At 32.9% G+C, this 62,482-nt stretch overlaps 9 protein-coding genes across 12 annotated transcripts in view; 3 read left to right on the top strand and 6 right to left on the bottom strand.

Moving 5' to 3' along the window:
* LOC114375276 (protein phosphatase 2C 29-like) overlaps positions 1 to 4,470 on the top strand; it is a 5,518-nt gene extending 1,048 nt beyond the window's left edge. Inside the window, exons 1-4 of the mRNA XM_028333054.1 lie at positions 1 to 767; positions 1,933 to 2,046; positions 2,595 to 2,859; positions 3,726 to 4,470. The exon at positions 1 to 767 is cut by the window's left edge and continues 1,048 nt beyond it. Of these exons, the coding sequence (XP_028188855.1) occupies positions 1 to 767; positions 1,933 to 2,046; positions 2,595 to 2,859; positions 3,726 to 3,850 (1,271 nt within the window). The 3' untranslated portion in view covers positions 3,851 to 4,470. The remainder of the gene's footprint in view (positions 768 to 1,932; positions 2,047 to 2,594; positions 2,860 to 3,725) is intronic.
* A 792-nt stretch (positions 4,471 to 5,262) lies between these two features.
* LOC114375277 (protein ABCI7, chloroplastic-like) lies at positions 5,263 to 7,082 on the bottom strand. The gene is made up of 3 exons (XM_028333056.1): positions 6,262 to 7,082; positions 5,925 to 6,184; positions 5,263 to 5,790 (listed from the first exon to the last, which is right to left on the bottom strand). Exons 1-3 carry the CDS (start codon positions 7,060 to 7,062, stop codon positions 5,481 to 5,483), a joined length of 1,371 nt encoding a protein of 456 aa, XP_028188857.1. The 5' UTR covers positions 7,063 to 7,082; the 3' UTR covers positions 5,263 to 5,480.
* A 2,892-nt stretch (positions 7,083 to 9,974) lies between these two features.
* Positions 9,975 to 13,129, bottom strand: LOC114375590 (aluminum-activated malate transporter 12-like). Its single transcript, XM_028333417.1, has 6 exons — positions 12,679 to 13,129; positions 12,427 to 12,567; positions 11,854 to 12,126; positions 11,120 to 11,241; positions 10,876 to 11,019; positions 9,975 to 10,775 (listed from the first exon to the last, which is right to left on the bottom strand). Exons 1-6 carry the CDS (start codon positions 12,986 to 12,988, stop codon positions 10,152 to 10,154), a joined length of 1,614 nt encoding a protein of 537 aa, XP_028189218.1. The 5' UTR covers positions 12,989 to 13,129; the 3' UTR covers positions 9,975 to 10,151.
* A 2,631-nt stretch (positions 13,130 to 15,760) lies between these two features.
* On the bottom strand, positions 15,761 to 19,448 carry LOC114375589 (MND1-interacting protein 1-like). Its single transcript, XM_028333416.1, has 3 exons — positions 19,326 to 19,448; positions 17,689 to 19,232; positions 15,761 to 16,620 (listed from the first exon to the last, which is right to left on the bottom strand). The coding sequence occupies exons 2-3, from the start codon at positions 19,222 to 19,224 to the stop codon at positions 16,123 to 16,125; spliced, it is 2,034 nt and encodes a 677-aa protein (XP_028189217.1). The 5' UTR covers positions 19,225 to 19,232; positions 19,326 to 19,448; the 3' UTR covers positions 15,761 to 16,122.
* A 4,113-nt stretch (positions 19,449 to 23,561) lies between these two features.
* LOC114374223 lies at positions 23,562 to 25,557 on the bottom strand. Its single transcript, XM_028331842.1, has 2 exons — positions 25,191 to 25,557; positions 23,562 to 23,972 (listed from the first exon to the last, which is right to left on the bottom strand). Exons 1-2 carry the CDS (start codon positions 25,356 to 25,358, stop codon positions 23,739 to 23,741), a joined length of 402 nt encoding a protein of 133 aa, XP_028187643.1. The 5' UTR covers positions 25,359 to 25,557; the 3' UTR covers positions 23,562 to 23,738.
* A 1,107-nt stretch (positions 25,558 to 26,664) lies between these two features.
* Positions 26,665 to 32,249, bottom strand: LOC114377420 (AP-2 complex subunit mu-like). Of its 2 annotated transcripts, XM_028335915.1 has the most exons (14): positions 31,939 to 32,249; positions 31,264 to 31,441; positions 31,135 to 31,185; positions 30,942 to 31,032; positions 30,262 to 30,356; positions 29,803 to 29,892; positions 29,674 to 29,722; positions 29,465 to 29,603; positions 29,107 to 29,223; positions 28,514 to 28,604; positions 28,280 to 28,422; positions 27,851 to 27,965; positions 27,146 to 27,190; positions 26,665 to 27,037 (listed from the first exon to the last, which is right to left on the bottom strand). In XM_028335915.1, exons 1-14 carry the CDS (start codon positions 32,019 to 32,021, stop codon positions 26,957 to 26,959), a joined length of 1,368 nt encoding a protein of 455 aa, XP_028191716.1. In that variant the 5' UTR covers positions 32,022 to 32,249; the 3' UTR covers positions 26,665 to 26,956. The 2 variants fall into 2 exon arrangements, with proteins under 2 accessions (XP_028191716.1, XP_028191717.1); XM_028335916.1 differs by lacking the exon at positions 31,135 to 31,185 and having other exon boundaries at positions 31,939 to 32,248.
* Positions 32,250 to 37,376: 5,127 nt separating this feature from the next.
* On the top strand, positions 37,377 to 41,367 carry LOC114374524 (AT-hook motif nuclear-localized protein 8-like). Its single transcript, XM_028332182.1, has 5 exons — positions 37,377 to 38,008; positions 38,089 to 38,141; positions 38,266 to 38,397; positions 40,289 to 40,438; positions 40,635 to 41,367. The coding sequence occupies exons 1-5, from the start codon at positions 37,612 to 37,614 to the stop codon at positions 40,920 to 40,922; spliced, it is 1,020 nt and encodes a 339-aa protein (XP_028187983.1). The 5' UTR covers positions 37,377 to 37,611; the 3' UTR covers positions 40,923 to 41,367.
* Positions 41,368 to 44,089: 2,722 nt separating this feature from the next.
* LOC114374178 (auxin-responsive protein SAUR78-like) lies at positions 44,090 to 47,998 on the top strand. 3 transcript variants are annotated; one of them, XM_028331788.1, is made up of 2 exons: positions 44,090 to 44,563; positions 47,768 to 47,998. In XM_028331788.1, exon 1 carries the CDS (start codon positions 44,186 to 44,188, stop codon positions 44,549 to 44,551), a length of 366 nt encoding a protein of 121 aa, XP_028187589.1. In that variant the 5' UTR covers positions 44,090 to 44,185; the 3' UTR covers positions 44,552 to 44,563; positions 47,768 to 47,998. The 3 variants fall into 3 exon arrangements, with proteins under 3 accessions (XP_028187589.1, XP_028187590.1, XP_028187588.1); XM_028331789.1 differs by having other exon boundaries at positions 47,774 to 47,998; XM_028331787.1 differs by lacking the exon at positions 47,768 to 47,998 and adding an exon at positions 47,027 to 47,448.
* Positions 47,999 to 53,720: 5,722 nt separating this feature from the next.
* LOC114374879 (AT-hook motif nuclear-localized protein 23-like) lies at positions 53,721 to 55,153 on the bottom strand. Its single transcript, XM_028332595.1, has one exon. It carries the CDS (start codon positions 54,805 to 54,807, stop codon positions 54,055 to 54,057), a length of 753 nt encoding a protein of 250 aa, XP_028188396.1. The 5' UTR covers positions 54,808 to 55,153; the 3' UTR covers positions 53,721 to 54,054.
* Positions 55,154 to 62,482: the final 7,329 nt, after the last annotated feature.

Consider the following 62,482-nt stretch of genomic DNA (forward strand, 5'->3'; position numbering starts at 1 on the left):
TTAAGAGAGTGACGTTTCATGCGGAGGGGACTGAGAGTAGGAGAAGGAGGTTGTGGGAGTTTCTGGCCGAGGATGATGATGATGCTGAGGACGGCCTTGATCTTTCCGGGTCGGATAGGTTTGCCTTTTCGGTGGATGATGCTCTCAGTGTTAGCAAGGAGGGTTCTGGAGGTAGTAGACGGTGGTTGATTTTGTCTAAGTTGAAGCATGGGTTGTCGAGGCATAAGGAGGGTCATGGGAGAAGGTTGTTTCCGTGGAGCTTGGGCGTGGGGGCGGAGGAGAAGGAGAAGGTTGAGGAGGAAAATCCGGTGGCGGAGGAGGAGGAGGAGGAGGAGGAGAAGGGTCGCGGTGGGAGGAAGAAGAAGGTGGGGCCTGTGGATCATGAGTTGGTTTTGAGGGCGTTGTCTCGGGCGCTTGAGATGACTGAGCTTGCGTATTTGGATATGACGGATAAGCTTATTGATACCAATCCGGAGCTTGCTTTGATGGGGTCATGCCTGTTGGTTGTGTTGATGAGGGATGAGGATGTTTATGTGATGAATGTCGGGGATAGCCGTGCCATTGTGGCACATTATGAGTGTGAAGAGGTTCATGCTAGTAAGGAATCCGGAGGCGGTGCAGACGTTGAGTCAAGCGGGGAGTGCATAGTGGAGGAGAACTTAGCTCGGGATGAAGGTGGTGTGGTGTTGAGGAATGAGGGTCCTGCTCAGGAAAGGAGGTTGGTTGCATTGCAGCTCTCCACTGACCACAGCACCAGCATTGAAGAGGCAAGTTTATAATTGGGCATTTCAGATACTTATCCCTGTTTCCATTCATACAGTCGCACATTGCATTGCTTGTCTTGTTTTTGTCTATGTTCATCCTTCTTCTGCTAGTATATTTTCTACATTCTTACACATGGGTGCAAAATTTCGTGATTAATTGTAAGGCTTCAATGTTTATTCACACATTGCATTACTTGTCTTGTTTATTCATCCTTCTTCTGCAGTTCTGCTAAAACATTTTCTACATTCTTACTCATGGGTGCTAGATTTCACGATTAATTGTAAGGCTCCAGTGTCCTTCAATTGTTCTGTAATTTCTTTGGTAGGTTTCTGGAATTTCATACTGGTATTCATCTACTGTTAATGATACTTCATTTTCCCATTAAGTTTTACTACTCCTCTCTTCATGTGTGATGTGTGTGCATTTGTGTCTGCTTGTCTTTGTGCATCCCCAATTCAGGAATGAGATTGTATCTTTCAGACTTTCACTAAATTCAGCATTCTGCTTTTATATCAAATGACATATAGTTTTTGACTTTCTAACTAGCATTTACTTTGAGGTTTCAATTTTTTCTATATCTTATGCACATCCATTCAAAAGTAACAGGTTATAGCTTCTGAGTATTTAATCCAAACTGATGTGATTTTTGGATTATACGTGTGTGTTGGACATGTGTCCAAACATGCACTATCTCTTTCAGACTTTCACTGAATTCAGCATTCAGGTTTTATATCAAGTGACGTCTAGTTTCTGACTTCGTAACTTGCATTTACTTTGAGGTTTCAATTCTCTCTATCTTAAGCACATCCATTCAGAAGCAACAGGTTATAGCTTCTGAGTATTTAATCCAAAGTAACGTGATTTTTGCATTATACGTTTGTGTTGGACGTGTGTCCAAGCATGAACTGTCTCTTTCAGACTTTCACTAAATTCAGCATTCAGCTTTTATATCAAAGATGTGTAGTTTTTGACTTCATAGCTTGCATTAATGAGTCGTGTGAGTGCTATATTCAAGAATTAGATCTTTGGCTTCCTGGTTATTTGCTGTTTCCTTTTTAATTATTTATTTTATAAGTTCCGATACTACTAATTCTGTCTTGTTTTCCTTCACTCATGTACTGATCAATTCATATCACTTGTCTGAAATTGAAGTTTACTGTTTTGCAGGAAGTTGTTAGGATTAAGAATGAGCACCCTGATGATAACCAATGTATTGTAAATGATAGAGTAAAAGGCCGTCTTAAGGTTACTAGAGCTTTTGGAGCTGGATTTTTGAAACAGGTGCCTTTTAAAATAATCTATTGTAATATCACTTCACTATTACTGTTTACTTCTCTTTGTTGTATACGTGAAGATGAGTGAAGATGATATCCACCATTATTGTTAGAAGCATTGGTTGTCATTTTTAGGAACAGCACAATCTATTTATGAAATATTGGTTTTCTATAAAAAGTTACTTTGCAGAGAACAAGTTAGGACTTAATGTTAACCAGAAAAGTGTACTTTGAGTTTAAATTATTTTGAATAACCTGCTGCAAATTTTTATTTTATATTTGGACTTCGAGAATTAGTGCATAGATTTTATGTCTTTTGTTGTCCTTGGATTTAGAGTATACCGAACTTCCCACTCTGGCTATGGAAGAGATGTTTCATGCAACCTCACTTTTTTTAGTGTGGCACTGCTGCACATGTCCATTCTCATCCACACTCAGAAAATGGAACCCTGCTTGTTTATCATGCCTCTTGTTCAAGGCTTCAATGCATAAACTTCTTAAATATTGTATGCAAATGTATGCTGACTTGATGGTATGATTTGCATGTTTCTGCAGCCGAAGTGGAATGATGTAGTACTAGAAATGTTTCGAAATGAATATATTGGCACTGCTCCATATATATCCTGCTGTCCTTCATTACGTCACCATAGATTATGCCCAAGAGACCAGTTCTTGATCCTCTCATCTGATGGGTTGTATCAATATCTTAGCAATCAGGAAGTGGTTTCTGAAGTTGAGAGTTTCATGGAAAAGTTTCCAGATGGAGATCCTGCCCAGCATTTAATAGAGGAGCTGCTCCTACGTGCAGCTAAAAAAGCTGGTAAACAAGTCTTCTTATCACATTAATCTTTCTTATAGCTTTGCATACAGTCATGTTGAACATCTTCAATTTGTTTTGTTACATAAATGGAGGAAATTGAAATTTATTTATTTATTTTGGATTGATACTTTATTTGTATAACTAAAACCATTTGTCTTCTCCCAATGTTTGTTCAAACTGAGTCAATATCTGTATAACATTCAAACTTTTTTGATTGGTTGATTTGGTGACATAAACCTATATTTTATGGCCAAACTCAGTCATTAAATTTGTGCCTCTTCCTGTTAACTTTGAGGATATATTTTAATGGGATTTTGCTTGAATAACCAAGTTGTTAACACAATCTTTCAGAGGATAATTTTGGAAAATTGAAAGAATTGTTTTCCCCCCTTATATCTGAAGCGTATGTGGTAAATAGTTTAAAACATGTTTTTTTTTTAAAAAAAATGTTTCAATAATGTAATGCCCTGGAAGTATTGTGGCATTTTCTTTATTGGGTGATGGTATAATTTTATGCTTTCATTTTCTTAACTTTCTGGGCCACTGCTTTGATAGTTTGTGAGCAGCAACTTAATTATTTTCTATTCTATAGAAATTAACTGACTTTACATATTCACATTTTTATTCTTTGATACCTGTAATGTCCCTTTTATGGACTATCCTGGAGGGTTGTCATGTCTATGTGGATAGGATTGGTTGGTTCTTGTAAAGAAAACTTGTTTTTGAAATGTCAGTTTGATGTTAGTGGGCTGTTTGCACTTTGCAACCCCAGCCTGGGATGGGTGTTAAAGTAACTCAAGAAAATAAGATAGGAAAGAAAATAATCAGTGCAATATTTAGTGTATGACCAGATTTAATTGTTGCAGGAATGGATTTCCATGAGTTGCTGGATATCCCTCAAGGAGATCGGAGGAAGTACCATGATGATGTTACCGTTATGGTGGTATCACTTGAAGGAAGAATCTGGAAATCATCAGGGAAGTATCCGTGAGACCTTACTCAACTCCCTGTTGTCTGTAACTCTGTATACATATATCATATATCATAATTGAGGTGCCTCGAAGCCAGTGCCAAAATTCCCAACTTGACCCATTTTTCATGGGTCTTTTTAGATGTTCATTCTGGTCTAACAACATAAGTTGTGAATAGAAGAATCTCAATATTAAATTGGAAGAGGCCACCTATATCCAGAATTGGGAGATGCAAAATGCAATTTAAACGAGCTTGGGAATGGGTATATTGCGGACGGGTTTTGGGAAGTCTCTTTAGGAGAAAGAACAATGTAAAGCCTTTTTAAACTGTTCTCTTTTTTTGTTCCAGTCGTAGTCTATCTCTTTACCCTACTATTGTCCAGGTTTATAGAGATGAAAAATGAGAGAAATTTTGAGTAGCTGAGGCTCTTTTTTTTTTTTTTCTCTTTTTCTTTTTGCTCTTTTTCTTTCTCTAAGGCCAAGAGAATTTGGGTGTATATTGGTGGGGATACAAATGTACTGACTGAACTTTAGAGCAGTCACCAGTCAGATGAAAATATGTAATTGAAGGTGGATTTCTACCATTGCGGATTCACATGATTCTGAATTAGAGATCTCAATGTGATCATTGCATTTAATAGTTTCAGAATGTAATATTCCTGAGCGAAAGCTAAAAAATAAGCACAATAGATAGAACGAACGATATCGAATACTCTTCTCATTTTCCTGTGTGATTTAGTATTTCAATCAGTTACGCCGCAATTATGTTCAAATCTTAACTTTCTGTTTTTGGTTGAAGAATTTGAATTTTCTTTGAACGTGTTACCAATGCAACTGATTCCAAGTATGGAGAGGATATCCCCAATAAAAAGAAAAGGTATACAAGAATAATGATTTCAATTGACCAATTCAGCAGAAATAATCCACCTCATACAGGTGACTGAGGGCATGCTTAGTTAACCATTTTAAAAAATACTTTTGGATGTTGAACGTACTTTTAAGTAAATTTAGTTTCTTAACATGTCTGCGCTTGTACATTAAAATTGTCTGCAAACTTGTACAAAACTCCAACATTATGTTCAACATGTTTAGTTACTCACATTACTCGCAGCAGATGTTGAGACACATTTATGAGCCACAGAGGCTGTAATTGCAATGGTGAAGCATTAATACTATTAATTTTGTATGCTTTAGATACATTAATACTATTAATGATTACATGTATTGTATGGAGATGCGGATTTTAAAAAGCCAATTGTGGGATAAGTAGACTTCGTTTTTTTTTGGTAGCTCAACGCCGGCCTATTTTTACAGCTCAACGTTACTCCAAGAAAATTAATTTTTTGAGCAGGGAGAGGTAGCTCTAGCTGGAGGAATCAATTAAGATTAGATTTATTTTTAAAGCGTACAGATAATCCCAACAAGAAAGTCATTGTGAAAGTAGTGTGATGGCTTCCCATGCATGTTTCAATGAGTATGGTGCATGTTTAACTTATACAAACCCAGTAAGGAAATGATTTTCCACATTAAAAGAAATACATGAAGCAGAAGGCAACAATTTTTGGGGAAACGATTTTCATTGTGATTTCAGTTTATCATTGTATCAGGTAGCTTAAAATGTTTACATTCAGGACACCCCTAAAATGATGATCAATTCGATGATGGATCCAACAAATTCTTAATCTGACTACGCACTCTGTCTCTAATGGAAGAATAAGGAAACTTATCTATCACCTCACTCCCAAAAGCAAAAACCAGAACTCTTCTAGCAGTCTCTATGTCAATGCCGCGAGCTTGGAAATATAAGAGTTGACTTTCTTCCAGGTCGCTTATAGCAGCTCCATGGGAGCACTTAACATCATCAGCCACAATCTGAAGATTCGGTTTAACATTTACAGTCGCACGAGGTTCAAGCAGAAGGGTTCTTGTTAACTGTCCTGCATCTGTCTGCTGAGCATACCTACACAACAATGGAACACTACTAATATAGAGGGACACAAGATATTTGAAAACAAATGCACCTGTTTCAGTCCACAATGTGCGTATGAAACATAGTAGGTCATTCACATATAGCTGAAAAACAGAAATTCCTACCTGTTAACCTTAATGTTTCCATCAAAAACTGCTTGTCCCTGTGAATGTGTAACAATGCATTTATGGAGTTGCCGAGAATAGCCGCGTGGATGATCCAACACAAGAGTACTGTGGAGATCCTGCGTTTGATCAGCAACAGACAAGTGCAAAGTTGATAACTCAGTGACGGTGTCTGGGCCCAATTGCTGGATATGAAGATTGTGCCTCCCCAGTTTTCCTCCCGTGCTTACCTCTGTAAGCTCATATGTACTAGAAGCTTCCTGCATGGAAAAGCAATTAACACAGAAGCTCATATGTACTAGAAGCTTCCTGCACATAAAGGGAATAGAAGGCTGACCTGGCGAATGGAGGTCCATTTGATGTGAGCAGCACGGAAAGACTGAGTTTGAATATAAGAATGCGTAAGCTTTGCACCTTGACCAATCACTGCCTCAAATGCGGCATTACTCCAGTAAGAGTCATTCTGATTCTCTGGAGAAGCGGGAAAGTCCTCGATTATATTGACGTGTGCTCCTTTCTCGACGACGACCAGAACCCTAGGATTGGAGAGATGCATGGCGGCGTCGGAATCATCGGTGGAGGGAGTGGGAGGGAGCATGTAGTCCAAGTGGATGGGGATGTCGACGTGGCAGCCCTCGGGGACATAGACGAGAGTTAAATCGGGAGCGGCGATACCGTTGATGGAGAAGAAGAGGTCGCCGATGGGGAAAGGGCAGATGAAATGGGAGACTCGTTGGAGGAGAGAGGGGGAGGAGGAGGAGAGGGAGCCGACGTAGACGTCGTTGGGGAGGTGGGAGGTGGGAGTGAGGAGGGAGATGGTGGGGGAGACGGGGAGGATGCGGGATTGGCGGATGAAGGAGAGGTCGGTGAAGCGGAAGGGCTCGTCGCGGCGGGAGGGCCATGGAGTGGAGAGGAGGGATTGGGAGGAGGAGAGGCGGAGGTTCTGGAGAGGGAGTGGGGTGGAGGGAGAGGAGGGGAAGGAGTCTTCTAGGGTTTCGGCGAGTTCCAGAACGTAGGGGTCAGAGCTCAAGGCCCGTTGCGGCTGGACTCTCAATTTTTTAGGAAAACAGGATGAAGAAGGGATTACGGGACTGTATCCCGCCGGGGAAAACCCTATACCATTCATCCTCTCCTGCATCAATCATCTCAAAGCTATTACTACTTTTTTATTTCCTTCCTTCGCTCACCAACTGGGCCTTCCTCGGCCTAATCTTTTCCAAGCCCACTAAGAGATTTATGGCAAATAATATACTAAGCTCTACTGTCTTTTTTAAAATTATTTACACTCTTCTCCCACACATTCCCAACAATCCATATTAATTCTATCTTTTCTTCTTCTCCTACCAAACATGTCTCACCTTACTCGAGACAAGAAAACTTACTGGACTTTTATGGGAATGAGCATGTTTCTTACACTACACTAGTATATGCCTGCTGGCTGCAAGATCCATTTCTTGAACACTAAGCAGAAACTTGAAGTGCTTCTTCATTCAGTATGTTTATCATTTATGCTTGTTAATGCTGGATGCCCCGATGACTGATAGAATAGCTTGTGTTCATAACACGTACAGCGAAATAAAGGATCTATTTTGATTCAAAAATACTATTACAGTAAAATTATGCTATAAATACTTGGATATCATTTCCTCAAACATCAAAATTCTTCAATAATATAAGGATTTCTCATTTATCCACACCAAGACTAACTTCGGTTTATCAAACTACTTTCACAAGCACAACAGAAGAATTAAAACAATTCTTAAAATATTTTAGTAAAAGGATCAGAAGAGAAATAGTGGGTGTGTATCTTAAAGTGTGCAGCAAAAAGCTTCATTTGTAGCTAACTGTAGAACTCACTTTTCCTAACAAATCGGAAGTTTTCATTAATATTACCTATATTGTTAGTGCTAGCTAACAAAATAATAATATTTCACTTAAAAAATTAATTAATTATTTGAACAAATTAATTTTTTTAATTTAATTAATCATTAAATATTAAATAATTTCTTTAACAAAAATTAAAATATTTATTTGTGTATGATCTCATAAGTTCAATTTAAGCCGATAATATATTAATTAAATTAATATATTAATCAAGATAGACATCTAGTAACATTTTTTAATGTCTGACTAACATCAATAATATATATATATAATTTACTTTTAAGAATAATTAAAAAAATAATATAATTTTTTCTTCCATCAATACAACTAAGTTAACTCTAGGTATAATCGTCAAAATCTAATAAGTTAACTTACCACAAATAATTTAAGAAACTTATTTCTTCTTTCACTCAATTGTATTGACCAATGTCTTAATTTTATTATAGAACTAAAACTCATAACCTTAAGTAGATGGATCCCTTTTTAAATAACCATTAATCCTACAAATATTTAATTATATTCTATATATATTCAACTAGTGTTATGAAGCATTAGATATTCGAAATTAAAATATAACAAATGACTTATTAATTAGTATGATGAATTACATTTCTTCTCCAAGATTTTTTATTGATCGTCTAAGGTAAGATATATTAATATTCATCCAATGAATATTATCACATATATATCGATCTATCTAAATTATTAATTTTTTATTTATAATAATTCTATGATTAAAAAAAATTAAAATTAAAATTATAACTCATTTGCATGATTTCTATTATAATAACAAATCTTTAATTTTAATAAAAGACTTTATCAAATCAACTATTTTTATCAAACAGTATAAAAATGATAAAAAAAATAACAATAATTTATTATTGAAATTAGAATTAATTACATAATATATTAGATATTAGGCATACATAATTATTTCCAATAATAACTTCTTATAGTAGATATTAGGCATACACGAGTTATCTTTACAAGTACTTTTCCTTGCTACCTGACCGCCATTATCATTAGTGTTTTCTTTCTTCTTTAAAATAAAGCTAAGGGTGCATTACACTTTAGAGTTGATAAGGCAGTCCAATATGCAGCTTTGAGAATCACCCAACAAAGTCTTGAAATACATGTAATAGTCATATATACATGGAAGAAAGCTTACGTCAAGCTCCTTATTTTTTATTGTTAAGTTCTTAAATCACATAATTAATTAGAATGTTTTTCTTTTTTGAGATTAAATAGCTTGTAAACCATGGAAGTATAGAGGTTTTCTACTGACTTATTTAAAAATACCATTAGACTCGTCAGAAAACACAGCACAGCCTATGACAATGGTGTATAAGCAGTCATGTACAATCTTCTAGACATTATAAACCCCGCAGTTCGACATAGTAGTCAGGTTGAAAGTCGAGAAATATAACTAGACCATAGTCACATTTCTTCTATATATAAGGAATAAACCTCATATATGAAGCTAGAGCTCAGGCAGTAACAAGTTTCAGCTGTCACTAGGTCCTTGTATGCTAATCATTTGCTCTCTCTTTGTTGAATGATTAACTATTGTGATAAAAAATTAAAAACTAAATTGAAATGAGTTAATGAGAATGTTAACATTAGAAGAATATTGTGAGCAAAGAGAAAGGTTTTCGATTCTTAGTTGTCAGTCCCGTCATCGCGGCACGGAACGGTCGACTCCTAAAGTGGGTCCACTCCGGTACGATAGCGGCCACTATTGACTACTATGATACAGATACGAATCTTTCATATGATGAAGAAAACAAAGCATGGGAACTGACAAGTCAGAACATCCAAAAACAATTTTTTTTATATCAAATTTCAAAACAATTTCAAAATACATAACAGATAAACCTCGGAGAAGTCAAATGCAAAAAGCACCAAGAGTACCTACCTCGCCGGAAGAGGGTGAGGGAAGTGAGACCGCCTCGGACCGTGCCAGAAAAGGGAGCGCGAAGACTGAAGAGAGAAAGATGGTGCCGAAAAAAGACCGCGTCCATCGTGTCTCCGCGTGAACAATGGAGTTGCAATGAAAGAAACGATGGAGTGAGGGAGGTAACGTTTTCTCTAATCCCTAATCCCTTTTAGCATATTTTTTATTTTAAAAAAAATTCAGAAATGGGTCATTGCAGAGTGACATATTTGTTCCCATCAACAAACACTGAATGCATCCATGCACTTTATAACCTGAAAGATCGTCATCCTCCTACTACTACTAATAGTAGTAAAAAAATACTGATGAAATATATTAATTATATTTAATATCCATGAGCATGATTGATGAAATAACAGATAAGAGATTATCCATCTTTGTTCTCTTAATTAGTCGGCTCCATGAGAAGGTAAATGGTTCTGTGACACGTCAATTCGAGGCTCCTGACAAGTGACAACAAAGTCATCCCCGGGTATGAAGTCTTTAAAGCATGCTAGTCTCCCCAGTTCCTCAACTTCCTCTATGACAAGGTCCAGTTTAGCCACTGTTTCCACAAGCAAAGACGCAAAGGCGGCGAAAGGAAGCGCCTCAGAGAACTCAAGGCTAGTTATTGCAATTTTACTCAGTTGCGGCCTCAAAGACTTCCTTTCTGATTCCTTTGTCTGTTCAACTGAAACCCTTTTTGTTTTCCATTCCAGCAACGCCGAAGAGTCGGTTTTAACACTTGAAAGGGAGGTCTTTCCATGTCTTTCTTGTCCAACTTGTTCGGCAGCTATTTTGAGCATGTTGGTGGCTTGGTTGTGCCTGTTTTTGGGGCCTAAGAAGAGTCGAGGTTGAGATTTTATGGCAGTGTTTAGGTCCTGTAAGGCTTCGTGCAGATGATCCGAGAGTATTTCTGGAGAGCAATGCCGGCGATTCCTTATGCTGTTGGAAAGTTCTATCAGTACTTTCGATACCTCTGCTGCTAGCCGAATGCAGGGGTCCTTGAACATGGCTCTAACAGATCTAGGTGTCTAAAAATGATTTTCAAATCATGGCATTAGTGGGATTATTAATAAAAATCTTGAAGAATTACTGAATGTTCAAATAATGATCAATTTTATGAAGCATTACCTGAATTTCTGTTCTCAAACAGCCATGTAGGGCTACCACAGTATAACCAAATTGACGAAGAACAGCTCCGACTTTTACATATTGCTGCCATGGAAACCTGTGGCAGTACCTTGAATGCCTTGGCTCCCAACTTGCATGCAATGCCTGCCCAATTTAAAATAGAAGGTCCCTTGTTTCATACAATTCCAAGAGAATGAATGTATTAAAATGAATTAATTAATATATGACTCACTCAATGCCTTACCAGTGTTTCATCAATGGATTTTGAATCCAAAACAGCCTTATAACCTTTGTATATTGGATCCTCAGATAATTTCATATCCCCAGAGCCTTCAATTTCTCCGTAAAAGTACTCATTCACACAAGCTGCAACATTTTAATTACCTCCACTGTTTTAACTTAAAATTATAGAGTAAACTTCATGCACAGGAAATGATAAGGAAAACAAGTATTATAAACCACTGGGACTTCTGTGATGAAGGCAAATACAATTAATATTTATAGCAAAAAAGCATAGGAAAATTTAAATTAAAATTAACGTGCACACACAAACACACATAAATGCACGCAAATGATTATGCACACATTCATATATATCCACGCACGAAAAATTATTACATGATTTTGGATTATGTGATTTTGATCAATCTGCACAGGACACTATTAATTCTTAACTCGTTTTAGTAAACTAAAAATGACTGTGACATGGAGTTTAGCTAGAACCACAAGATCCCAAATCATATAATAATTTTCCTTGCATGTTGCACACCCACACACACATACACCCACATCAACACATGCACGTAGACACTCTTCTACACACAAACACATTTTTTTTATTCATAAGAATTAAACATTATATCAGGAATTTACAAAACTCACATGCTCAATCAACTGAACTAGACTACAGATATAGCATGGTATGCAGCTATTTTCTAAAGATTATGCTTCCTTGATTAATATTATGAGTTTGTATACCTTCTATAGATTTGGCAAGGCCTTCGAGCTTGTAAACCGTGGAATTATGGAGATCTTCGCCTGACCAATTTGGAAATACCAGTAGACTCATCAGAAGGCAAACAGCACAGCCTATGGCAATGGTGTATACGCGATCATGTGCAATTTTCAAGACATTTTCAGCCCGGTAGCTCGACACAGCAATCAGGTTGAAAGTCAAGAGAAATATAACTAGACCATAGTCATAATTCTTCTTTATATAGGGAATAAACCTCATATAAGTAGCAAGAGCTCCTGCAGTAACAAATTTAGTTCAAGAGTTATATTTAGTCATCATGGCAATCACAAGCTTGTCATTTGTCAATACATCCATCTATGCTAATAATAATTTAATTTGTTATCTTCATTGAGTGGATTAATTATTGTGATATAAGTTTTAAAACTAAAAATGAAGTGAATTAGTCACAGTGTTTAACATTGGTAGAATAATTAAAAAATAGTCCTTTTATCAGGGAACCTCGACTTTTAAGTCTTGATTTTATTTTTTGGCTGATTTGTTATAAATTAAATTGTAAACCAAATTAATCTATACACCTATAGAAAAAACTGCAGCTCCGATGATAATAGCTTGACAGACTCGGCCAGATGCACTTGCAATATACCCAACAAGAAATGCCAATAATCCCGCTAACAATGTCCCCAATCCTCTGTTGAGTCCTTTGCATAAAGTTGCCCCTGGAACCAAAAGAAATAAAAATATTAAGATCATCCAACACATGCCATGCAGTAGTAAGAGTAATTAATTTTGATTATAGTATATTTGATATATTTAAGAGAATAACTTGCCTGCGGTGAATTCCAACACAACAACCACGGTCATGACAGCCCAAATAGCACTCTGTCCAATCCCCTTGTAAAGGGGCTCCAACAAATACAACAAAGAAACAAGAGTTAGAGACAAACCCACTTTGAATGCATGGATCAACCTTCTTGGGTCTTCACGTCCCACTTTCCACGTAGTCTGCCAAGCCTTGTTAGGAAATCTCATCACCCTCTCACCAAAAACATGCACACGTTTCTTCCACTTCCCATTCATCATGCAATTCTCATTCTCAACCACTGCCATTTCCTGACCAGCATAAACTTTGGGAACCATATTTCTTAATTAATCAAGGTACGTGCAAGTTATAGAGTGAGACGAGACTATAGTGACAATGTCGAAATGCAACAAGAAATAGTTTTAAAAACGGATATTTTGGTCATTTTGTGGGTTAATGGGGAGTCTAGATGCATGAAAAGAGAACTCCGATTTTGTCCATGAAGCAAGTGTCAACTTTATAACGCGGCTGAAAGGGAGAAGTTGGCTGTCATTTCTACGCTCACGTGCATTCCATTAAAGTGGCAGTGCTTTTTAACTGAGTATCTCTCTCAAGTCCTCAAAAGTTTGTTAAAGAAAATTATACTAGTACTATTTTTTGTGGTGATTGCTTCCATGTCACCTTGGTGATAATATTATAAGGGAACATGCCAACCATTAAAAATCAGTAAAGAATGCTTCGATTTTTCCTCACCACAACAGTTAAAATTATATCTAGCTTAAATTTTTGTTGAAAATCGTGAAGGTGACTAGTTGCACCGACCAATTACGTACATAAAAGTACAACGCAGAACATAGGTTCAAGTTCAACAAAAGGGAAGCGCATTCATTCACCTATTAATCCAGGCTAAATTCTAATTTTGTTACTCATAATTTTTCAAAATTTATGACTTTGATTCTTTCGATATAAACTATTAATCAATAATTTTAATTAATTGAGTTATTAAGTTAATTATAAATTAATCAAAATTATTAATTATTAAAAAATAAAATAAACATTATTAACCATAATTTTCTAAAATAATGTGCTCCTCATTTTTTGGACAAACACTTTTTCTACTTTTATTGTCACATGTGACTCCACTATTAATAATCCCATATTTAAATTGATAGTCTTTTATTAAAGTTTTTCAATAATTAATAACTTTTATTTAATTTATTATTAATTCAATATCTTTAATAATCATAATTATTAATTAATAATTTATAAGAGATTAAAACTACAATTTAGTCATTAATGTATTAGTATATATATATATAAATGCTCAATTAAGAAGGTTTTGGACAGTATATAGAAAATTATATAGGTTCAAATCTTATTGTCTTTATTTGAATATCATTTGTTAGCAAATTCCAGCTTTCAACTGTTTAGCTCTGGCAAGAAATTCTTGATTGATTTTTTTATTATTATAGTTAAATGTTAGTAATTAATATGTTATGTTAATGAAAAAATTTGAACCTATGATCTTTTCATCATTCTCACCCTTATGCTTCTCTTCCAATCACGAAATCACCTTATGACTCATTGGCCCTGGTTGAGAGTTTCATTGGCATTAAAGAGTGCTGCTGCCAGCTGCAACATGGCAATGTGTTAATGATACTATGATTGTATAGATAGCATAGTCCAAAGGTGGTGTTGACTCCTATTGTGCTTCACGGGAAAACGGCAATACAACCATTAATGACCATATATAAAATGGTATCAATAAAAGGGGAAGAACCGTGTGAACTGTTCTATATATTTGATATTAACGTAACTTTTTTGAACCTCAATGGGTACGCTGCAGTCCTCAAACAGCTGGGGTTGATTTCTTTCTTTTTCTTTTTGTTTTGTTCCATTACTAAGCGGTTCTCTCGTGCATTTCCAACTTCTCCATGACTCTGAAGCTGAGATTTCAACATGTGGCTCCATAAACCAATTGGCATCTGTATTGTTCAGTTTCATTCATGGTAGAACAAATTTTCAATTTGTGCCCCTACCAGTCATGCATCAACCCCAACGATCGAATCGGTTGAGACTTTAGAGGGTTAGGATCGGATTCTTTCACTTTGGGTATGGAAAAAATTATCAAAAATGAGATCAGGCTTGCGCACTACTTACATAACCCAACAAAACTTGAGCTAACAAAATTTAAGCATTAATATTTTAAGCCTAATTTAACACAACCCAATATATATTGTCAGACCTAAAGCTACGTTCATGTCAAAAGTGAATTTCCATAATTTTAAAAAGAAATTTAATTCACTAAAAAAATGAAGAACCAAAGCTGTATATAATTAAAAAATAAAATAAAGAGATCAAAACTAAAATTACGATTTATTGTTTTCATCACGTCAGAATAAAATCTTTTTTTTTCACTCTTTCTTATGGCGTTAGAAGAGGTATCTTCAACAACTATTCATGATCTCTAAAACCCCAAGTCGAAACACAAACTATAATTAAGTGCAATTCTCAAACCATTTCCCATCTTAGAGACTTAGACACTCAAAAAATATTTCCTTCACTCGCTGTGTCAAGAGGGGAATTCTATTTCAACTCCTCTGTTAACTCCACAACCTTCTTTTTTTTTACTGCAAAGTCCACAACCCTCTTCCCCCACATTTTTTTAATAATCCAAAATTTAACTTCCATAGTGTATCTTATCATTCCATAAATCAGTTTTCGAAATAAAGACATGAAGAAAAACATAAAGAGGTATAAATAGAATTTTTCCTCCAAGAGAAGTAGAAATACAACTAATAAATAAACCTATAAACAGATCGGCCCATTTGATCCCAAATGAATCAGACCGGACCATATGTAAAGAATATTACATTACACTTTGTCTTCCTATAATGTAATATTTTCTTAATTTATTTTCTTAAGCTTTTTTGTCATTAAGCCTCTCCAACGTTTGAGTAAAACGTGAAATTCTATCAAGTTTATTTAATTTAAATCATTTTAGACTTATTAACCACAAAATCACGAATACACCAATTTTCATTTTAACCTAAATTTCAAAGAGATTAAGTACACAACAAATAAAATAGCGTGAACTGAAAAAATTAAACTCGAGGGGCAAAATATCGTGTACCCTTGATATATCTTCTACATTTAATAAGATTGGCGGGGTAAAATCGTAAGCTACCAAAGCAAATAATGCAGTTGCTTTAGACTCGTACCCAGAAACCGCCATACAAGAATGAAAATATAAGTTTTGTTGCATAAACAACTCAAGTCTTTACAGTTTACTCATATCCTAAAATCATTTATATTTTTTAATCCTTGACTAGTGCCTTCAAAGCACATGTTAGTATTTACCTATCTTATTTTCAAGGTAGTAATAATAGATTTTCATTTTCAGACATTCAAAAGATAAGCTACGGCAGAACATAGTTTTTCTGCAAAATATTCATAGCTTACCGATGTAAGACTACGAACATGCCCCAAATATAGGAATTCTCTCTTCAATTGGAACCCGGCAGCATGGACAAACAGCTTTACCCTTTTTCCCATACTCTTTACCGCAACGAGCACACATAACTTGGTGTGCACATGGCAAGAAAATAACTGAAACTTCATCCTTTCCACATATAATGCATTCTCTATCACCGTTGATTTCTTTTCCAGAAAAATCCTTCACATTATCTAACTCTAGCAGAAGCTTAGCAAGTGTCTCTCTCTGGGGCTCTGCATCCTCAGACTCACTTGTAGGCAAAGTAGTAGACCGTGCAGGTGCTTTAAGGCGTGAAATCTCCTGCTCCAGCCTAAGGAGATCATCCTTACGACGCTGGAAATCTATCTCTATCTTCAGGCGTAAAGCTTTAAGATTTCTTTTATGATTAGCCTCAGCTGCTTCCTTAGAACGGCGCTCCTCTTCAATTAGTGCCAAGGCTTCTTCCTTAGCCTTCAACTCTTCCTTCCTCGTTACCTGTCATAAGATATTATGCAGAATAAATTTTCTTAACAAGCATATGCTCCGATACACAGATAGTTTTATTCATAAAGTTCAGGCAGGAAAAAGGAATAACCACTGAACAGAAATTTAATAAAGCACCAGACAGAAACTGTTGTTTGCATAGCTAAGAGGTCAAATGGTAAGAAATTGTATTGAGTTAATTGATGATTAAATCATAAGCATATAATCAACCTGAATGCAATCAATAGAAAATTCAGGTATAACAACGATTCACTTTCTGGACTATGAATCAGAAAACACCAATAATGTATGTGTAGGATCATCATGGACTGAAAGACATGAGTTCTTCACACATCCACTGATGGATATATATACAAATGCACACTGGCACACTGCTAAACTTGATAATTGGGAGCAATTTTCTAATTAAATTGAGCGACTCCAGAATATTAGTAGAATTGATGAATTCATTCAAGTAAAATCACTTCAATTTTAAGTGATTTCAAATTAAAAATAACAGACAATGCACATAAATCACAATCTTAAAACATCATGCACATGCATAGATAAACATGCCAAGAAGCATAGACATAATAAACACAATGCACGAGAGCAATTTAAAGCACCCTGTTAGGATTGAAGGTGTCATGCTGTGTCCTTAAACAAATGCCCAAAGTCAAATATGTGTACCATTCAATAAAACTCCTCTTTTGCACTTTCTATGATTCACAGAGTACATACATTGTTACAAGCACAATCATTCTAATGTATGAAATGGACAAAAAGAAAAGAGAGAACAATTTTATCTCATCCCTAATGGTAAATACTAAACCAGTAACATACAAACAGAAGACATAAACATGAGACATGTAAGGTTTCAAAATCACTCCATAAACTCCAAATTCAAGTTAGATATGTTCAATTATTCATGTGAAAAATGTTCTAAAACAATATGCAGAAAATGTAGATTTCGATATGACAATAGCCAACTGTGTTGCACTAGTATGGCCCATATTAATGTCTCACCTAGAAACATGTTATTTTTGTTATGATATTATTTTAGTTATGATAAGAATAAACCTCAGTTTCCTTTGCACACTGTTTAATCTGAGCTAGTTCTTCTTGTATCTCCAATATCTTCTGTTTTTCATCTGAAATATCCTGATGTATCTTTACTTTCTGTTTTTCCCAAGTCAGAAGCTTCTTTAAGCACTTTTTCTCCCTTTTTGCAACTTGCAAACAGCTTGTGACTGACTCTGATGCACTTAATTTAGAAGCCTCTAACTCTGCTTTGATTTCAGCTTTCTCCGCCTCAAGTTTTCTGACAGCTGCAGTTGCTTGGTCCATTTGACCACTAGTCTTTCTCAAGGCATTCTCCATTTCTGAGAGTCTCATCATGGTTGGGTTGTCCAGCTCCTCAGCTGCCCCTGTCTCCTTCGGCAGTTTTTTATTCTCCTCTCTTTCCATCTTGAACTTTTTCAGCTCAATCAGATCACTGCTTAGCTTTTTTGCCGCTTGGATTGCCTTCTCATGAGCCCAATCTTTCCGCTCCTTGACCTGTTTCTCAAGATCCTTTATCTGATTAACTAGAGTGACTATCACCTCCTCCTTGTCGTCTTCTGGCACAAACTCCACATTATCATCAATATTTAGATCAAGAAATTTACTCATCACAGAGTTCAAGTCCTCCTGGTCATTCTGATTGTGAGAGTCACCAGGCTGCTCACCAAGGACTGCAGCAGTCCCAGAAGCAGATGAAGAACCCAATTTCGAAACAGAGCCAGTCCTAGGAAATTCACTGGCTTGCGGCTGCACCTGTTTTGAGTTAGCCCTAAAACCATCAGCAAACATTGCAACATTTCTTTTCAACAAGCTTTTCATGGCAGGAGTAAGGTCAAATCTTTTTGGGAATTCAATATCTCTCTGTAACCGTATAGTCATATCAGTATCAGAAAAGAGCCCATTCAAAGGAAAACCCAAGCCTCCCTCTTTCGCAAATCTCCATCCCGTGTTCTCAAGCTCGGGCAAAGGAGGAGGAGGAGGAGGGCACGTGTTTCCAACAGGAACCGGGATGGCGCCCGCCTTCAACACATGGAAATTGCTCATGAGGAGACACCACATAGCATCACCCCTACTTAAATCGGGCCTCACCTCTTTCAACAAAGACACAAGGTTCATCAAAGAGTACTCCTGAAGCTTCTTCATATCAGGGAACGCAGGGCTGGACTCAGACAAGTCCAAGGTCCCCGTTGTCAAACAAGCCAAGGAGTTGTGCAGCACGTTTGTTGCCAAATCATTGGCACCGTAACAATGTCCATTGTACAGAATCGCTTTGACAGCAATCTCCTCACTGTAGCCCAAAGCAACAAGCTTTGGCACAGTGTCATTGTATATAATTTCAATGTTTTTCAACAGAATGGTTTCCAATTGAACCTCGGTGCACAAAACCCAACTAGACGAGTCAACATTAGGGTTTGACTCGGAATTGGGACCCTTGACATCGTAGAATTTATAGGGAACCATCCATTTCTTGTTTGAATTGGAAGAAGATAAACAGGAATCGGGGGGTTTCACCGAACGAGCTTTCCGATTAGCTCGACTGTTTTTATTCTTCATACTTATCCCTAAATTGTTTTGTGAATAAATTAATTTAACACATGCATATAATGACGAAAATTAAAGAGAAAAAGAGAATGAAAAAGAACAGAGATACTCACAGTGGATCGGTGAATTAGAGCGGAGAGCGATAGCAGTGTCGGACTCGTGAGGAGTTCACTTCGTATCTGTGAAGTGAAGTTAGTAGGCAATGCTTTCGGGTTTCATCAATTTATAGCTTTCTCTATGTGGGCCCTCGACCACATAACATTTGGGCCCATCCTCTTTGCTTGTCCAAAATCCAGACCCAACATATATTGGTACGGACGAGTATGAAGTTTCTTTTAACTGTAGATTTGTTTCATTTGAAAGTCAATCAATTTTATGTATTCCAACAATTTTCAATTGAAAGTAGAATTTGTATTATTAGCATTTCTCTTAGAACAAAACTAAAAATGATTCATTTATATCAGTCCAGTAAAAATTGATTTAGGTTTAAAGTAGTCTCAATATTTATGATAAAGGCATTTCGATCCTACAAAATCAACCACTTCAGAAATACCATTCTAATCTCTACTCCTAAGCATACATCATTGGATCCACAATCTAAGAAGATTAAAAAACTATGCATATCGATTAAAAAATTTAGGCTATTTTTTTTATAAAAAAAAATATCAAATAAAATGTGCCTGAGTGGAAAATTTTGATTTTTATGAAAGTAAACATAAAAAAAATGAAAAAGGTTATGAGATTGGTAGTGAGTAGCGGTACCTCATTCGTTGCAAGTGGTGAAAATAATGGTGTTGTTGACACCGTCGATGTTGTTGTCGAGGGCATTGTTTCGAAGTCACAGGAGAGCAAAAACTGACAATTAGCACGGGAGCTCGTGGCCACAATTACTAAGAATTGAAGAGCATCTTCTTCTACGTCTTCACTTTTTTTTTATTTTGTGTTTTGAGTTGTAGAATTACGTTTTCACCCAAAATAAATAAATATAATCATGTTATTTAAAATATTCAATATATGAATATTTTTTACGACTTTGCCCCCTCAAATTTTTTTGTCAAGCTCCACCACTGTCCATGACTTTCAAATCGGTAGGAGGCATGTGCTCCCAAAAGGCAATTAGGGTTTGCTGTCATCGGACCTTCTCAATATTAATGTTTTGAATTTCTTGACCTATTTAGAAAAGTCTTACAACAATTTATTTATCTAAGGGACTAAATGTCAATGAACTTTAAATGCATTATGCTTTTAATGGCAATGACTTAAGAAACGGGTCAAAATTATTAATTCATTGTGGACCACTTCACTCATAGGTCCACCGGAGAATTCTTTAAGAGGTAGTTATGAAATAATTATAATCTTTGTTATTTTTTTTATACATGACACAAATATTATAAGATTTAGGCTCATCCTTTTGGTTTGTCCAAAATTTATTTCCAACATATTTTGGTACAAAGTATCCAGTTTTTTATTGCACAAAATATATTTTTGATCCATTTATTAATATTGAATATTTTTATTTTTAAACTCTCAACTAAAATTCGATTGGTCCCAATTCCTAAATTTATTTATCGTTTGGTATTTGGTCTCTCCAGTTAAATTTCTCTATTACATAATAATGTGATAGTCGAGTGTGACATTTTTTGTCTAACGATTGAAAACCATTATAAACTACTTTCAAAATGCCACCTCCGGAAGCACCAAACTAAACCTCAATCATTTGCACAAAATAACTAATCAATTTAAAGAGTTGATATACCAAGGAATTAGAATCAGGTGTATAAGATATTGGTTTTTTAATGGATGGAAAGAATAGCAAGATGTCTATAAATTTCTATAAAAAAAGAGTTTTAAAAGAAAAGAAAATAATGGTACAATTTTGGTGTGTGCTGATAGTGCTGTGGACTTATATCTGCCCGCAACATGTAACATGTGCAGACAGGTTTGTTGCGCCGATATATATATATATATATACTCTGAATCACAACATAAGCACCCTTTGGGTAGATTAACTCAACAAACGTCCTTGAAGCATGATGAGGTAGCAAAAACCCATGAATGTGAATACTGATTTGGACATCTCTTACGTTAATCGTTTCTTTGATATTGCCCCGTGTTCTCCAACAGCTCACATATGGTTATGAGCACTCCGCCGAACATTTGTGTTCCACTCATTTTAAAATGTCACGTTCTATTGAAAATTACACTTTCGTAAGTATAAGGCGCGCGTAAGACTTAAGATACTTGGCAGTCGTTTTCTCTTGCTACATACAAACTAATATTGCAGCGAAAAGCAAGTCATATAACAATAAGTGACTCTTGGCTGTAGCTGCAAATCAGTATCTTCACAATTAGATTAGATTAGATTTGATTTGAGAGTTCACTCAGTTTTTTTTTCAAACTCAACGATAAAAATCCCACTCCATTAATCTGTTTAATTATTAGTGTATAGTTTAGTGAACCAAAACGCTCCAAATTAAAATTAGCTCCTTCATATCATTGCTTCACCCAAAACAGGTTGGAAAGGACAAAATTCACCTAAATTTATATCTCAAAAGAGATTAATTGTTTCTTACCATCTATTAAAAAAATCTATTAAAAGATACCCTTTATTCACACTAAGAAATTAAATATTTGCATAAGAGTTAAACACATAATAAATAAATTTGTTTTTTTTAACGATATTTCGTCACAATTACATTACCAAGATTAGTTTTCATATATACTCCAATCTTCCTCCAAAATATATTTATATATACACACATGAGAGAGCAAACTATTTTATACAAGAGTAAAAGAATTAAATTTAGATCGTATAATTAAACATGAACGGTCAAAATTTAATATCATATAATCACTTAAAAAGTCATGTGACTTTTTGATATTAAATTTCAATCCTCTATTATGATTATACCATCTAGAATTAATCATCCCACTTTGATATGAGATGTTTTCCCTCCTAAGATATGTCTTTTATATAGAGGACATATCATATGAAATGAAATTATTTTATGAGAGTGGGATAATTAAATCTAGATTATATAACCAAATATGAATGGTCAAGATTTAATGTCATGTGAGTTTTTAACATTAAATCTCAACCCTCTATTTATGGTTATATGGTTCAAATTTAATTTTTTCACTCTCATATAAGATATTTTCTCTCATAAGATATGTCCACATGAGAGGATGCTATTTTATTGCCAAAATTTAATTTTTTTAAATACAATTGTTTGTTTTTAAACTGCCAGAATAAGAAGAAAAAAAAGTAAGGGAATCTATCATTCCCAATTTCCCATAATCTCTAAACTTCAAAATCGACTCTCCGAAAATTAGGGGGAAAACATGAATTTTGATTAAAAAAATGCAATGATTTTGTTTATTGGACTCTAGGGAGTCTCACAAATTTGTATGAGAGGAAGGTGTCTTATATAAGAATGAGAGGATTAAATATGGATCATATAATCAAACATAAATGGTCAAGATTTAGATTAATGTTTGTCAAAAAAAAATTGTAACTTTGCATAATTTTATTTTACAGAAACTAATTTTCATAAAGGGTCTTTTTGTCCAAAATTATTAAGAAAAATTGGTAGCAGTGCCAAGATTAAAAAGGGTATGTGAATAGCATGGCCCGTGATATTTTGAAACCCATACTTTATATTAGACTAATCAGTTCTACCAGAAACAATTATTAGACAATTGGTCCAGCCCGTTTTAATACCACTACAATTTTCATATATGCTAATTCATCTCACCGGCTTCATGTCAACCGAGAAGTTATGCATTTCTCTAGCCTGGCCAAACCATATCAAGACCTCCCGAGAATTGAAGCCTTGAAGGTTATTATTCACCTTGGTTTTTGGTAGCAAGCACAATTCATTTTCACGTACGTAATTTCCGTATAATCTCTTATTTTACACTATTTATTGCTTATTGCTATTCAACTCCATATAAAACACCTCCTTAAACGACCTTTTCTTATTCTCCACCAAGTAGATATATTCGTGTAGCGTGCAAGTAACATTGACATCCCCTTCTTAATAATTGATATATTCAACAATAAAAAAAAAATTCTAAACAAAAATCAACATTCCCTATAATTTTTTGGCGCATCTAGGATGCTCAAGTTCAACAAACCAAGTCAACCGTTCTAACTAGACCAGCCACCGTAGTATATACATCAATCTAGAAGGTTAGTACAGGTTGGAATTTATCTGGCTAGCTTCCCATGGAAGCTGCTTCGAGAATCTTGCCTTTTAATAAGATTCTCGCCTTAAGCTGCGGAACTGATAATTCAGTAATCTTAAATAGTTCAGATGGTACAACGTGCCATCATTATTGATTACCGATTTTTTTAAATCCAAAATTAACTTTATTAATTTAATAAGCATAGCAAACAGTTTAAGCATTAGCTAGTTAGAAAGGATAAGGAAGTACAAACTGTCACAAATAATTAGCAGAATCATACGCCCAACAGTTCAATACTTACATGAGACCACCATAATCAATAGCCAGATCAAATTTTTCTACAATCTGCCCTGGTGGGATTCCACAATCTGTGGAATAATTTTCCCACCTAATAGGATCGGTTTCTTCACTCTGACTGACTTGGTCCCATTCTTCAGTTTAAACCTTGCTTGTGTTTTATGATGATCTACTGCAACTCCTTCTGGCTTCTCTGATGAAACCTCATCAAGGAACTGATCTGCTAAATCACCATCTTCATCCATCCTAAGATGATTTACATACCAATCCAGACCCTGAAGAAGAGAAACACAAAAACCCAGAAATATGAAACCCCTGCTGGCAGTAAATAATTTAACAATGGAAAATTTATCTGACCATGCAACTCCCAAACTTAATATAACTAAAGAAAGAGTTATTGTCATCCAGTGCACTTAATACAAAAACAGTTAGCCATGGGGACCAAAAAAATGTAAAAGGCATAACTGTAAGATCATGAATGTCTCATACCCCTAGTTAGCAACAATGTCTACCCTCTTTAATCGAGAACTATTTTTGAAACAATATATGAAATAGAGCAAGCCATCTAAAAGTTTACCATTACCAATTCAAGTTTTACATAATCCCCTTAACATAGTCCTCATTGCATTTTGGGTTGAGGAATGTTCTGTTTAGTCATTCATGTACTCTGACTCTCTGAGGGAAGGAAATAGATAGCAGATTAAATTTTAACACTATACTAGATGAACTAATTCCAATAGAATACGATAAGCATAAGCATGCAAGCACACCCCTCCCCAATGTTATGAGACCTCCAACCTGATTTTGCAATGTTACAGTACAAATAAAGCAGCCAAATGTTTCCTATTTCATTCATGCGCTTACAAAAAAATCACTAAAGCACCCCCATAAAGCTAGAAACAAAAGACTTACTAGTTCAGTTACTTGTGCAAAATGAAGAAAATAGAGACAAAAACTGGTATACAAATTGGCATTGCAACATTAGAATATGTCATACCTATCTACTATTTTTCTGATGAAATATAACGACCAGGAAGTCAAGAGCATGTGAAAACAATGGAAGAGCTGCATGATCTTCACAAACACTAACATTATAAGATGCTATTTTCTAAGGATGATTGGAATTCCAAAATGTTTACAACTGTGTAGTGTACGAGCGTACAAAATGTCTTAACACGGGAACTATAGACTCATGTTATATACAATCCTAGGAAGCGGCCTTGATGTCCCAAAAGTAAGGACATATGTTTTTCTTTTCCTTCCTATATCATATCCGTGGATTCATGCTAGATTCGATCAGGAAAAAAAAAAAGACACAAAAATCAGAAATGGCATATAAGATCCACAAAAAAGACTGCATGCAAATACACATCAAAGCAATTAGTTTGTGGCTAACATGAAGTGAAAGGGCACTGAATATTTAGGTTTCCGAAATTAGATTGAACGGTTTAGAAAGTGAATGTGGGGAATTGAAAAGACAAGAAAGGAAGGACCTGAATTCCGCCGTCGCCGGAAGTAGAGGGAGTGAGAACGGGAGCGAGGTGGGGGCGATCGACGACGGTTTCTCTCACTCGAGGTTGACCGTCGTCGGTCTCATCCTTGGAATCGTGTTTGTGGTTTCCAAACCCAAGAAATCCAGCTACCCTTTTGAAGAATCCCATCACTCACAGAGGGAAACAAAAACGACGTCGTGTTCGTCGCAGCAGGTCAATGATCCCTCTGCACTTCACACTTTTTTTTGCTGCACGGAAACTCAGAAAACAAGGGACGGTATATATAACACTATAATCATTAATCAACCAACCAACCAATCCACTCTCATACCCCATTCGACGTTCCACATCCGCTGCATCCCATCATATTTTTTTTCTTCTATTTTTATTACAACACTTTTTCAAACAGTCTTTTATATATATTTTGTCCGATGTTAGTTAAAAAAAATTAATGTTTCTTTCCTAGTTTTATAATTTTTAATAAATTTTAATCAATAAAAAATTTACATTAAAATTAACATGTTTCTAAAACTCCTTTTTTCTCTAAAAAAACACTTCTCTTTTATTTTTTATCCTCAAATCTCTATTGATTATTATTATTATAATTTTTGCGTCTTAAAAAAATTTAGTGTTTAAATATTATGTTATTGTTGTAAAAAAAAATATTGTTATTCTTACACAGTTACACCGATATTATATAATATATAGTTTGTTATTTTTATTTTTTATATTAATCATATTAATATAATATATTTACTTATAATAATATCATTTGACTATTATACTATAATGGAATATTATTTGAGAAAATATATGATCTCGTTCCTTAAATCTAATTATAATAATACAAAAACTGGTTTTTTTTTATTGATAAACGCTATAAAAAAATTACACTAAAAAGATAACTATTAAATGGAAGGGAACGCTCGGATTTAAGAGGAAAAAAATTCAAAGAAATATGTGTAACTATCAGAATCAAGATTCCCGAAGAAAAATTCATTATCTATCATGACTTTGCTTTCTTATCTTAAAAGAGGACTTCTTCCCTCCATTCAACGAATCAGTAGTCTTCCTGTTAAGGACAAGGGCTAAGCTACACTATGCTAACTCCATTAACAGGTATTTGATAATTCTTTTCTGCTGTTTTATTCATAATTTTTTATATTTATAATGAAATACAAGTGATGGTTGTTGCTGCCACTCATTGGCCTGCTAGTGCTGAATATTCAAGAATAACAGAAAGGGATAAGTATCGTGGTTATAACAGAATGCTGAAATGGTGGTGAGATTGCTTTCCGCAATTGACAATCCTGCCCTGCATTCCTTCACTCGTAATCTCTGAGGTATGTTGGCTTATTGACTATCCTCTTGGGCATATTATGTGCTGGTATAGTATTGCTATCACTCCCACATTTATCTTTTTCAGGGAGGAGCTTCAGTATAGATCAACGCCAACATGAAGTGAAACAAAAAATTTACAGAATGCACTACTCAATAAAAATTATCATTAAAGTAAAATACAATGTGTACACTATATAAAAAAAATATTCCATTAACAAGCTGGCCTTGAAGGTAAAAAAAAATATATATACTCAACTGATTTCCACGTCCACAATCATTTTGACAGCACACTATATGAAGAGGGACCCCTCAACCTTAACAAAAAAACTCAGCTATAACTGGACAACTACACGGAACAGAGCCTTTAATTATTTGGGACTGTTTCAATCTCCACCAATTAATCCTGACGCTTCCACATGTGTTGCCTAGCACCTTACCTCGTATGATCCCGCTTTTGTAATATAACGAACCCACTCAACAGTGTTGTATCCACTCTTTTCCCACACCTTCAGAGAGTAAATTAGAAACAAATACTGAGTTCTAAGTAAATGTTAAGGTGTCTATGTATCAATGTTTAAAACAAAACAAAAGCCTAGTAAGTCAGGATGGATTACCTTAAGAAAACGGACTCGTAAACCAGATGCCGTGAACATGGGAACCTGTGTTAAGAAATATAAGACTAGTACATCAAGCTACTATACAGTAAGCCACAGTTTGGAGAGAGAATCTCGACAGTATAATGTGATGTACTATTACACTAGAAGTTTTGCCCGCAGCAGGGGGCAAATAAACTTACCAAAAGAAAAAGTTTAAAAAAAATTATCGAGAGACAAAGAAAAGGCTGTGTCATTGCCCTAAACCTACACCCAACTGAATTAGATAATACAAGTCCTAACTCCTAATTTCCTTAAAACACATATATGCAATAAAGCTGGATTCATTAGAGTAAATTAGACTGGCATTTTCTGAGATTTCGTACGATTGCACAAACCTCCCATTCTCTTTTAACATTTACAACAACCTCTCAAGGGAAGATACGGTGTAATGTTTTTTAACAAACATGGGGAGGTTAGTGTAATGTATAAAGGGTATCAGTGTAATGTTTTTCAAATAATTAAGAGGATCAGTATAGGAGTAGAAAAAACAGGAGGGTTCTGTGTGGATTTTGTGCAATCTTACATAACTTTAAGTATATCAATGTAATTTACTCTTAATTATATATCCAACCATTTTCATGAATAAGCTTTCACAAATACTTTTAAGGCAATCAAGTGTTCCAGCCATTTTCATGGAATTTGTTAAAGCAACTGATAGCAAACCTGAAACTCCATCTGAATTGGTGGTCTAGTCGAAGATTTCTTTTCTGTCATTGTGGAAATAAGTTCAATTTCTGCACTCAAGGTTGGCTCAGTTTGCCCAGGAAATTTTCTTATTCTGCAAATCAAGAACAGTGTTGAATGTTAGTACCGAAAACCACAGTAAACAGTACACTAACATTTAAAAAAAAAAAAAAAGGGAATCCTGTCATGACTCATGAATATCATCATACAACAAGTCAATAACAATGTAAAACAACATATTTCATGCATGATTATTAAAATATAAAATGAGTAAAAAAAATGCAGATTTATGTTTTCACTTGGAACACTTTATATGTAACTCGAGATGCTGAATTAGGGTCTAAACCACTTGCAATAACCTTTATTTCACATAGTAATCATAATAAAGTGATCAAGTGAGACTCTTACTTCCAAACCAAACAATCAATAGACGCATTATACTTTGCTCGGCCAGATGTTACTGTGAAACTCGTTTTGGCAGTATGTTTTGGCACAGGAATTTTAACAACAACCCCTAGTGCAAACATCTTCGCACCAAAGACACTCTTTACCTGAAAAACATGTTAATAAATAAATAAACAAAATGAATGGGGGATGGATAACCTTCAATAGATTTAACCTTGAACATGAAAATGTTCAAACCTTAACATTTACTTCCATCCGTGTTCGACCAAGTTCCTTTATGGTTGGCAATACTTTGAAGGGAAGATTAACACCCTCAGTGATACGATATCTACCAATATAAGTAATGTTAGCAGATATTAGACAAAACCAATGGCCATTCTGGCACTGTCAAGAATTCACCTGATCCTATATCACTTGTGATTTTATAATATCAAGTGAAGCAAAATGGTAATAAAGCTGTAGGCAATATGAACCTAATCACAACTAGCATTCAATGTTGCTTTTGGTGACCTATTGGGGTATCATATAAGGAATAAAGCTATTTGATAGAAAACTTAAATCATAACATAGAGATGCCAACAAACCATTGTCCCAATCAAAGTTTGATGTTGAAGATCTACCAAGAAATAGATTATCAAATGCCTAGTAGAAAAAACAACAAAGAGTGGTTTTGAAATAGTTAAATAGTTAATCAAGAACAATAAGGGCAAAGGCAAGGAATTGCAAACCCATCTGCCCCTTTTTCCCACCAAAGTACAAATTTAATACGTTTGTTGTAGGTTCACAAAAATTTATATAGCATGAGATACAATGAAAAGGCAAGAGCTTACTTCATTAGTTCAAATTCACCATCAGGTGGCACAAAACTAACTGTCTTCTCTGAGTTGAACCTTGTCAAATTTACACATTGATGGAAAGTGACATCATCAAGCTCAATAGTTTTACCACTGCAAAATAGATTTTGTAGACAATAGAAAACAATATGAATATAATACCAGAGCAAATAAAACATAAGGATGAACTATCCTCCCAGTACAACAAACCAAACGGACTAAATTGTAGAAGGAAAAAAAAAGTAAACAGAATTCTCTATGATAATGTAACAGGACAAACACAAGTTTCAAATGACAATGAATATCAAAGGCATTTGAAGGAAAATGTAAGGAATCATGTCCAAATGAAAACTACCTTTTAGTAGGACGAGATTTAAGTTGTGACTCTTTCTCAAGGCCAATCTTGTCATTCAAACCCAACTTCAAATCAGGCATTCCAGAAAGAAAGCACTTCATAAGAACCTTCCCCGTAACATCACAGCGTAAAACAACACCTAAAATCATAACAATTAGCAAGAAATCAAGCAAACATCAATGTGAAGACAATGAAAATTCATGACCAACCTTTTGAAGACATAAGAAGATTCACACTCTCAACAATATCCAAGAAGACCTGTAATGGATCAATGTTGTAAACCTGCAATAGTAAGGTAATAATGATAAAGAATGGAAGTAGGATAGTACACAACTCACCTCATTCTTTTTGTATACAAGGCCTTCTCTCCGCCAACCAACAGCACCGGTAACTTGTAAAGTTGCATTTGGAATAGGTCTATCTGAGGGCTGTTCCCCCAAGCATTGCACACGAGATGAGATGAACAAAAGGATTGGTGAAATATTCAAACAACACAACATATTAAAAAATGTAAACTCAACAAAAAACAAATGGACAGACAGATTACACATGCGCACACAGCCACTAACTTGTGAAGTCACATTCTGAACAGGAATATCTGTGATGAGCTGTTTCCCCTCTACTCCCTCCCACAAAATGATATTTGATATTTTCATATATTCATGGAATTATATATATTCTATTATCCAAGATTCCTTTTTCTATTTATTTTTCTTGTCAATGTGATCCATGTTTGAGTTCTATCAAGTCCACGCCCATGCACTTCAATGTATTTACAATAGCATGTGCAAACTAACCTTGGAAGAAAATGGGGAACGCACTCCTTCCTGAGTGATATAAAGCTTTAAGATTTCCGGTGAAAGATTTTGAGGATAACCAAAGTCCATGATTTCTGCAAATATGTGTAAATATTTATCATAAACCCATTCAAATGATAAATATTTTTCTGTCATGAGAACACTATTTGGTCTTTTATTATTAAGCAAAGTTTGAATTGGCAAAACATATTTGTTTCAACCTGTTGACAAAATAGATAGATGCACAACGGTTATCAAGCGAATGCACTGTTGCAGTTTCACATATCATGAATAAAAAACCAGCTACTTCTGTTACATTTGACTAGCAAAGTCCTAGTTTACTGCCTAATATAACTATGGTAGTTCCTTGAATTCTGAAGGGCAAATGGAATTAACTATTTGGTGAGCTACTTTTACCAATATTATATAGAGTTTGCAACAAAGAAACTGTATCCTTCCCCTTCCTAGCCTGAATGTTTTTTCACCATAAATAAATGTATTAGTTTAGAAATTCTTTATATTTTTTTCCAGTGAAAACCCAGTTACAAAAATTATGTTATGACTAGTGTACTTGTATTTAATATTTCCAGAAACCCTTGCACTGACTTACAGCATTAGCATGCATTACAGACCAACATCAAAATCAAACAAATTTAACAAATCACCACATAATTTCATACCATCTAGGAGTTCATAAATGAGTACAAAATTATTGCGAATTGCATCCTCGTCAAAGGCACCACCAAAATATGATTTGAATAGTGCAACAGCCTGCAAAGATGACATGTTATCAATCATGATCATTTTATACAGCCAAATTTAAGTGTTAACTATAGTCAAATATCAAGAATTGGAAGACAGAAAGCAGTGCACAAGCAGTAAAGCCTTCGTATCAGAGTTGAGGAACGATGGAATACAATAAACCTGCATCATGAAACATAATTTAACCGACCAAGCCAGACATCATCAGATAAGTGGCAGTGACAGCAAGAGGTTAAATACCTCAACAACAAACTTAAAAGCACAAGCTACATTAGCATTGCTGCTGACAACAATCACGATGTAAACATTGCTGATCCTCATGTAAAAGAAAGAGCAGCCACCAATCTGCTTCACAGGACAAGTACCAAGTTCTTTTGTTTGCATTATATGTGTCCGAAAAGCATCGACCATATTTCCCCTGTAAAGCTACGAATTAGAAGATACTAAAATATTGTTCCCCATGATATCACAAATAAACTTCATACAAGCTCAAACAACAAGTTCCAGGGTTTCAAGAAGGGCATTCCAAAAGTAAAAGCTCCTTAATCAACAAACTCAATCACTATTTACTAGTCCAAGCTGCATTACAAGGAAACATTCAGCGCATAGAAGAAAATTGTTTGAAATTGAAACCGTTATGTTACTACACAATACACATAGCCTTCGATTCAAACATGCTAATTGTTTTCCTACAAACAACCAGTACGAGCCTAGCACGTAAAACACGAACAAGTACGGCTTATTTTCCAGATACGAGTTCGTTAAACACAAAAAATGGTGAAAAAGTAGGTCATAGAATAGAACGTTTGAGAGTGCAAACAACAAAAACGGTTCGTTTTCATTTAATTTTCGTCGCTAAAGATCTTCAATAAGCGGCAACGTAGAGATTACTAGATTAGTAGGAAGAGATGTTACCCGACATCGTCCCGGTAGAGGCGATTGATGAGAACGTCTCCGCGGAGGTTCAAGAAGTATATAGCGGAAGCAGCCACCGGCATATCCGATCCAGTGTATCAAATTCCAAATTCTCCGACGAAGAAGCTTACAGAAGAAGAAGAAGAAATACAGGATACGGTAGCTCCGCAGCAGATCTGTGGCTTCGAGGAGGAGGAGGAGCAAACAAACGTCGTCGACGGAGAAGAGAAGAAGGAGCGCGACAAAATGAAGAAATGTTGGAGAATGACGAGTCAGCGTTTTTGGCACACCGCACACCAATACGGCAACACCCCAACCCCGTTCAGCAATGCACTTTGACGGCACGTGCGTCTCTCGTGAATGTTTTTTACTGAACTGATTATATTTTTTAGGGGAATATATTTTTGTCTTTTTTTTACATAATTTTTTTAAAATTTATTTAAAAATAAAATACACCATAATATAAAATTTTTTATATATTTTTATATAATTGCAAGTTATCATGTATTAAATACTTTAAAGATAAATTTTGTTACTCATTGAAGAAACCATCCATGTAATGACCATGCAAGAAAAAAGAAAAATACAATTCTTTAGGGCTGGTGTAAAACAATGACATTTATGTTTGATTCAAACTCACCAATTTTTTTATAAAAGATAGATGAGTAAATAGTCACTTTTTTTATGAATGTGTAATTTACTGACAAATATATTTCTAAAATATGAAAATACAAAATTTAGTCTCCGAAAGTATAAAAAGTGCGACAAATATATTTGTCTGTTAATTTTCATCTATCACTGTTAATAAAGTAGCATAAGTGTTGGCGTAACTATCTTTAATTGTCAACACAATGATATATTTGTCATATAATATTTTTTTCACTTTCCGTCTTCCCACTCTCTAGGGATAGGAATAGGGTAAATAAATATTTTTGTCCCTGTATGAGTAATTCGTTAACAAATGCGTCCCTTAAATATGGAAATACAAAATTTAGTCTCAGAAAGTGTAAAAAGTGTTATTTGGTCATTAACTTTCGTCCATCACTGTTAATAAAATAGTCAAGATTTGAAGAAGTGAAATATGAGATATATTTATTTTTTATTTATAATAGATTATGACTAACTATTATAATTTGAAAAAATTTGTAATGATTGTTACATTGTTACAATGTTTATTTTGGTAAACTGGTACAATGTTCATGTTGGATAATTTTTATTTTGATAGACAAATTATGGTTGATAATCAATATTATCATCATTATTAAGTTTGTCAATATATTTTTAAGTGATTATTGTAATGTTATGCTTGTAATGATAAAAAAATGACGAAAATTTACCCTAAAATTATATTTTACCCTTAAATAAAACGAAATTTTGAGTCTAAAAAAATATTTTAATAGAAACATACTGATATTTAGATTCAATAAAAAATTATTGACATTTTCATCTAATAATGCTAACTTATTGACATTTCGATCCAATGGAACGTACTGTCATTTAGGTCCAAAAAAAGTTATTGACGTTTTTCTCCAATAAAAAATATTTACATTTTCATCCAATAAGAAATTATTGACATTTATGTCAAAAAACGATATCATACTATCATTTTCGTCTAATTTAGTTATCATGGTCACACTGACAATCATTTCAATGTCAAATTCGTCTCTCTATGTTACATATGTTATTTTATTAATAGTAACAAATGAAAGTTAATGATCAAATGTATTTATCACACTTTTTTATACTTTTGGAGACTAAGTTTTATATTTTTATCTTCCAGGGATACATTTATCAACGACAAAAAGTGATTATTTACCTAAGATAGATGCAATAAGATGCTCCACTAAATCCTCTTTGAAATACAATGGAATTCCTTGGCATGATTCGCACATCCATATATTTGTCCATGACAATTTACCAAATAATAATTTTCTTAATCTTTCTATGCACAAAAGGAAATTTTATGGATTCAACGAATCCGGTGATTTTTGTGTTTCTACTCTCTTGTTGTGTTAGTATGTTATTTTTATTTTGCATTTAGATTGGTTCTTTATATAGAATATTTCATGTATTTTAGTTAAGAAAAATAACCATTAAAGAGACATATCTCATTATTCTTGGTGAAAGGTCACATATCATTACTCTCGATCAAGAATCACATTTCACAAGTCACGATTCTTGGCGAAAAGTTACATTTGATGTCTTTTGATAAAAAGTCACTTCTATTCATATTTATAACATATGAATAGACAAAAAATTTCTTCGAAGGATAAAATCATTTATTATTTTTGAAAATCTCACACAATATCATAAAACCTTGTTAGTGAACATGATGTAATTAACAGGGTGTCACTTAAAAAATCAGGTTATTTGATAATTGTTTATTCAACCGTCATGTCATTTCCATTTTCACGACACATATTTTTTTTAAATATACAAAATTCTAAAGGACCAAAATCAAATAAAAACATGTTAGATACCAAAATAAAACAAAATATAAAGGGGAAGTACAAAAACTAAAACACTCATATTTTATAAGTATCAATAGGTTATTAGGCCTAAAACAAAAAAAAAATCATTGTCATTACACCACATAAATTCTCTACTCCTTTATTTTTCTTCTTTCGCAGCTAAAAAAAATGTCATTGTCATTGTTACGTGATATCCACCTAAACTCATTCCACTTAATGACTATATTCTTTCATTCTAATTCATGCAAAAATCACCTAAACTTATCCTTTAATTACGATTTCCCGATGTCATTTTATATTATTCGCTTTCCTGAATCAGATGCTTGTAGTTGCTCAACCATACTTCATTACAACTCATGGGCATTGGTGCCGTAATCTTTCAAGTGCTACTCGAGAAGCCTAGGTGGTTTGAAAAATATCACGCCAAGAAAGAGAAAAAAGAATGTAACGAAGAATTTTAGTAGTGTAATGATGGTGATAATTTTTTGGTAAAATTATAAATTTGGTCCCCTAGTTTATCTTCAGTTTCGGATTTGGTCCCCTAATAATTTAATTCATGAATTTGGTTTTCATATTTTATGAAATCGTGCAATGTTGGTCTTCCAGGCCACAATTGGACGTTAAGTGATGCTGACTGTCACGTGTCATGTTTTTATTGGATGATGACTGTTACGTGTCATGTTCTGATTGGTCAATGAAAACAATAATGCATTTCATCTTTCATGGAGTTAATATCCAATCAAAACATGACATATGTCAGTCATCATCCAATAAGAACGTGATAATCAACATCACCTGTTAATGGTCAACGTTCAATTGTGACATGGAGGATCAACATTGCACGATTTTATAAAATATGAGGACCAAATTCGTGAATTAAATTACTAGAAAACTGGAGATAAACTGAGAGACAAAAAATATAATTTTACCTAATTATTTTCATACGGTAGACTTAAATAACATTTGATACTTATAAAACAAGGGTATATTATTTTGATATCTAACCTTTATTTTTATTTGATTTTGATATCGGATAAATTTTTATTTTTAAAATAGATAACCACTTAAAGATGATATGATTGTCAAGTCAGTAATTTTTAAATGACTTGAATTTACTAATGTAACACTTCATTAGTTATGCCATAAGTTGATTGAAGGTCACTACCACCAAGTAATAAAACTAAACAAAATATATAAGCTACTAAAATCGAAAAAAATAAAGTTTAGACACCAAAATTAAAATATGCTATTTTACCGGCAGTAAAAAACAATTTAAGTCTGTGTAAAAGAAATTAAGCAAAAAAAAATCTATATCTATATTTAGTATGTGCGAATGTTTATTTAGATATAGGTAATAGATTACAGATACGTATTTACTTCTTCTTTTTTTAAACAAAGATACATATTTACTTTTATATTGACTATAATTATGACTATATTAAGTTTACTCTTAGTTGTAGACATGGGTTCAGCTAGAGATGTAGTTATAATTATAGATATATTTGAAAAATTATTGGTATAGTAAATAGATTATATGTTTTATAATCTTCAAAAGAAAATGTCAACACTAAACATTTTGACACATGTTTTCTAATGTATTATTTATTATAAATTAAAAAATTTATTAAAAATTATAAAATTATGGATGTAGATTCAATAAATTAAGTTTGAACATCTTTAGTACACGTACATTTTAATTTTCATGCCAAATCTTAAAAAGATGCGAAAATTTTCTGAGAAATCTTCAAAGTAGACACATAACTAAATGTGTATTAAACAAAAAGTGACACACATGATTTTGTAACATTTAACAAAATTCAGCTGATAACAACATATTTAAAAGAGTGTATTAGTATCATTTCCCCTCCAAATTTTAACCCTCTAAAATTTACTTGTTTTTCTTCCCTCCATTTCTAAAAAACTTCACATCTTTTACAATGTTCCTAAATAATGACTATGATAATTTTTTTAATCTTTTCACAAATCTTGTAAGTCTATTTGTTTTTACTACCCACTTTTAAATTTGTTATCATTAAAGACATCTCACTAGTTAGACTAATTATAATTGTTTTGTACAAGCTGATACATTGATTGGTTGCAAACTTGCAATGTCTCGTAATTAAAAAGTTTTTCTAAAACTTTTTTCGTCCAAGCCAATTAGGGGTTCAACTACCTGCGTCTAAGCAAATCGGAGTGTACACATAGAGATTTTGACACTTAAGTCTGGAGATAATGTAACAATATGAGCATGAGAATAGTGCATACCTAGCTAAGGTTGTCATTAAAGTATTTATAGGTAATGTGAATAAAGAGTTAAGTAGTTTTCTCATCAAAAATATAAAATAAGATTGATTTGGTGATGTAGTAAGAAGAAAAAAAAAAAGAAATCATGAATTAAAATTCTTTCGCTAATAATTAACATTTATTAATAAAAAAGTATTTTTTTTATCTTAAACTCATCTGTCAAAAAAATTTGTTGTGTAATGCATCAGATATACTCATACATAGTTTCTACGCTTTTAGAGATTGCATAATTGTCAACGATTAATATACGAAGACAAAATGGACAATTAGTTGTCAATAGAGTGGGGAAGCTCATCCTTATTATACTTCCATAACAACAATATTTTTATGACATTTATAATATTAATATTTAAATGAATAAAAAATGTCTAATATTTTAAAAATATTTACTATCTTTTAATTTTTTTAAAAAATATAATCATACTTTTAATATAAAACCTTTCATACAGTAAAAACACAGCGATAGCACATTTAGATGAGTTAAATTTTGCAGTAAATTAATGTTTTTGAAATATAATTTAGTTGAGAATGAAAGAAGTGAAAAAGAGAAGCATGAAGTTGACAGAGAGCGGCAAATGGGCAACTATCGTATCCAAATCTTGTCAAAGCGTGATGACGAAACGAAAGTGAGAATAATAAATTGGGGGAAAGGGAATAAAACGAAATCTAAAAATTAAAACCCTAAATTAATACCCCGCCTCTGATGATGTGTTGTGTTCCCTCTCTGCCCCCGTGATCTCTTATATATACCGCTCCCCTTTTTCTTCTTCCTTCCACTCGCACTCGCATTCGCACCAATCACTTGGTGTTTACATTCACAAATCACAATCCCACACTTCCTTCCTCATTGTCCTCTTCTCTCCTCACATTTCAACGCGCCGCCACTCTGCGATCCGCGATGAATTCTCGTGAACAGCCTCAGCCACAACAGCCACCGCAACCACAACCGCCAAACATGACGGTGGGACCCACCATGTACCCTTCGATGTTGTCCCCCGTCACCGCCAGATTCCCATTCAGCAGCAGCAGCAACAACAATCCTCCTCCTTCGGAGCCTCTCAACAACGACACCAACGACAATGATAACAGCGCGTTCGAGGCGTTGAAGCCTTGCGCGCTGGCCGCCTCGGAATCGTCGAAGAAGAAGCGGGGCCGCCCAAGAAAATACTCGCCCGATGGCAACATTGCGTTGGGCCTCGGCCCAACCCATGCTCCCGCTTCCTCCGCCGATCCTCCCGCCAAAAAACATCGCGGTCGCCCCCCTGGTTCCGGCAAGAAGCAGATGGACGCTCTTGGTATCTATCTATTTCTTCGTTCGTTCTCTCGTTTGTTTGTTAAATTGTTCTGATCGTGTGTGTTTTTGTTTATTGCTCAGGAATTCCTGGAACTGGTTTTACTCCCCATGTTATCACCGCCGAAGTTGGCGAGGTATGCACTCACTCACTCACTGAGCACAATGATAAATTGATAATACATATGATATTGCTGGTTATTTGTGTTGCAAATTCTTCTTGCTTACTTATCAGTGTTCTTGTTTCTCTCGTCTTTGTAGGATATTGCTGCAAAGCTTGTGGCCTTTTGTGAGCAAGGACCTCGGACAGTTTGCACTCTTTCTGCTAATGGTGCAACCCGCAATGTCACCATTCGAGCACCAGACATGCCCGCGGGTACTGTGGCCTATGAGGTACATCCTTTTACAATTACAATCTTTTAAATAAAGATTATCAACTCTTAAAAAGGTTTTAAATTTGTGGTTTTGTCGGGATTCTTGATTGAAAGATTTTAAATTGCGGTCATGATTGTGATTTTTGATGCCATTCTTGATAATTGTGGCCGTGATGTCGTTGCAGTGAGCCCGAAACCTTGACGATGTGGCTGAAATTGCACTCACGGACCATTTATTAAAATTATGTCAACTGTATAAAAGTTTTGTTATTCTATATTGATTGGCAATGATCTGATGTATTATATGTTTGTTTGCTTTGCTTATGTGCATTTTAACAGTGCTTTGCCAAGCAGAATTTGAAAATACACTTATCTATTATATTTTGGCACATAATTAAAAAATTATGTTTACAAGAGTATGGCTAAGCTTATAAACGTGAAATCAATCAGAAACATTTTTCTGAGATTCTGAATGCCATATTTTTTTGTTTATTTTGTATCTTGTATCTCTAATTTAATTTCATTTCTGGCATTTTAAAAAAAATCATACGCTGTTTTTTGTGGGATTGCACAATTTCGAATCTATCACTGAAACCATTTAGGTAGATCTGCTTTTAAAACTGTTATGGAAAGAAATATCAACTGAATTTTGCATACTCAATCAGGTTTAAAGCATAAATCATCAAGCTTTTAAACGTGAAATCTATCAGAAACATTTATCTGAGATTCTGAATGCCATATTTTTTATTCTCTTTCTTTTTGTTTTGTATCTCATATCTCTAATTTAATTACATTTCTTGCAATTTAAAAAAAAAACATTATATGCTATTTTTTGTGGGATTTTATAGTTTCGAATCTATCACTGGAACCATTTAGGTAGATCTGCTTTGAAAATTGTTATGGAAAGAAATATCAACTGAATTTTGCATACTCAGTTAGGTATAAAGCATAAATTCTTCCACACAATCCTGATTTAACTGTGTGAATGAACAGATTTAAAACCCCTAAATTGATTGGAGGCTCTCTGTTTTTTTTGTTTTAAACACTTAATTTAATCTGAAAAAAAATGTGCCCTGAAAATTATTTTTTTGTTGTTGTGGATGGAACTGAATGTTATGATAGCATGCTATAGTTCTATAGGGTTCTGTGTGTACAAATAAATTTTCCTGTGAAGAAAAGCTCTTGCAGAATTTGAAGTGCTTGTCACACAATATTACTTTGTCACGTGCACAACCTTGTCCCTTCCAATAACTTGGGATCTTTTATTGCTGATAAGTTTTAGGATGTTAAAACTCCCAGATTATGAAATATACTCATTTGGCCTTCACACTTGCAAGTTTTTTGTGGTGCATAAGTGGTAACTTTTAGTTTAACTCTGACCATGTAGAAGTGAAGATTAGCTTAGTGACTACTAGAACTAAAAATAATCGAATATACCAAACTTTTTTATTATCCTGTTATACTTTATTTTTAGTACTGCTTAATTAGAAGGGAAAAACAAAGTATCTCGTTTTTAGTTGGTAGCTACCATTAGATTGGATCTATTGAAACCAAATGATCCATTTGCTGTATTGTTGATTTATCTCTTTATTGAATGCATTGAAAACAAGAAAAAAGTTTAATTGGGAATACAGATGAACAGGCATACCCTTGGGTCTTGTGTAAATGCTGCTGTGTGTGAAAACCTACATTTTCTTGTATTTGCTTTTATTGAAGGCTACTTCCTATCTTCCTTACACTCACCTATTTGGTAAAGGTATTTAAAGATGGGGTTTAAACTGCTTTAATAATGTCTTTATTTTCCTGAGAAGGAGCCAAGTTTAGCTGCATCTTTAATTCTTATGTTAAGTTTAATTTTAAACTTTGTGTTTAAGTTTAATTCACTTGACTTGATGTCTTTTTCATTACAGGGTCCATTTGAAATTATATCACTTAAAGCTGCTACGCTACAATCTGACAATAACAGAATGGCTGCATTGAGTGTGAGTTTAGCAGGTCCTGATGGACGAGTATTGGGTGGTGAAGTTGTTGGAGCCCTTACTGCAGCAACGGCAGTGCAGGTATTGCTCTCAAATGGTATAAAATTTATGTCAAATTGTAAACAATTGACCTACATTTGAAATTTTTTTCCCTGCCTATATAGAGTGCATTGTGTTTGTGTGCCTAAGTTCTTGGGTATTGAAGAGTCTTTTTCTGCATGAAGGAATGATCTAACTCCAATCATTATTTCTGTGACTTAAAAAAAATCATCAACAGATCGTTCTGGGTAGCTTTATTGCTGATGGAAAAAAGTCTAGCTCAAGTTACCTGAAATCTGGACGTTCTTTGACACCATCATCCCAGATGTTAGCCTTTGGTGCTTCTCGGACTCCAACTACTCCTACCTCTCAAGGGCCTTCAACTGAGTCATCTGAAGATAATGAGAATAGTCATTTTAGTCAGGGGCCAGGAGGCCCTGGACTATACGATAATAATGCTAGCCAGCCGATTCATACCATGCCGATGTACCAACATCAATTATGGGCTGGCCATACTCAGCAGTGATGATGCGTTTTTAAGTCCAACTCTGCAGAAGCAGGGTATTGGCATGATGATTCTTCAAAGCAGTAGCTAGAGGTCAAATTCCAAAATATAACATGCATCATTGGTTTTGGTTGGGACTGATTTTAGGAGAATCTATCTTAAGGTCTAAATTTATTTACATACCTTTATTTTCCCGTGGATTAGGATTTTCAAACTATAATTGAAACAGTGATAGCGGTTATAGCGTTTGGTTGCGTTCATTAGATATGAGTCCCTTAACCGAGCAGCAGCATATTCCTTGACGTGGGATATAAAATATTTGTTACAAGCCGTTTGTCGTAAGTTATGAAGGAAGATTCTCAGTAATGTGCACTTGAGAATATTACATTCCCATGCTTGTTACAATTTTTGAGAAGGAAGAGTGAATGAGAGCATTAGACTGAGAATGCTACATTCCTAAAAAAAAGGTTGTAGATTCTTGGGGTTTCCTTATAGAAAAGTTATTAAGGAGCCCCACGGCAAGACACTAATTTGCTTAGAAGATAAAACTGACCTCAATCGAAGCTCAACCTCTTCGTGGTTACTTGTTTACTTCCGCTTCATCATGTAATTCGGTTAGTAAAAATATTCTTTCCAGGCAATGTTGTCCTCGAATTATCTGGACATGCATACTTATATTGCGGGATATATATTGCTTCTACGTTTTAACATTGGAAAAAATGTAAATTATATTAAATCCAAAATGATACAACAATAAATGGGGTATACCTCACGGCCAGAGAAAATCAAAAGTCTCCCTAATACAAAAAGGCTTATACCAAGATACTAAAACAAATGCAACAGGTGCGCTTGTCTATACATAAGAAACTTAATCTTGCTAATAATCTCTATTACAGAAAATTGATAATCTTCAAAAATCAACTTGTTCCTAGATAGCCAGATGCAGTAGACTGTAATTGCTATAGTCAGACAACATAATTTAATTGCTATATTCAGACAACTTAATTTTTTTTGAACACCTGATGTGGATTTGCCCCTAATTAAAGAGTCACTGTAAAGGAGCCAAACCACGTATGTGAGCCCAAACTTGGAGAGATTTCAACAAATGAGCATTTGACTCAGTCTCATTTGAACATAAAGGAAAGAGGGAACCCTTGTTCAAAAAAGCAATTTTGTCAAGAGTAAGCAGTCGGTTCCTTCTAGCAAGTCACAAAATGAAAGACATCTTAGGGATTGCTGGGTTCCATATAACAGAACACCAACTAACAGTAGGCTTGACACCTCTAATGTATTCATAGACTTTGTCAACAAACAATTGTTCATTGGTGCTCAAAGATTGAATCCTCTTTTTGACCTCTTTCGTACTTTAACATTGATTATGTAACAATAATGCCTATAGACATTGCTAACCATTAATTTAACATTGATATCTTGAAAGCCTTCAGGTAAACTAACCATCAATTAAAAGTTTGTGAGGAATATATTTTTAAAAATAATTATTTTAAAATAAAATGATTCCAGCTATACATAAAAAACATAAGAGTATGCAAATGATTTTTTTTTAATGATACCTTCTAGGAGAGAGAATTTTATTTGAGTTGTAAATATTCATAGTATGGTGCAGTTAGCTCTCAACATTTTTTCCCCTTTGGTATACAAAATTCATTATCAAATATATATGAAACACTCGTTGCTAAAGGGCATACTTTGATAAGTGGGTCTGCGTTTGGCAGATAAATATTAATGTGGCCAAAATCACGTTGGTTGGTAATCTTTTATATATATATATCGTTGGCTGGTTGGTAATTTACACTTAGGTATTGATTGATTATGGAATGGATATGGATTAGAAGTTAAATTGAGTCACAAGTGCACAACTTATGAACTGATAAGTGATAACGACAAGGAACCATGCACTAGATAAGTTTTTCAAAATATTTTTTTGATTAATTATTTTACATTTTTTAAAATTCATAAAATAGCATTTTTTTATAGTTTAAGAGATTTAAGACAACTTATTTAATTATTTTAGAATTTTCAATTTTTTTTAATAAAACTATAAAAGTACGTGTAAACGGGCCATTATTCCAATGTGAATGGCTTCAAACAAACATTGATTGATGTGAACTACCTATTGAGCTGGATAGAAGGATGCTCGCTAATACGCGGAATTGACAAATTTTATCACCGACAAACTAAATAGTAACTATACTCTAAAATTCGTTTACCTAATTTTTTAACAATAATTAAAATCACTTGAAATCTTCGTTTTCATCTAATTAGTAATAATTAAGGGGTGCGAATACAGTGCACATGGCTATGTGTTGTTTTTCTACAAATCCCGGGAGTGTAACTTCAAATCTACTCTAGTATGATAATAGTAATTTATATCCTTCCTTTAAAGATAGTAACAATATACATTACCATCAACTACCAAATTAGAACAATATTTAGTTCTTTTGAAACTACGAGGTCAACGACCCAAAAATAACCAATAATAATAACATTAGGACGAATAATTAGCCTACCATGAATAAATACGTAATTTGACAATTAATCGTTGTGATAAATGTGCTTGATAGTCACTTATGTTCAAGGATTATTATTATTATTGTGGTCATAAAACTATGATATATCCACAAGAGTTATTTATAATTCAACCTGGTAGTTTTATACATTTATTTTAAGCAATTCAGATGGTATATTAACGTTTACAAAAACCGTCCGCTAGCGATGCTTGGAACTTGCGTGTCCGAGTAGAGAGCCTAAGCCTAATCCAATGTCTTGTTGACCAAAGTCGGCAAACCAAACTTGGCCCACGCGCCATTTCTACCTCAAACGCGTGTATCCTCAATTAAAATAAATAATACAAAAAACTTAAAATGTGTTAAACGAATAATAATAAAGTTTATGTAAAAAGCTTATGATAGAATTATTTTAACAGCATGCGCTAAACAGTTTTTCACGCTTCCACGCGCATCCTCGCGAGCGTAGAGAACTGTCCTCTTGCAGTCGAAGGGATCCTTTCTCCAACGGCTACTTGCCATTTGCAGAACGCAAGTCATCACCCAAATATACATCCAAAGTAACCCTTTCTTTTTTCCTATGGTCACCTAAATAATTAAATAAAGAAAATCCATTTTCTGTTGCTCCCTTACACCAAAACTTTATTATATAATAAGCTATTATTATTATATATACTTACATTAACTCGTGGCAGGTTCAAGAGCCACAACCATAAATTCATCGATCTTGTTCTTCTTCCCTTGCCTTTTGTTGCATCCATGGATTGTTTGGTGATGCCAGTTTCATTGATCCGTCGTCGTTCCACGGGTTCACGGATGGGTTACATGGCACTTCCTAAGGAGGAGCCCGTAAAGGTGGTGGTGGGAAAAGAGAAGAGGGTGTTTCTGGTGGAGCCTTTCATATTGCAAGAGAACCCGTTTCAGATTTTGATGGATATCTCTATGAAGAAGGACCCAGCCGGGCACTTCACGTCGAATCATAGTCAGAGTGAGAGGAGAGTGATCTTTGTGGATGTGGATGACATTTTGTTCGAACACATGCTGTGGCTCATGCACAACGATGCTTCTTCTTTGTTCCAGCTCAATTTGAAGGAGATTATTGACTTCTACACTCACGATATCTAAATGTAATCACAGGTACTCTGGTTTATAAATTTCAGATACGGAAAGAACACTTACTAATATATATATATATATATATATATATATATATGTATATATATACTATTATTATACGCACACCATGGTTGATTTTACCAAATCTCATCCATTCAGTTTCATTTAATTTCTTATGCCTAGCTCACTTTTCCTACGAAGCAACCCGTGAACCTAATTATAATATGCCTCAGCCGAATTTATCTCTCAGATCTTATCTTAATTTAATGAGACTAATTTTAGAAAGTAAAGTTTGGTTGATTGAAAAATGTGAATGGAATATTCGTTTAAGTAATTATCTAAACTGCGCAAACTGGATTCGATGGTTAATTGTTCCACACACCACCATTTTATTTATCTTGATTTGGACTAATTTACCACTTCACATACACATCAAGAGGTTGGGGCTTAGCACAATAATAACCACGTTGTCAAAATCAAAGAGTTGATATCTCATTTCATCATTCAGGCTCTGGGTGTAGGTGTTATTAGCTTCTAATCTTTCTTTGTTAGCTGAAATGTGTTGTCTATCGACTCCCCGGACTTGCGACATGTTTAATTTAATGCCTAATTAATGTATTGCGATTCATTACTTAATTTCAATTTTAATAACTGACTTCCAACGGATGAGGATGCTGGAATAAATAAATACTCCTTCTCTTGTCAGTGTTATTATTTACATGTCATGGATGTTGTCAAATTGATGTTCAGCACTTATGTTGCTCCTCTAACGAGTAATGAAGAAGGATGTACTTTATCTGAATTTATGCATTACTATGACTGTGGGTGTTCATCACCTCATCGTCGACTTCTTTACGTTGAGAAAAACATCACGGTAGCTAAAATGTATCGAGAAAAACTACATCCTTCATTAACACTTTTTCTGCTAAATGAAGTTTCTACTTGAATCTTTCCAACAGCATCATAGTAACTAAAATTTCTTTCGCATCCAAAAGACACTTGAAAGGCATCTTAAATTGTAGGTCACCAGTCAATAATCAACTGCCCTCTACTTGCCTTGAAAAGGAACTTTTTTTATTATTTTGATCTTTTTCCCTACAAAGGCTACAATTATTTTTTGGACAACAATTAGATACACACTAACGAATTATGCCGATAATCGAGATAAAATTTTAATTTTAATTAGAGAACAGTTTTAAAAAAAATATTTAGGGAGACGTTTGTTTCATGTCATCTTTTTTCATTTCTAAAAATATGAGAGGAGAATAAATATTCTCATGTTAATTATAAGAAAGTATGTTCTCAAATATGTTTTATTCCCCCAAAAAAGTTATATTCTCAAGTTTTTATCTGAATCTATTCTCAAAAGGAAAGAAAGGTATGTCATATTCCTATCAAAATGAGATTTATAAGAATTATCTATTCCCACTTCATTCTACATTTCTTTTTCACTCACTTTTTTAATTGAATAAGTTTTAATTCTTTCTAAAATTATTAAATGTGAACCAAACATCTTTATGGAAATAACATTTTTTAGTTTAATACTTTTAAGAATAAAATTCTTCAAAATCCAAGATCATACCGTAAAATAGAGGTGTCCCAAAAAACTAGAGAATTTTCTCCTTTCTTTACAGGCCACAATTTAAAAGAGATAAAAGTAATATAGTTTCGGCTCTTGCTAAATACATTTCCTTGTTTGCTAAGTTAAACACCTTTTCTTCTCATTAAATTTGTTATTATCAATTATATCCTTTAAACCTTGTTTCTACACCCCATGATTATGTTTTTCATTTTGTCTCCACAAATAACCTCTCCACCGTGAACCTCCGCAAAATCTTATAACCACACACCATGAACCTCCACAAAATTGCCCTTACCTTGAAACCACCTATATCTTATTATCAGTCACCTTTACTCCCTTTTGCAAACTCCATAGTACGTACAAATAGATCCAAAACCCAAACAACAACAAATTAGATCCAAATTTTAAACTCCCAAAACAGAAAACACGACTTCATTGTTGTGATTTGCTTCAAAGAAGCAAAGTTAGAAGGTGTCGAGAGGAAGAAGAATGGTTGTCGGTGTCGCATTGTCCTCGACGAAAAACCCACATCACCAGAAATAAAAACCAGATCTAACTAAAACTTGAATCTGACAAAACAACTAATGACAACGACTTCCGGTCGTTTGGTTCGGCAAGTGATAGCCGTCGCGCACCCTCAAGCAAGATTTTCACGCGCTGGTTTCCATCGTTGACCTATGGCAAATGGCATCCACCGTTGACGATGTGCCCACACCCACCACGGACTGCCATTGAAAATGAGGAGAGAGAAATCATCTTCATATCTAGATCTGGGTTCATTTTGTGCAAATTTGGTTTCAATTTTTGCAGATTTGGTTTAGTTTTGTGCATATTTGATTTCATTTAGTGCAGATTTGGTGTCCTTTTTTGCAGATCTGATTTTATTTCTTTTTCATTAATAGTGATTCTTTACCATCTTGAGAACAAAAGGGTTCAAACAATAGGAGACCCCCCTTCAATCTCTAGCGGGCAATGATTGACCCCAATTTTGAGGTTGAACGAAGCCAATTTCATCGCGTCAGAATCGATGTCAGCGATGGAATAGAGGTCGACATGGCTTTCGATGGTGGTAGGCAGTTTGAAGGGAAGACGAGAAAGACAAAATCATGGGATGGGTAGAAACATGGTTAAAAGGGTATAATTGATAGTAAAAAAATTAATGAGAAGAAATGGGTCAACTTAGCAAACCCTCGGTGGTGTATTTAGCAAGATCCGAAACTGTTACTTTTATATCTGGGGCTTACTTCTGTAATGTTGAACCACCCAAGGGAATTGCTATTTCCACTTCCCTTGTTACTAAGACACTTTATAAGTTTTCCTTACTGACCATATCCAAATATCCAAAGAAAATTAAAAACAATTTTAGTGATTTTAAATAAAATCAAAAGAGAGATTCATGCAAAGATGAATAGGAGTGCATTTTATAGGGTATTTTTGTAGAAAGGAAATTAAATGGGAGTGTAATAGAAAAAATATAGAAAGTGTAAATAGCAGTTCCCTATAGGCCGATTTCATGACAGTTAGTTTCTTATGAATATGATTCACAGCATATTTCATATTCGGCAATTGCTTTCTGCACTTCCATAATTACTTTCTTCATCTTTTTAACCTTCCAGAAAGCTTAATTTACATTCTGGATTAAGGTGCAGGGTGCAATTGGGAGTGCAGAAGTAATTGCCTTAATATTTTCCGTATGAAATAAAAAGGAACTTCATAAAGGGTCCAAGAAAATGTGGAGCTGAGGTTGTTGGCCCAATACTGTACTTGCAGATTTGGGTGACGCTCTGCAGCTGCTTTTTCATGTCCTCCCATCATGTCTCTGCCCCCACAAAATTTAATAACAAAGAAAAAACAAGAAAATAATATTTGAGTAATAATAGCACCATATTGCAATTTTTTTTATTGACTAAAAATTCGTTTACCTTAATTCCAATATTTTCTTCTTTTTTAATGGAGCTTATAATTAAACTCCACCAGCTGAAGAAAATGGCAGTTTATAGTATTCTTCGGGAGTGGCCCCTTCCACTCGAGTGTGCGAACGAAAATCAAAATCTAAGCAAGTTAAGCAATGAACTGCCTCCAGAGATTGGATAATTTTGAGTGAACAGAAAGAGGAGGGAAAATGAAAAGAAAAGAAAAAGTTCAAGCAAGCACAAAATCAGCTTTGACGGAAACTTGGTTATTTATTACATCCTTTATTCTTCTAAAAATATATTTATTCTTCTATCAGTTCTATATATATCACTTTTAATTATATTTTTAATAAATTATACATTTTTTTTACACAAACATTAAAAAAATGTATATCAATTTTATTTAAAATATGTCCTTAGTAAATGTATCTGCTTTAAGTTGTAATTTAAAAAATTAAGATACAATGTAATATTGTGCATAATCAGTATCGTCTTCGGATAATTTGTTAATATGGTTCTACAACTACAATTTCTATCACCGTATCACTATCTTAATCGAACATCAGATAAATATAAAATTGATTAGATAATTTTAAAAAAATATCACGAATTTGATCATTTCTACTAACAATTAATATTTATTGTTAAAAAAAATCTTAACCAAACATCACTAAAGTATAAATATTATAAAAATAAGTATTATATGTCCTAACAAATCTTTTTATATACACATCACTAATTAAAAATTAAACACACTATTAACCATACTTAAAAGAATTAACTATCTGCCAATAAACTAGGTCCAAATTTAAAGCATGAAATCTTAAGTCCTCACAAACTACTATTTTTAACAATTCACACAGATAAAAGATCCTAACATCAAGAATCACACGATTTTTTTTTTCTTAAAATAATTTCATTTATTTACTGATCTTCCTAAAACTATGGATTGCTATATTATTATTTCATATATACTTATGATTACTTCCAACCATATTTTTTGTGGATATTATAAACAATGTAATCAACTTATTCTGTGGCACCTTTTGGAGTTACGACAACATCATTACTAGAATGTTATAACATAACATCATAAAGTTTTCATGTTCATATGTTGCTACATATATAGAAATAAACATAAATGTTCATCATGACTTAAATTTAATATTACTCTCATGCCATTTTTTATTTGATGCTCGATTAATAAACTCATAGTTACTTCTTTATAACACTTTGACATCATTATTATTTTGGCCTCATCCATCAAGGCCGCTAATCCGATATACGACAAAACCATATTTATATAAACAATCCTCGAAACGTGGTCATGTTTAATCACTATATAATACATGTAATTAAATACAAACAAAATACTATTATTTAACTGTTTAAGAAATATAAAATTCAACTGCTCTATATGGTATTATTATATGGAAATGCATAAAAGAAGTTGACAGCTTAGAAACAAATGGGTGTAAGCATTAGGATGAAATATTATATTGCACAGACGACTTAGTCAATCTGATTCCTTTATTTAAACCTTATTAATTAACTATTTTTCTTACCTAATTATTAACCACACTTGCGCCAATTTGTTTATGTTAATTGGCAGACACTGGAATCTTTCTTCCCAACTACCCTTCAGGTGTCGTATACCTCTTCTATAATATTATATATTATCGGGTTCGTCGTTAACCTTTATCATAATACATTACTAATTATGATTAAGATTTTCATAAAACTGGAATATGTTCCCTCGAGATAAAGCCATTAGTTTTTGTGGGATATATTATTTCCGGATACTTAAGAGATTTAATAACTTTCTCATTTCATTCGTTTAAAAGAAGAAGAAAAAATTGCAAATCGGAAGTTCTGAACGGCCGCCACTGGATAACGAAAAAAATATTGAAATATTCATCAAATGTAATTTATCTCCCTTATCAATTTCTGTGTCAATCAATATAAGTGCGGTATTTATTTCATCAATGCGACTTAAAAACCAGTTGCTAAGAGGCGGCTGAATTTTGCTATAGTCTATGACAGACTTTGAAAAATCCTAGTTTGACCTACAAGAAATCACAGACTTTGAAAAATAAGGAAGTTTGACCTACATGCAAGAAATCCGGATCAAGCTACCTTAAAGAAGGAGATGCAAAATCTTCTTTCACACTTGCTTAAAGTCAAGAATATTATGCAAAAATGAAATGTCTGCATTGCAAATTAGGGATTTTTTGGGTGGAGAGATGTTAAATACGAAATAGTAATAAAATATTAATTCTGATCTATTTTCAGAACCTAATTAGAAGAGGCCTGAACTTGATGGTGTTGAATTCTGCAGTAAGAAATTAAAACTTAACTATTCCCCCTTCAGCCTCGACAAAATTGAAGCAGCTATTATGAATTATCGCGGCTATATATATATATATAAGTTCGGATCTGAGCAGGTTTATTTTAATTTTGAGAAAAAAATGGAATTAACAAATTAAAAGCTTTTAGCAAGTTTAAGGAATGCTACAAATTTAACGAAATTGTAAGAAAATTTACAACCTATTCCAAAATCGGTTGTTTAACTTATCTCAAGTAAAAATAGAGTTAATTAAACAATCTCATCACACTTGATTGATGCAATTAATTCCGACAACAATCACCTTCAAGCAACCCTATACTTTTTAGCTTGTACTGATTTCAAAGGAGACTTTCCTCTAATTGGAAAATAAATCATGGAATGAGCACCTTTAGTTGGTCCTCATCATTATACAACTTGTATATATGGTCTCTAGGTGTATTTATAGACTACAACAGTTACAAACGGTTACTGATGAACAAGTTATCCATATATCATACACACACAACTGTAGGAGTAAATTGGTGAAGATGCTGAAAGTACGTAGGATAGCTAATGAGCCAATATCCTTACTGTATTTTAGAGCATCTCCTGTTCCAAAAAAACCCCGACGACACTTCTCTCGATTCTCTCTCAGTACAGTAAGTAGAAACGCAATAGGGTCAAGAAAATATTGCTTCTATATATAAGCTACAATAGTAACACACAAAATTTTCTTGTTAGCAACCTGCGACAAATTAAGAATCTCGTGTCATATATAGCCAAAAATTCCCAGAAGTATACAATTAAAGAAGGGAATGCCATGAAATTTGTAGTAAAATGCACGATGCCTTTCCAAGAGGATATATAAGTTTACACCTAAGATTTTTTCATTAATTTTAAGAATTAAATCAATATTTACATTCTAATTAAGTTTCCATCAATAAATATATATAGAGAGAGATTTGTTAACCTACAGGCTCATTTGTTTTTTTAGAAAAGTAATTTAGAGTTAAACTTTTTAGATGTATTTTTGAAAGACTAAAATTAAAATTTACTAATGTACGTATTCCTTAATTTTGAAACATAAATTAAATTAACGATCATGAATGCATTCCTATATGGAAATCTATCCATAGCTTTGTAATGGAGTCAGTAACTGTTATTACTGCTACTGATAGGGTACTTTCTTTTTTTGGATGGGTTTGAACTATGGTTTTGTAAACCTGCAAACATATGGTTCTTTTGATGGCACTGCTTGTGGCATCTATCACATGTTCTTTAACAATTTATAAATATAACTGATTTGCTGTTCAAAAAAAGATTATAGGTTATCACTCTCTCTCACTCAACCGCATTTTTAATATTATACTAAAGGTAATACAGAAGGTAAAGGTATAGTTCTCTAGCTATCCCCAGATTGGTTGCTAGGGTAATATATTAGAATTTAGAAGCAATGAAGCATATACTCGAAGCGAAGTGCTTGGTGGAATCATATGCAATCGTGGGAGGACAACGAAGCGCCGTTACAACTGAATTGTTTGAAGAAAGCGTGGTAGGGCTTCACTTCGTGAGCGCAAAGCCAGCACTTTTTCAATCGGAAACGCAAGCCAATATATATAATGAATATTTATATGCTTCTTTAAATAAATTATTTATCTAAAATTTGTGAGTCATTGTCACATAAATTTATAAATTTTAAACAAAAATTTAATTAAATATAAAAGTTACTAAAATAAATATTTAACTTAAGACACATTTAATTTTGTAATTAAAAAATAATTATAAGAATGAATTAAATAATAATTATTTATATAAACAACTCACATAAAATAACACAAATTATTTATTCTAATGATAAAAAATTGTTAAACAAATCATTTAATTTTAAGCAAGAAAGCATCTACATTAGAGATGCAGTAAGTGGAAGTGGAGAATAATTAAAGCTAGTGATTATGTTGGCATAAAACATCTTTGCAATATTTAAGTTGTGGGCGCCGGAAACCTAGCTACCTTATCCAACCATAGATAAATATTATAATTTTATTAAGTCGGAGTACTTCTAATTAACCCCTTCAAGCTACTAAAAAACAAGGTCAGAAATTGTAAGATCAGAGCGATTCAGGCCGGGAAAGAGGGCTTATAATGCAATCAATATCCCACAATTTATAATCATCTTGAGTCTTGACAACTAGCATGCGTATGCTCTTCAACATGTGGAGGGCAATATGATGTTATAATTACTATCCCTCAAGCACGGTTTACTTGAAACGCTTCTCCATTGCCCTCCTAAAAGTTTGAAGATTGGTGTTGTTTGGAGTGTGATTTCATCAACCATCACCATAAGATCCATGATCCAAGTTTTAGGTTAGGGTAAATGCCAGCAGAACTGGCGCTTCTCCTATTTATCACTTACTCTAATATGTTTCATTGTTTAATCTGGCTATATATGAATTGATGATAAGAAAAATTGAAGGTTCAACAATACATTATAGAAAAGAAAGGAAAATGAATCAATCTTCTTGTGCAGATATTAAAATCAATTTAATATATCTTACCTTTTTCTGAAGCTTATTCATCATCTCTAGCTAACTTCTCTTTATAATATCTATATACTTATAGAACTCCACATTATTGCCTTAAACAAAAATTAACATCAAGGCTTTACAATTGAAATTAAGTTCTCATAATTAAGTTACTAGTCAAATTCAATTAAGTTAAATCGTATTAAAATTTGATAACATTGAAGGAAACCCATTTTGACTTCCATAGCTAAAAAAAGATAACTAAGACAATATGATGCATGCATATAATAATGATAGAGCTAGCTACGATAAATTAGCATACACTATAATCAAGTTGAGTTGATCAAAACTTGTTAAAGACTGGTAGATACAGAGGAAGACTTTTGAAGACTAGCTAATTTCGCCCGAAGCAAATAATAGAGAAGTAGTCATGCGTAAAGATTCCTTCAAGCAAAACTGTTTTAGTTCATGTAAATGCATGATCTGTTTAGCAGAAGTGGCTAGAAATTCTTCTAGACTGGAAAGGAAGAAAACCCTTTCCTCTTATATATAGCAAGCCAGTTACCTCAATATCCACCGTTAATTAATCAATAAATTCTATGCCGAAAATGGCCCACCCTTATTTTCTTTAAAAATCCCTAGCAACACTTGGGCATTTTTATATATATACAAAATACAAATTAACATATTTAATTATCTTTTGATATAATTTGTTACTCGTTAAACCGACAACTTATGTTGAGGAGATGGTATTGAAATTTTTAAATATAAGCCAACTAGCAAGTTGATGATCATATGAAATATAGCAGAATGGCTGGTTAACTAGCGAGCGAGATGAACTGAAAGTTATTGCTTCATGTTGAACATATATATTTGTGGTTCGTAACATGAGGCTAGTGCAAGTGAGCTGAATCGCTCAAATATCTAATACGAAAAAGGAAACAACAAATTAAGATACTAAAAGTCATTTGATATACATAGCTCCATAATAAAGAAAAATCTCAAAATAAAAACTAAAGTAATTAAAATAGAACAAGTAAAACAACGACATCCTTCTTAACATGAAAAGAAAAAGATTGAAGAAGCAGATCATTTATATTTATGTAAACTCCATGAATTGGCTGATCTCATTTGAAGAAATTAAGCATTGAAAGACCTAGTTCCGTGGATCAAAATGGTGAACGTGTAGTTGAGTTTCCCGCCCAGGCATCCACAGGCAACTGAACATTCATTGGCAAATTGAAGAAAGGAAGTCCCGAAGAAGGATCAGGAAAGGGGTTACTATTATTACCAGCAACACCAGATATCTCAACCTGTTCTTCTTCTTCCTCCAACGGTAACCTTTCATAGGCCACGTTCGTGAACGACGCCGCCATCACAATCACCGGTCCCGCAGCGATCAACTCTCCGACCACACTCCCACCCACCACCTGCCCCTGTCCTCCGGCGAGGTATATGCTGAGACTCGTCGCCCCCGGCGGCGCCGGCGGAGGAAGGAACGATCCCGTCAGGGACAGTATCTCGAACCTGCCGTGAAGCGTGACCACCGCCCCCGCCGACGCCGGCTGCCGGAGGCTCACATTCGTAACCGTTCCGCTGCCGCTGAGAATACAGATCCCGCGCTGGCGGCGGCGTGCGTAGCTGGCTACGCTTTCGAAGACGTCGCAGCCGTTGGCGACTTCGAGGATGTGGGCGCGGAGCGTGTTGGCGCTCTCCCGCGTTATGATGACCGGCGGCTTCGGCTTGTTCTTGGACCCCGCCGGACGCCCCCGCGGGCGCCGCCCCACCACATCGCCCTGGTGATGTGGCCCATCTTCTGCTGATTGTTTGGCGTCTTCTCCGGAATCGTGTTGTTGGTTGAAGTCTGGTCTGTGGAGACTTTGGACGAAGGGTGAAGCCGTGCTTAAATCCAAACCAGCCATAGACACATCAAAGGAAGAGAGAGGTACTGTTCAATTTTTATTCAAAGAAAAAAAAACGAATATATACTAGTTTATTTTTTGGGTGTTGATATAGCTGGATATTAATAAATAGGAAGGAGTTCTCTTTTGTTTATGGTTATTTTAAGGGAAGTGTGGTATGCGTCTGTATATAAATATAACATATATGGATGGAGGGAGAGAAAGCTTGTGTTGTGTTGAATCGATAAAGAGGAGGAGCGGCGGTGGATGGAGTGCAGGGAAAGAAAAGGAAGCAGAAGGAGAAAGAGAGAAGAGAGAGGGAAGGAGACAAAGTTTAATAATTGGGTGAGAATATCAATCTTTAATGCACTTTCTTATTCCAAAAATAATAGGTTGCAAGTTATCGTCACTTCTATTCCCGGAGCGTGCCTACTACGCGATCCTTAATTACTACAAATATTATTCAACTCATAGATTTCTATAAGATAGACATCAATTACCCAACTAAATATTAAGGATATAAACTCTCCTTATTACTTATATTTCATGGATAAAAAAGTATCTATTATCCAACTTAATTTTTATCTTTTTCACAGTATTTTAAAATATATATATAGAATATATTCATTTTTATTTAATACTTTTTTTTATAAAGTATTAAAAGAAGAGTATAAAATGACTCTGGTTAATAATACTAACTGTGATCATGTTATTTGTTCAGATACTATTAATAAAAAGTGCTGTAGATTTGACTTTCAGTACAATGTGAGGAACGTTTCAAATATATAATAAAATATGCTGTATTATATAAATAAATTTATTTTTAATATAATATATTATTAATTTATCATATTATCAGTGTTATTATAATTTTTACATTTGATTATTTTTTTACTATATAAAATTTAAAATGATAAAAATAATTGAATGACTAATTAGAAATATGTCAATTTTTTAATGTCGTACAAATTACCATTTTTCCAAAAATCTTATTAAACATATTTTTCTACTTTAATATAAAATAAAATAATATTTTGCCTCACTGATTAAAATTTTTTTCAATATTTTTATTATTGAATGAAGTAATTTCTGTGTTAACTTTAATCTTAACTCATTCGTTAATAATAATGGATCCAAGATAAGATTTCACTTAGTAATATAAAAAAAGTAACTGTATTGAACTCATTTATGTTACCGACTAGATAATCTACTATCCTCCACCAAAAAAGAAAAGATAATCTACTATCAACGTCTACTTATTTTTCTTTTACATACACACAGAAGAATGTCATAACCTTTTGATAATTACAACATTTTGCAAAAAAAAAATAATAAAAATTTAAATATACAACATTTTTTAAAAAATTTATAATACAAGAATTATATAATATATACTTTAAAAGATTTTATATGCATATATTAAAAGGATAGAACTTTTCTGCTTGAGAAGTGCCACCACTTAAATTAAATTGATGTATACTCAACTACGTACTACAACGCCTACAATCGCTAAGCCTTCTTAATTCTTTTGTTGACAATTCACTACAGAAAGTTCATTTAGCAAACTCATAAATATATTTGCCTTTTTTCCCATATGACAGTATAGCATGATTATAATAACAAAACGTCAAACCTTGCAACAATAATATACGGATACTGATGATAGCTAAAAAATGGTTGCGAATTAATTCGGAAAATAGAGACATATATCATATCACAGAGCATGCCATATTAGTATTATTCACTTGCAATACAAATAGAATAAACAAATTAATTCATCTTGTCAAACAGAAAAATGTATTAATATTATATTAAAAACTAAAATAACACTATTTTTTTCTTTTAACAAGATACTTACTATAAGACAAAATGAGTAATTATTTAATAACAACTTATGAGTATACATTATTTTCTAAAGTATACGTCAATTCATTTTAGACAACTCATGATTTTTTTAATGTATAGGAATTAAACACATGTTTTATAAATTTACGAGAATTCATACACATTACTTTTTTTTTAATTGGTCATACACACTACTTAATTAATTGAAGTAAGATAGATTTAACTTATATATAAATTTAACCTCATAAAATTAAAAGTAAAGCAAGATAAATATTTGTTTGTAAAGATAAATTAAGACTTCTTTATTTTGAATATATATATATATATATATATATATATATAATTTTAATTATTTTATTGTAATTATAAAAAAATATTTTTATTTTCAATATTTTTATAAAAATATTTTTTCATTATTTACTTTAAAAATATTTAAAATTAGAAAATAAAAAAATAATGTGATGTTTTATTAATTGAAAGTGAAAACTAAAACTAAAAATAATATGGTATTTTTTATAATTGAAAATGCAAACTTAAAAAAATAGAGATAAATTTCTAAACCAAGCTAACTCTAAGATTGTAAGTCTACTTGGTGGCATATCAAGTGCTTTTGAAAAAATAAAACATTTTCCTATAATTGAATCAAATTAAGATCAAATCGAATTTGATTTCTTTTATCCTTTGTTTTCTGCTTATATCGAATGTAAATTGTTGAGTGTTAAAATCAGTAAGCATCACAATTCTCGAACTTAAATTAGATAAATTATTAAAAAATAGCAAACTATTGTCATAAAAAAAAGTATTGGATGAATATAATGTGTGGATGGGGTTAGCCGATGTGATATAGAAGCTAGACACTTTTTATTGAATTTGGGGATCTTGTAATTGGGAGCTTGGCATTAATTAACCATATATGGTTTATTTATGTAATTTAAGTTGACCATATTAGATTTGAGTTGATTAACTTGGAAACTTGAAGCGCAGCCAGTAAAGTTACTACCTCCACCATAAAATTCTAATTTAGTTGTTATTATAATCACAATTATTAATCCGAGGCAAAAAATAATAATAATTACAATTATTAATAATTAAAAATAAGCGAGAGGGTGGCCTTATGCAAGTGGGAGTGCTGTGGTTGTTGTCTCACGCCCCCAACCAATTCTTCATCTTTTATCGATGTTATGGCCTTATAGGTGTCTTAAAACACATACATACACACATACATGTGAAATTTGCTAATATATACTCATTTATTTCTTATAAGTATTATGTACTTTAAAAAAATTACTACGTAGTTTGCTACTTTGGTAACATATTCTTTTAAAAAACAAGTGTACATTGGCAAAATTAACAAATATGTGTAGAATTTGTTAATTTACATCTACTTCTTTTTTAGGAATAAAAAAACACTTTTTTTTAATTTAAAAAATAAAAATGAATCTATCACAAATTAAAGAAATTAAAAATATATTTAAGTCATATTTTAACATATAGTGTGTTTTTTAAAATATAAGTAAATATTATTATAAAATTACACATTTAAATATTCAATTTTTAAAAAAATTTACTCATGTTTTAACAATTATTTAATATTTCATCATCAATCTACTTTATTTTAATATGCAATATATGTTTCAAAATATAAGTAAATTTTTACTATAAAATTACATACCTACAAATACACACACATTATTTATTAAATTTATTTGTAGTTAAATTGTATTGCTTTAATTTTTAGTTTTTGGATCTATTAAAATTATGTACATTAAATCCTGATGATATACCAAAAATATACTGCTTTATTAAATACAGTAAATCAGTAATAATCTAATAAAATAAACAAACGGCTTAGGGCCTGAAGTATACGCCACCTGAAAGAAAAGGTTGTCTGAGCCCTTCCTGAGAATCAATTATCCAGCTTCAATTCTCCTCTGATTGTTGCCAAAAGTTGAATCTGACTTACAGATTTCCATTTCTTGAAACGACAATTTACCAACGAAGAAATTAAGTATCAACCAATCAACACATACATCTATTGGAGTCGTTCAAACTGTTCTTGGACATTTTCCCTTATTTTTACGTGATTACACTGCAAATATACTGGGGACACAATTTACTTTTATAAAAGAAATGGTAACTGAAAAGAAAATTTTACTTTTATAAAAGAAACAGCTTGCTTCCTGAAAACTTACAATATATATAGGAATGTGACTGAAACCATTGGAAGGTAGAATCTGACATATATTACTTAAGGAATGTTTAATAGAGTTTTTATGTATTATGTAAACTATTAAAATTTGATAAAATAATTAACTAATAGTTTTCTAATTATATTACTAATAATTTGAATACAATAGCTTTTATAAACAAATATATAATTTATACTATCATATAATAAAGGCTTATAAATGAACACTTGATTAATTAAATTGGCTGTCCAAAAAACAAATTATGTCGTTTAGCGAAGCATATCCTTATTACATATAATCGCTGGACGTTGGACTGTACGTCTAAGTGTAATCATACTTTTATCTTCACAAGATGTAACTAATAATTATGGCCTAAGGGATCATCCGAAAACACATGCGTGCATTTTCTTAGTTCACTAAATCTAACATTATTTTTGTTTAATAGTTTTTTTTTATGATGGAGGTGAAATTCAAGAGAAAAAACTCTAAAAAATTTATACTTTTTAAAAAATATTATTTTTTAATATCATTTGACATAAAAGAAAAACCTTATTTGTTTTTTTGTGTGTAGTAAAATTCAAAAACTTAAATTGAATTCTATCACTACAGAAAAAATAAAAATTCTTATATTTTATGTGATATTATGAGACTCATGAAAATTAATCAAATCAGTTCTTCCATTAGTTAAGAGAGACAGAAATTAAAGGTTTACTTAATTCATTCATTAAATTTAAATTTCAAAACAAAAATTCGATATTATCTCTTTTCTGTAGTTTTGGATGTTTAGGATAAATGTATGTAGATAAAGAAATATTAAATAAAAATAAATATTATTCTATTTAGACAAAAAAAAATTTAATATTTTATTTTTGATGTCTTCACTACTAGTAGACAAGATATTAAGTAAAGATATATTTAAAAAAAATATTAACTAGACTTTAAAATTCTAAAATATTAATTGTTTTAAAATACATAAAAATGCTAAAACATCTAAAATATGATATTAAGGTAATCAATTAATCATGTCTCCCTTATTAAAAAAATCAAATAAAATGAGTTGTTTGCTGGTGCAGACTTGTTTTAATCTAATGTTAAATATTCAAAGAAAATTTTATCGTTCAAGCAGATCTATTGAAAGAGGATTGTCAGATTATTTCTACCAAAAAATACATTTGTGCCCGTGAAGAAAAAATTAAGGGGAGTATTGGATTATGATTTTAAAATATTATTTTGACATAAAAAAATTCTTAGATTTTTTTTTTTAAAAAAATGTAATGATTTTAAAGATTTTTTTAAAAGACTTTTACAATTAAATTAACATTTTGTAATTTTTGAATTCTAATAAATTTATAAAATATGAATTCATTGATTTGAAAGGATATTTTAGATTTTTAAGATTTTAAATGATTCTTTATTTTTTTTTAATTTAAAATTATTGATAAAAATTCATGAAATTTTCTTACCTAATACTTTAAATAAAATTTATCATATACAAAAAACTTTAAAATTATTATATAACAAATCAATTTTCAATTTTCTCTAACATATTTACAAGTATAATAGATTTATTCTCCTTTATTCATCAATCATATCAATTGTATATAAATTATATGTGACAGTAGTGTGAATACTTATAATGATTCTCATAATAAGATCTCACTAAACATAAAATATGTCTAACAATTATTTCAAACATCCTTTATAGATGTACCAAAAAAACTCATGTAAAAAAACTATTTATATATTTATGTACTTATACATGAATCAATTTCTTATGTTTATTAAAATAAATATATAATTAAGATGTCCCAAATTCAACAAATTACAAAGATCTCTTATATCATTTTAGGACATATATGTTTTTTATGAGTCGAAAGAGAAAAAAATTATAAATATTTATCGCTTTCAACAAAGAAACAAGAAATTATGTATGATGGAGAAAGAAAAACATTTCAATTGACATGAAAAGAAAAAAAATCTCATAAAATTTTAAAATTTTGATGAAATAGTATTATTTAATGTGTATTTTCTACTAAATTTTTTTATAAAATTTATCTTTAAAAAATTATTAAAATTTATAAATTTTAAATACTAAAATATCTTTTTTAAGTTATAAAAAATCTTAATTAAATACTAACCAATTTTATTAACTTTTAAAAAAGATTCTAATAGTCTTATTGCGAACACTTATTTCCATGATTGAATACACAGGATGAATATTCCTCCGCAGTCCGCACTCACTTTTTTACTTTGGCATATTTGACAAGCAATCAACTACGTACTGCATTACATAAGCTGGTAAGCATTATAACAAGGTTTGCTGGTAGACTTTTGTCGATGTTGGCCCCGGTCTGTCTTTTATATATGGGTAAACTCTATTTACTAGTTGAGCATCTCTTGTACATATCTATTCAATATATTATCTTTTGATTATAATTTTTTTCATAAACATATGCAATGTCACTTATTTCTTATAATAAGTATCAGAGATAATATACATTAAATTAAACATAACTGCATGAAATATAAAGTTTAATGATTCCTGAAATTCATCTGTTCGAGAGTCTTCCTTCTTGTTATCAAAGCTCTCTAAAAACGGTTAACAGAAAAAAAAAAAAAAAGGGAACCTACAAGCCATTTGAATTAAAAGCTTGAGAAAAATATATTGAAAAAAATATAAAAATTAATTAATGTACTCATTTTTTTCATTATTAAGTAAAAAATCACTTTAATTCATTTTTCTTTGTTCAAATACGTAAAACGATATTTTTTTAAGATATACTATTACTGAGGTGAAACTCAATTTTTTTTTCATATATCGAAGAAACTGTGTCTGTTTTGTCCTTTTTCATTTTCTTTTGCTCATTTTTCTGTCAACATCTAAACAAAGCATCAGTGATTTGTGTGCTCCATAAAAAATTCTTTGAGTTTGTGTGCGGAAACTGACACCAATCAGACCCTTGAATCCATGGGGGATTAAAAATCCTTTAGTAGATGTGTGTTTATTCCTCTCTCGTATATATATACCTAATCTTTCCCTCTCACCGCTGCGGGCTCATAAGTAGTTCGAATACTACTATCTTTGGTGCCACGTATGTATCATCCAAACTATTTTCGTTCTCGCTTAGATTGATGTTACCAGCTGAGTGGAGGCTTTAATTTTGCATGCTTACTCGGTTGTTAAGAAAGTGTTTTACCTTCATTTTATAACTTGTCATTAACACTTTAGTATATCTAAAAGATATTTATAGATATTAGAGCATCTAGTCGTCCAATTATATGATGAATTTGCTTAATATATTTTTGGTTATCCAATACCATATAAGATTTAAGGATTTAAATATTTTTTTTACTGATCAAGTGGTATAATGACTATAATATTTAAATATTAAAAATGGTTTCTACAATTAATAATTGTCTCAATTTTTATCAACAATTGTTTATATATAAGTAATGATTTTTACATACAAATTGTCATGTCAATCACTTTGTTACTAGTAAAACTGCATAGAAAGTGGTTTTTAAATTTAAGAATCACGTGAGCAGCTCTCATTAAAATGTTCTTAGATTAGGTTGAAATTTAATTAGGTGGATCATTGTCAACTCTCAATAATTAATTTCTATTATTGAAACACTAGCTAATCAAACACCTTATTTAAGAA

This window comes from Glycine soja, chromosome 11 (genome assembly GCF_004193775.1).
Source record: "Glycine soja cultivar W05 chromosome 11, ASM419377v2, whole genome shotgun sequence".
NCBI lineage: Eukaryota > Viridiplantae > Streptophyta > Magnoliopsida > Fabales > Fabaceae > Glycine > Glycine soja.

Excerpts from the sequence above, each read along its gene's own strand:
- LOC114374223 (XM_028331842.1), bottom strand. The coding sequence starts at position 25,358 with ATGGGATTCTTCAAAAGGGTAGCTGGATTTCTTGGGTTTGGAAACCAC. Across the intron at positions 23,973-25,190 it reads CCGGCGACGGCGGAATTCAG|GGTCTGGATTGGTATGTAAA; the intron begins GTCCTTCCTTTC and ends TCTCTTCTTCAG.
- LOC114375590 (XM_028333417.1), bottom strand. The coding sequence starts at position 12,988 with ATGGTTCCCAAAGTTTATGCTGGTCAGGAAATGGCAGTGGTTGAGAAT. Across the intron at positions 11,242-11,853 it reads CCTTGCCAAATCTATAGAAG|CTTGTGTGAATGAGTACTTT; the intron begins GTATACAAACTC and ends AAAATGTTGCAG. Across the intron at positions 11,020-11,119 it reads AATCCATTGATGAAACACTG|GCATTGCATGCAAGTTGGGA; the intron begins GTAAGGCATTGA and ends TAAATTGGGCAG.
- LOC114374178 (XM_028331788.1), top strand. The coding sequence starts at position 44,186 with ATGGATTGTTTGGTGATGCCAGTTTCATTGATCCGTCGTCGTTCCACG.
- LOC114377420 (XM_028335915.1), bottom strand. The coding sequence starts at position 32,021 with ATGCCGGTGGCTGCTTCCGCTATATACTTCTTGAACCTCCGCGGAGAC. Across the intron at positions 31,442-31,938 it reads CTCTACCGGGACGATGTCGG|GGGAAATATGGTCGATGCTT; the intron begins GTAACATCTCTT and ends GTAGCTTTACAG. Across the intron at positions 28,423-28,513 it reads GGATGGAAGTAAATGTTAAG|GTAAAGAGTGTCTTTGGTGC; the intron begins GTTTGAACATTT and ends CATGTTTTTCAG.
- LOC114374524 (XM_028332182.1), top strand. The coding sequence starts at position 37,612 with ATGAATTCTCGTGAACAGCCTCAGCCACAACAGCCACCGCAACCACAA. Across the intron at positions 38,142-38,265 it reads TCACCGCCGAAGTTGGCGAG|GATATTGCTGCAAAGCTTGT; the intron begins GTATGCACTCAC and ends TCGTCTTTGTAG. Across the intron at positions 40,439-40,634 it reads CTGCAGCAACGGCAGTGCAG|ATCGTTCTGGGTAGCTTTAT; the intron begins GTATTGCTCTCA and ends AATCATCAACAG.
- LOC114375277 (XM_028333056.1), bottom strand. The coding sequence starts at position 7,062 with ATGCAGGAGAGGATGAATGGTATAGGGTTTTCCCCGGCGGGATACAGT. Across the intron at positions 6,185-6,261 it reads AATGGACCTCCATTCGCCAG|GAAGCTTCTAGTACATATGA; the intron begins GTCAGCCTTCTA and ends TTTTCCATGCAG. Across the intron at positions 5,791-5,924 it reads GGAAACATTAAGGTTAACAG|GTATGCTCAGCAGACAGATG; the intron begins GTAGGAATTTCT and ends ATTGTTGTGTAG.
- LOC114374879 (XM_028332595.1), bottom strand. The coding sequence starts at position 54,807 with ATGGCTGGTTTGGATTTAAGCACGGCTTCACCCTTCGTCCAAAGTCTC.
- LOC114375589 (XM_028333416.1), bottom strand. The coding sequence starts at position 19,224 with ATGAAGAATAAAAACAGTCGAGCTAATCGGAAAGCTCGTTCGGTGAAA. Across the intron at positions 16,621-17,688 it reads AGTGTGCAAAGGAAACTGAG|GTAACGAGGAAGGAAGAGTT; the intron begins GTTTATTCTTAT and ends ATCTTATGACAG.